This window comes from Epinephelus fuscoguttatus, linkage group LG1 (assembly GCF_011397635.1).
Source record: "Epinephelus fuscoguttatus linkage group LG1, E.fuscoguttatus.final_Chr_v1".
NCBI lineage: Eukaryota > Metazoa > Chordata > Actinopteri > Perciformes > Serranidae > Epinephelus > Epinephelus fuscoguttatus.
Genome location: NC_064752.1, coordinates 6,455,280 through 6,527,368, shown reverse-complemented (window position 1 = coordinate 6,527,368; position 72,089 = coordinate 6,455,280). Strand labels below are relative to the sequence as shown.

General features: G+C 41.5%; 1 protein-coding gene and 1 long non-coding RNA gene across 4 annotated transcripts; one reads left to right on the top strand and one right to left on the bottom strand.

Moving 5' to 3' along the window:
- Positions 1 to 43,124: 43,124 nt before the first annotated feature.
- lsm3 (LSM3 homolog, U6 small nuclear RNA and mRNA degradation associated) lies at positions 43,125 to 48,857 on the bottom strand. The gene is made up of 4 exons (XM_049600112.1): positions 48,744 to 48,857; positions 46,447 to 46,557; positions 46,166 to 46,261; positions 43,125 to 44,074 (listed from the first exon to the last, which is right to left on the bottom strand). The coding sequence occupies exons 1-4, from the start codon at positions 48,762 to 48,764 to the stop codon at positions 43,994 to 43,996; spliced, it is 309 nt and encodes a 102-aa protein (XP_049456069.1). The 5' UTR covers positions 48,765 to 48,857; the 3' UTR covers positions 43,125 to 43,993.
- On the top strand, positions 48,343 to 53,922 carry LOC125903585 (uncharacterized). 3 transcript variants are annotated; one of them, XR_007451317.1, is made up of 4 exons: positions 48,343 to 48,403; positions 50,466 to 50,650; positions 51,317 to 51,372; positions 52,796 to 53,913. It is a non-coding gene; the product is annotated as an uncharacterized LOC125903585 (long non-coding RNA). The 3 variants fall into 3 exon arrangements; XR_007451323.1 differs by having other exon boundaries at positions 51,317 to 53,922; XR_007451326.1 differs by lacking the exon at positions 50,466 to 50,650 and having other exon boundaries at positions 48,360 to 48,403; positions 52,796 to 53,908.
- Positions 53,923 to 72,089: the final 18,167 nt, after the last annotated feature.

The following is a 72,089-nucleotide window of genomic DNA, read 5'->3' as shown; positions in this document are numbered from 1 at the left end:
TCATCCATGCTTGCAGCTTTGAAATATCCCGTGAGCTTGGGGATTTTTGTTAACAGCTGTGATTCACGCTGTAATTTCTCTCTTTGATTTTTTAGTTTCTGAGCTCCGCTTTTCGGTTTCTTTCCCGACATTTTGTTTTTCTTATTTCTTTTTCTTTTCTCACATTATTCCACTTCGGCAGAGTTCAAAGACCACACAAGGCCACAGAAGCCCACTCATTCATTGGACAGGTACATGACAACCATAATCATTAACCAATCACAGTGGTTTAGATTTATTCGATGAGGGAGGGGCCCATCTCTCACTCACATACACAGACAGAGCAAAATGTGCAACTTGTTTTTCACCCGGTGTTTTTTTTGTTTTTGTTTTTTTTGTTTTTTTTTTCCCAAGCCTTGCAGTGGGCCCCCTACATCACTGGGCCCCGGGGCTTGAGCCCCGGTAAGCCCGTGCATTAACAGGGGCTTGATTACCATATGGGATACTACAAAAAAAAAAAAACCTGTAAAATCTTTCTGCCCAGTTTTGAAACCTCATAAATGTGGATTCTTGCATCCGTGCCAAAAAACAAATCACTTGTTGCTTCATTGCCGACCACAAACTTTCAGAGAAATCTGTTGAGGAATTCTTGAAATACTCAAACATCACGTCTGTATACTGGTAATTTGAAATAGCAAACAGTTTTGAACAACACATTCTCACTCCGACCTCTTCACGTAGACATTGGGTAAGGATCTTCCACATCCAGATCCAACATGAAAGGTACCCTGTGTGTTGGTTGTTGACGCTCTGGGACGTCATGTCAGGTTGTGCCTGTTACATGCATTGTCTTCTCTCAAAATACACTTCAGTTTTCATAGGAAATATACCATTTGCATACATTCCTTCATTTTCCGTAACTGCTTATCCTGTTGGGGGGTGCTGGAGCCTATCCCAGCTGACCAATCAGTCTTTTTTCAGCATTGGCAGTATAAATACAAAATTGGGAGGGCGGAAAATTGCCACCTACCTAATTTTGCGTAGACAGAATGCACCTTTTTCGGGGCAATGGGGGGCATGAGCAAGTAACAAAACATGTAGCTCAGTGTGTGACGTAAACAGTGACGTGGGAGGGAAGCCGCGGCTGGTCAGTCCTTCGGGGATTCTCTCGTAAATCGGCCCGTCCTTCACCGTCCCCGTCATCTGACGGTTAATGGCCTCTTCGTTTGCGAGGGCAAGGAGGGTGCGCAATTCCTTGTCTCCCCAGTTGCTCATCTTTACAGTGTCTGTCAGGTTTGTGTTTCCCTCTTGCTACTAGCTGCTCATTCCTGATATCAGCTGTTTCCTGTTTATCCACCGCCAGTGGATCGCACATGCAGCGTCATCAACAGCCCCTCCTGTGGTGTAAGGCTGTCTCGGTCTGTTTAAACTCAAATACTAGCATATTAGGCTACCTTGTTATGAAAAGAGGGTACCGTTGACTTTGGGACACAAAGTGCGGTCTCCTGGATGAAAGTCCTGTGTTGTTTGACCCATCCACTACTCCTTCTGTCCATCGAGGAGCTTTTTCAACATCTGTGCAACATTATGTGGACTTTGTTGTTTTTATGCTACGTCACATCACTTCCTGTTCTGCTCCTGCAATAATTACAACAGCCACTAGAGGGTGCCACCTTAAAATACATGCAAGTATGGGTTGTAATTAGCTCCTTGCAAAGTTTTTCGGTGATAGCAGACAGTGTACTCGGTCATCCCTTCCCATAAGGATTATTATTTGAGTGCCTCAGATTAGCCAATATATTTTTGGGTTATCTCTTAAACATGTCACTATTAAATAGTGAAAAGAATTTTTTTTTCTATAAGTTATGAGGCTGAAATGTTGTTGCATAACAGGAATGATTTGTGCATATTTAAATTGAAATACATGAAGTAAATATGTTCGAAACTTGGATGGGGCTTTGAAGAGTGACTGGGACTTTAAACCCGAGCCAGCCATCAGACTGTGTTATTTGTATGTAGCTGGATCACGTCTGTATGAACAAATGGCTCCTGCCAGGATTTCAAGTAAACAAATGCCTGAGGCGACACAAGAGCTCATTATGGCCGCTGTTACATAATAGAAAATTCCGCAGCTCATTAGCTTTCCTGGCATTTCTTTAAATATTTTGTTACACATTTGTTGTTTGCTTCTCACGGTCATGTAAATGAGTTTGTGATTTCCAGTGTAAATTTCATAGTGTTGTTTAAAGAGGATACTGAAGGCAGGGTGGAAACTAAACCTGTAAAAGTCACATCAGCTTTATTCATGAAACGCAGGCAGTGCTGGTCAGGCGGGAGTCAAGGTGATTTGTGCAACACAGCACTGAAACAAGATTACATTTTCATGCATTCATTCTGTCCTGCATATCACAGCACCGCTCTCTGCAGCATACAGCTTGTTCTCTGCTGTGTCAGGGTGTTCAGGGCAAGGTGAGTCCATTTGAATAGCACCTTTTAACAACAATGCAATGCAAAGTGCTTTAGAAAACACATAAAATGCACTCAGGGTTTGAAAAGGATTCAAAAGTGTAAAGTAAAATGGAGGATATAAATAAGATGGAATATAATAAAATGGATAAAACAGGAGAATAGAACTGTGCTGTTACACTGACAATATCTAGATAGTCCCAAGATAGTCTTCTAACAAGGCCAAAAGCTGAGGAAGACTTCATTATAAGAACAAAACATTACAATTAACTTTCATAAACTGAGAACACACTGAAATAGCAACAGCTACGACAACACCTACAGTCTGTGAATCTGGCCATGATTATGTTACCTAACCAATGTTGTTGAGTGTTAGCCAACTGTCACTCAAAGCAGCCACACCCTTAATTATTTATAACTTTTAGCCTTATTTAAATGTTTGTTATATAAAAATCCCCTCCACCGTTATACTAAAGTCATGACCGGAAAAATTAGCCAAGGGAAATGGCTGACGCAGGGCATTTGAGGAGGGCACCTTCATCTGGGAAAGATAGGATCAGTCAATAGTTCATCGTTAGAAATGTAAAAGTACGCTATGTGTAAAAGACAAATGTCCATGTAAAAGACGCTCTCGACAGAGGCAGAGAAGCAAAATATTATAAAACTGTAGTTAGTTAATAATATCAATCCTTACAGACGTTGACAGCTTGCCAGCCATTAACGTTAAAGTCCCTGATATCTATCTGGTGTTTGGCCTTAGCGTCTACATCTGTCAGCAATTCAGAAACTTTATATCCTTTGAGGCCAGTGTCCTACTTACAAACAGCCCCTTCAAATCTGACATCACAAGCCAAATGTCAACTACACAATCATCCAAGCAAAGCTAATGTTATGCTAACAAAACGTTAGCTATCATGCAAAATGCCATCATTTGGCAAAATGAAACGTATAACGTTAGCTTATTTTTGTCTGACTGTAGCTTATGTATCACATTTGGTGTTTTGAATCGTATTCACTGAGTAGTGCTTTCTGTTAGCAATTCTTTGTGACACTGACAGTAAAGGCCGATTTATGCTCCCTTCACGTACGAAAATGTATACGTCCGTTTCACACGATGTTACCGTCACTGCCCACATACTTCCTTTATGTTGGCATGGATGTTAACCAATATATCCACCAGGAGGCAGCCCAGCGTCAAAAGTTTATGACAACAACAAACTCAAAAACAAACATGGCGACTGTGGAGGAGATATTTGTACCTCTTGCATAAAAGACAAAAACAGAGGCAGCGTTGTAGGAGGCGGTGGTCGGTGAGGCCGTTAAATACATCGCGACTGGAGGACGGAGAATTCTTTTCTTTAGTACTGCTGATGAGAGAAAATGAATTCGTCTTCATGTCTCACTAGAGCTACGTATCGGGTAGTGACAGCAACACTGCCCCCACGGTTCCCGGTGGTACTGCTCCGTTTGGCCCGTATCTGTAAGCTTTATGAACGCGGAGTGCGGACAGAAGGCTCCGTCCATATCCGGATCCGTATTTAATGTTGAGCATAAATGGGCCTTAAGCAGTTAGCAGATGGCACACTTATCCCAGTGCTTCCAAAATGGTTGACTTGCTGCAAACATGTTTATTTGGGCTGTAAAGTTTGGCATTTAAATGTGGGGGTCTAAAGAGTGGTGCAGGAATGAGTCCTAAAACCCAGAATTGAGTTAGCATTTAAGCGCTCCCGGTTCCCTCGTCTTGAGGTTAATTGTTTTTCTGAACAGGTTTTTGGTTAAATGCTTGAAATAAAGTCTGCGATTAACACAAGTTTAAGAGACTTTCATGTTTTGTTAAGACATAAAATATGTTAGTAAGTACCCAAATTTTGAAGCTTTTAGATGTCTTTAAAAAAAAAAAAGTGGTTGCTAACAAGTAGCTAAATGAGACTACAAAGCGTGTTCAGCTTCACAGCCTTGTTGTGGCGGCGACATTGAAGTCATGTAGCTGTGGTGTAGTGTCGTTCGTTTATAGCCTAATGTTAGCTTTTTACCTCTGGCAAAGGCATTAACACTTCAAAAATCATATAAGTGGTGTTCATTCGTGAAAATTATTTCGCTGAAAAAAATTATAAGTATCGTAAATGTTTGTTTGCTACAGAGTTTCTTTTCTGTGATTATCCAAATTCCAACGGAAAAATTCTATTTTCCTATTTACAAAGGGAACAAGGGTAACACTAACTTCTGCATCGCTGTACAAAAAAAATGTCATCCCTGCAGCATTCTATGGAGATTGAATTGCTCTTAGAGTCAGCCTCAAGTGGACATTTGAGGAACTGCGCTTCGTTGGCACTTTCACATGAGATTCATTTTTCAGCCCCAGAGATTGGTGCTTGGTTTTGTGGCAGCTGCAGTTTGTGACTGAGTGTCCTGTGCTGTCTGATAGTTTCACTGCAATGATTTGCAAGCTTGAAGACTTCCTTACATTCTGTGTGAAAGGTGTTTTTCTTTCTCTCTTGGCTGCTAATCCCAGAACAAATTTCTTGCAAAGCCACTACCGGTCATTTGTTTTATGTTAAAAGTGCTATGCAAATGAGATTAACGCTGATATGAAGCTCAGGGCTGAGCTGGTCACCTCAGCCAAATCAGGTAGTTGCAAATTATGTCTAATATATGCCCAGGATGGTCAGGTAATTTTGCTTAGAGGGAAATAGCTGCACGGGTTCAGGATGTCACTCTGCAAAATTGGTCACCCAGCAGTGTCCATCTGTCTGTCTGTCACATATGTTTCCGTCTACCTCACTGGGTCCCAGACGTCTCTGCTGGGCAGATATGTTTTTTTTCTTCCTGCAGTCATGCATCTTTAATTTTTCCCCCTCATCTTTCTCACTACTTATTCCTTCGTCCTTCACTTAATCACTTTCATTCCCTCCTTCGTTGTGTCTCAGTGCCTCTTGTTGTGCGCCTGCCTTCCCCCTCTCCCTTCCTATCTTCCCTCATTATGATCTCTCATCATTGATGCTGTCTAAGCCTGAATATAAGCAAAAATAAATTAAGTGTTGTTATAAGTACTGTCAGCGATAACAGAGAGGCACCAGGATGAATTTAGAGGTCACTGAAGACATTTTTAGAGCTTATTTTGCATCCAGTCACTCTTTCCTTTCATTCTTCCCTCCCCGACGCTCTTCTCTCTTCTCTCTCCTCCCCTGCACACTCTCCGTCTCTCCTCCTCCTCCTCCTGGTCTGTGTGGTGAACCACATGGTTAACTGCGGTCCAAGCCCTAGCGGCTGTTTCTTGTAGACCTTGTGGCGGCACAATGACACCCTGGGCGGCCAGTTGCCACAAAGCTCCACAGTCAAAACAGCTCCATCAACCAGCAGCTGAATACTTCACGAAATTCTGTGGCCACTTTCGTTCAGGGTTAATCAGACAATTTAAGAGGAAAATATACCCATGGTTATAGAGCCGAGTGGTTGAGTCCCAGAGGAACAACACATTACTCTGTTTAAGATTAAAGTCCATCAAAACATTCCTCTTTTTTCCATGTGTGTCACAAAAAAATAGAATAAAAAACAAATCATATAACCGTGGAAAAAACCCCACAACCATTATATCAAGAATCAGTTTAACTATAGATACAGTCAGTATTCATGAGAACACCCACAAAACTCACATCCTTTTACGCTGAGGGGGAAAACACAGAAGTCTCCAAATACTCCCACCTTGTCAGTGATGTCGGCGTCAGACATCGACTGCAAAAGCCACCTTTTGTGGCGGTATGATACGCCACCAGAAGGCGTCAGTTTGTGACATGGTCGGACCAAACCTTTTGTGGTGTTATGATACACCACTGGCTGGCCCAACAGCACCTGTCGCGGCGGTATAAAACACCGCTGGCTGGCGTCAGTTTGAAGCGCAGCCGGTAAGTTTTTTTTTTTTCTTTTCATGAAAATTTTGGACCTTTAAACATGTGTCCTGGATTTTTGTCAACTCTGTCAGATACTCAATACTCGTCAGTACTTTGATTCCATTATAAAGAATGGGTGAATGACTTGGGCTGCTTTCAGACCTATGCTGTGTCTCAAATCACGTACTTCTGTACTTACACTTAATATTCTGAGTGCATAAGTGTGTTCACACTGAGAAGTATTGAAAAATGCAGTGCACTATGAGTACCCGGATGGTGCACTCAAAACGGTCAAGAAGTTGAGTGTGGAACTATGGACACATCTCGCCCTCAGTGGTCACCATCTTGGCTACGCAGCAGAAGGGGAGGGACCACTTTTCAAACTGGAAATAGCGGCGGAGGACTGTGTGACCACGAACATCACTGCATTGTACAAATACATGTGTTTTTTGCACTAAGCATCACTATACTGTTGTCGGGTATAAGCCAGCAGTATGTTTATTGGGTTAATTTAGCAGTCTGTAATGATTTATACCGTGAACGATAACACGAATGCTAATGCTAGTTTGCTAGCTAATTTGCGGCCGTCATTTCCAGTGAGTGCACAAAGGCCGTGTTTGGTTTGATACAACACTACCCTGTCAAAATTTGCGCACTACGCCAATAAGTACATAGTTCACACAGTATACTACATGGAAGTGTACTAATGGAAGTATGTGATTTGAGACACAGCACTAGAGTCATCTCCTGTGGTCTGAATCAGGGACTAATTTGTCACAAAATTGTATAATTGCCTAGAGTTGGTTTGTGTTCTCACGGCAGCATTTACAAGCAGAAATGCCTTGTGTGAGAAAGCTGCTCTTGATTGGTCAGAATTTCCATGTGGGAAAAATCCAGGAAGTAAAGCAAACGTTGAAGAAGAGTACACTTGCAAGATAAATGTGACACTTTGTAATGTCACAATGGAGGGACAACTACGCAGGTTGATTTTAGCGCTGCTCATCGTGGACTATATTGCTGTCATTGTTCATTTTAGTCAAAGCATACAGTTTGAAAACGAGGCGCGGCTCCAACTAGAAAACAATGTTTTGATGCATTGGATGTGCTGAATGTGCATATTAAGGCAGTACAGGAGGAGGTGCACATTAATAATCCTCCAGGACTGTAACATGCTCATGTTTAACCCAAACAATGTGTCATGTGACTGCAGTTGCTTCACATCCAGGTCGGAACACGTTCTCACCACAAACCAACTGCACCAGAGTTTGTTTGTAACCAGACCGAGACCACCTCTTCAAGAAGGTCTCAGTCTGGTTGTTTTGGTGCGCACCTGAGTGTGATTGCTGTGTTCACACCTGCCCAAACAAACCACACTTAGAGGGCAATTGAATTTGAGTTCAACTGAACCGAACCAAACAGGGCAGGTGTGACAGCACCGTTAGTGTCTCAAAATAAGGAGAAACTTTTTTAAAATAATGACTATCGTTTCTTAATATTTTGAGTTTTAGGTCATGATTTTGAGATAGTAAGTAATGATTTTAAGTTCTTTTCTCATTTTAATGACTTACAGGATCATTTTTATTTCATCATACTGGCAAAAATAGGCTTCTATAGAGAAGAAGAAGAAGAAGAAGAAGAAGAAGAAGAGAGAAGCCACAGACTCAGCCTCAAAAATGAAGAAAATACCATGACAGAGAGTTGCTTAACTACTCTGCTGATGTTTCTAGCTACAATTCACATTTTCAGACTATTTTTAAGCATGCCGCCAGGACCAACCTGAACTATAAATCTCCTGACACATCTATGTTTTCGCCTGCCATGCTTTGTCTTAATTGACCAAAATCGAGCCAATTATGGCCAATTTAGAAAAAGAGCCAGGCTCACGAAATTGTCTCTCTGTGGTGATGACTGGTAGACCAAAAATGGTAAATGAGTTGTTCTCTTTTGATCAAATATGTGAACTGCTTCAAACCACCAGCTTTAGATGTAAACACATATATTAATGTTGGCAATGTATGAACGGTTACCAACTTACAAATAAAGATTAAAGGCATTTTGCCTCAAATCCTTTCTGCTAAAACCCCAACCAGCACATGTGTGAAGTGCTGTAAACTGCCCAGCAGGCAGCGTTCAGACACTTCATAAACTGCTGGATTTATAAAGTAAACTGAAATAAAAATTTCAGCTGTTTGTCTGCGAGAGGAATCCTTATTTTCCTTATTTGGGAAATGTTTTGCTTCACTTTATTTAGTGGGTTATCTTGGTTAGTCTTTGTGGTCTCCTGCTGCCGGGAACTATCACACACACACATGCACACACATCTGGATTTTTTATGTTTTGAATTTCATTTTAACAACATTGGAAAATCAGATCTTTACCTCAAAACCCAGAAGGCATGCAGACGACAAAATGTGGAGAAAGTGAGGGAATACTATCCTCCATGAGATCAACAAATTATTTCTATGATCACGTGTCCATTTATTCTCCAAGCTCACAGCCAGCTGCTTCTTTTCCCTTCTGTTTTTAGAGGGCAGCTCTCCTTAAACTGACTTAATGATAATTACTTGTTGGGAACTTACTACAGATTTATTTAATGCAGTGATATAATTCGTGCACACTTACAGTTACTTCAGTTTGCAGTAGTTCTGACTGTAGATAAGCTTCACCTCAGGTACAGTTTTAATGTCTTCTTTGGTTGAGAATGTTTTGGGCAACTGTCCAGCAGTTTGGGTTTAAAAAAACACCTCTTAAGCATGTAAATGTTTCTCACTCAACAAGCCCTCTGCACTTAAAGAACGTCATATTAATTACTGCTTTGCCTCTGAATCCACACGCGTTTAATTTTAAGCTGTTTGATCTATGCTGGTTTTACCCCTTGGAGAGGATGGTCTCTTCTCATTAGATAAAACTACCACTGACAAGGCCCACTGTAGTAACACCATCTTTGCTCATGAGGAACTTAGTCAAGAGTTTGTTGAGGAACATTCTCTCTGACTGCCATCAGGAAATCAAATCCTGGTTCTCCTGTAACTTCCTCAAATTAAATAGTGATAAAACTGAGTTACTTCTCATTGGCACCAAATCCACCTTAGCAAACACATTCTCACTTCCACCTCGTCACATATCAACGTTTGGTCATGGACTTTCCACGTCCAGATATGATATGAAAGCTACCCTGGGTACACTGGTTGTTGACGTTCTGGGATGCCCTGTCAAGTTCTGCCTGTTACATGTGCACCGATCAGCCAAAACAACTTTGATTATCTTGTTCCAATGCATTGTTCTGTTGGGAAACCTTTGGTTCTGGCATTCATGTGGATACCACCTGACATGTTCCACCCACTCAAACACTGTTGCAGACCAAGTACCCTGAATGAGCATCTGTCAATCATGCTGTAAATGGCACGTGCCATTAACCCACCTCACAACCCACTGGACTAAATGGATCTGTTGCCAACGCACTGGTGCCAGACACCGCAGGACACTCCCAGAGATCCTGTGTCCATGCCTCCACAGGTCAGAGCCAAGTCCGATCCAAGGAGGCCCCACCTTGGATTAGGGGTACATCTGGGGTACCGGCACATCACAAGAATCCTTGAGCAGATTGGGACCTGGGAAATTTAGAAGCCAGGTCGACACCTTGAGCTTTTTGTCACACTCCACAGGCCATTTCTAAACAGTTTTTGCAGTGGGGCATGGTGCATTATCCTGCTGTGAACACAGCACAGCAGCAGCATGAGCTTGCTTCTAGGTTATTGTTACAGTCATTAATACAGTCAGTTGACACTGCTGAGCAAATTTTGTCATCAGTATCAATGCAGAACTCACACAGATGCTGTTGTATAGTGACCCAACAACCCCGCAGCCAGGTAATGCAGGCGTGTGCCTCTGTAGTGGAACATATATGTAAAGTTTGTAAAGTTTTGTGACTGTTCCTTTGTTATGTGGGAGCATAACAGCAAAGCAATAATGCAAAGGGCACCTAAAATGACCCACAGCAGCCTTTCACATACAAGTTAGCACAGGACAAGACATCTGTCATCAGGAACCACAGACAAACTTAAATTTAAAAACTTAAACTCAATATGTAATGCCTCAGACAAGAAGTAAAGTGTGTGTTTCATCCTGCTGTCCTCAGCTCATTAAAACCTGTCAGTCGTCTCTCCTGAGGGAGCTGCCGTCCCGCATGTCCTCACAGGTGTTAAAGAAGCAGATGGTGATCATGCAGCTGATCTGATACTAATGTTTACCATATTTCTAAAGATTTATCTTCACGGTTTTTTTCATCTCGCTGCCTTTCACCAGAGAAAGCTCCACGGGCAAAGAGAGATGGAAGCAACAAACAATTCAAGTCAATATTTTTGTGACTGGCTGTTTTACGCTGAAAACACACCAAGCAGCAGTGACGTGTGGCCTGTGGGGAGTTGCCATGCATTGGCTATGGAAAGCTGCGGCTGTTGATTCTGTGGCAAAGTATGGCCAAACTAAAACTTGGAGATAGTTAAGGCTGCCCCCTAACAGTCAACCAAATGTTAGTCGATCAGAAAGGTCAATAGTCGGCAAGATTTCATTGGTCGCTTAGTCACAGAAAACAACCAACCAAACAAACGTGAAACTCGTGAGCTGCACCTATATGACTGGACCATGTGGGAATTTAATTTGAAAGGACAGACACAGGAAGTGTCCACGCTCAGCAGTCAGACAGGAGTCAGGTTAATTTCCAGGGCTGGTACCTGCGGTTATTCCACAGGCTAGTTAATAACATGTCGGGCAGGAAATCCAAAGTGTGGGATCATTTTGAGAAGGTGAAGGACGAACCCAAGGTGATATGTAAACTCATCTTCATTGGTCGACTACAAACATGACGTATCATCTGAAACATGGAAGTAGCTACATGCCCATTAGCCCACAGCGTCATTAACAGGCGGCTCGCTCAGTGTGTGACGTGCACTTGGAGATAAAATATAGGCCTATATTAATGAAGGTTCATTAGTACGGTTTGTATTTCTCTGTAATGTAGCACAGTGTTAACAATGTTACTGATACTATTCTTTCTCACACCTTCAACTCAAACCATTGTTGCCCCGCCAAAAATATATCATTTAATCATTACATTAATATCATAAACATGTGGGCGAGTAGTCGACAAATGGGGCTAAATGTCGGGGGCAGCTGTAGAGATAGTTTAACTGGGTCTGCACCATTACGATACCGGCGTATGCCTGTGGAGCACCAAGTAGCCGGAGTCTCCAAACTACTTGACAGTTATTTCAGCTGGCAGATACAAAGGATCCCGGATACGGCTGCTACCATCTTGCTCTGGTGATGTAATTCGGAGCTAGAGTCTGTGTGGTAGAGATTTCAGCTGTATTAAGTTTCCCGCCCATGCACCCGTCCAACCAATTGCGAGTAGCGCCACTGAATGCAAGCCCACCAGTTGGCTCACACAACTGTCAATCATGCTGTAAAATCCCAGTTACATAGCATTGAATTACTGATTAACACCAAACTTATCAGAAAAACGAATACTTAAACACACAGCAGCGTGATTATAAACTACCGTAAATGACAAAAACATCTTTGGGAAAAATTTATTTGATGTGTACTTTGAGTTTTTAGTTTGGCTCATGTTCCATTCCCTAACATGGAGGGGGCAGGCTTTTTGACCTACAGCCAGCCACCAGGGGGCGATCAAGATGTTTCGACTTCACTTTTAGGGAGCTGTCATGTCGTTCATCTTTATCGACCCTTTTATTGTTAGTAAACTGTATGACATTGTTTGGTGGGTGGGGCTTAGCTCCACAGCTAGCACTAGCTGGCAAGTTCTGTTGGCTTGTTTTAGACGATGGAGGAGGATGATGTGAGTGGTGAATTCAGAAATATTCACTCCAAGTGCCAAACTGGACCATTTGTAAATTCGCAACGCTGTCTGAATGTACTGTTCAGTTATCCAAAGCACCGCAGTCTTGGATTGGCAGAGTGCACTTTCAGCACTGGGGAGGCGTCTGGGGTCTGTGTACTTCACGGCCATTCGTTTTGAAATAACAAAGTGAAACACGGAAAACCAACCATTATCCATTTTTTGTTTTGAAATGACCAAACAAAAAAGGAAAAAAATGATCTGTCTCCTGTTTTTTATTTGATAATAAAGAAAAGAAAAACGGAAAACAAATCGTTAGCCATTATCCATTATCCGATTTAATTTGGGAATTTATAAAAACCCTGTGGGAAACTCCTTTCTCTATTTTTTGTTCGTTTCTTCTTCTAAGTTGCATTCATGTGGTGTCGGAATAATCGGAAAAATGACTTTCCGACTGGGAAAATACACATGAACGCCTGCTCATGTCGGAAAAACAACTCAGAGATAATTTTGGAACAGGAGTTGCTGACTTGACTGAAATTGACGTCACTTTCGCAGAAAACTGGCGGACGAATAGGAACGTTTGGTTCATGGTAATAAAACTTTTTATTAGGCTAAGTCACGTATTGCATATCATTTTTTGCGGACATGTAATGTGTAATGTGGTATGCTGTTAGTTGCTGTGCATGTAGAGTGACCTAGATTAGTTAGAAAAGTTATTTATTAGCATAACATGTCAGATAAAGCGATATTCTAGTAGTTATAGGAAATGTACATGCTCTGTATGTACATTTCATAGCTCTTATGTGCTCAACGAACGACCCGTCAAGAGATGTGTGTCATCAGGGAGCGTCAGGCGGCACTGGGCCCCGGCAGCAATGTCTTTGGATGAATATGCAGGTTTTATTGCAGAAAATAGCAGAAATGGAATGTTCTGTGTTGATATTGCTGCTGCGTTATGTACCCCAGTTTCTGAAAGAAATGTGCGGAGGTAGTGGGCCGAGCAGGGGCTTGTCAGGACGAAAAAAATGGTGGCTCGCTCGTGGTGAAAAATAGAGAAAAGGAGTTTCCCACAGGGTTTTTTAAATTCCCAAATAAAATTGGATAACGGATGATTCATTTTCCGTTTTTCTTTTCTTTATTATCAAATAAAAAATGGGAGACGGATCGTTTTTTTCCTTTTTCGTTTGGTCATTTCAAAACAAAAAACGGATAATGGTTGGTTTTCCGTGTTTCAATTTGTTATTTCAAAACGAAAAACGAATGGCCGCGAAGTACAGCAGAGCTCCGAGCAGGGTGAATGTCTGATTAAGTCAGACTGAATTTACGAATGCACCATGTCAGGTCACTCACTCTTCAGGACTGCCAGTGTTACTTGAATAAGTAAACGCTGACCAACGGGACCAGACTGGCCGACCCGTATGCTCTCACTCAGTGGATGGATGATATCACAGGAAGCTAATCTTACAAAGGAGGACGACACTGGAACGCTTTTCTCCAGTTTGTTTTGCTATCAAAGCTAATGTTAGCTAATGTGCAAAAAAGTTAGTGTTACAGAGAAATCCAACATTCCTCTTAATCCCTCCCCAGTTTCTGATGAGGTGGACATGATAACCCTTAACACACATAACATTTTAAGCCATGACTCCTTCTATTCTGGCTCCCAATAACAGAAGACAACATTTTAAGACTCTTCTGTAGCCTACAGCCCTGTGAGTCGTGTTTTGCCTCCAGCTAATAAACTGACATCAGCCCTTAAAGGGTCGATATGGTCTGAGTCCCAACAGTAAACACAGGAGCCACCACATGAGGTACTAGGTGGATGTTTGAGATGCTGCACAAAGCATTGGAAAACACGGGATGAGGCTTCATATCCTGTCTCATGCCTCACCATCGTGTTTGCTTTTTCAGTGCTTAACAAAAACCACAATGTTTCCTTAAAACAAGTGATGACTGTCACAATAATAACTGATATTATAATGATAAGGCATACAGATAATGTTTAATATCCCACTTCTGTTATTTTAATTAAAAAAATGCTGTACATTGCTGCTCACATACACACAAGATGTGTGTGTGTGTGTGTGTGTGTGTTATTTTGAAAACGTCCACCTCATGTGGGCGGTGTCAGCAAGCACCAACCACAAGTGACCAGTTCCCAAAAACATGTTTTTTATTTTTCCACGCCGGAATAACTCCTGTCCACTGGTCCCTGATAATTACAGCATACGTGACATTATCCCAATGCATTGTGCTGCAACAGACTCTAACAATAAACCTTTAGGAGTCAGACAAAGGAAGTGGCGGGAAGCCAGCGGCGTGAAACTAACTCTTCTAGACGCGTACAGTATTGTTGCCGTGGTCATAACAAGCCAGGAGCTGTATATATGTTAACAAGCTCAGACATGCTAACCACGCCACGAGCTGCTGCTTCAGTGTTCGCTGATGTGACTGTGTGTGATGTAACTGAACCTGTGATCATCTTGAGGTTTCTTAATTCAGAAAAGCATCAGATGGATAAAGTCCAGATGAAGCAGCATTTCAAGAGTATCTAGCTTCAATGTTGTAACATATTTCTGAGTGAAACAGGTTAGGCAGTCAGGATATAACATTGAGGAATTTGTGTGCTCCATTTTATGTTAGTTGCAGAAACAGTCACAGATGCAACTTTCCTTTAAAGTGGATACATTTAAGACTACAGGCCTGTAACCACTGTATTTTGGGGAAAGGAAGACACACTGAGATACCAGCCCGTTGTAATCCCCAGGTCGTCAAATACAGATGCTTTGTCACGCCCCTTAGCATGTGATAGCTACGCCAAAGGTACACTTTAGCCTCTTTATAAGACAGACCTGGCTTTCAACTAACTAATGTAAACCCGTCTGCAGTAATGCTTGACACTGAGTGCAAGTGATGTGCGATAAGGAGTGAGAAAGTCTGCGAAGGGCGGACAGATTGGTGCACGATGCAAACACAAGACTTTCACTCAGGTGATCGCTGTTCATGTCCTGTGTGAAACCAAAAGTCTGCATTATTTTAACATAGCGTTACATAACGCTCATCGCATCCAGATGTTAACCATGTGAGGTTTTTACATCACAAACGTCCTTATTTTAACTCCAAACATGATCTTTTTTCTAAATCTAACGGCAACCATTTCACCCCAGCTAGCCACAATGGCCTGGCCCAGAATCGGCCTCAACGCGGCATGCCAGACGACGTTAGCCAGGCCACGTCCGTTTGCCAGGTTCAGCTAAGACTCGGCATGAATGATGCCCCAGAATCGGGCTAGATCAGCTGGCCCGATTGAGGCTGCCAACACTGCCATCACTGGCCATTATCAAAAATAGCCTGGCCCAGAATCAGCCCAAACTTGGCATGTCAGATGGAATTAGCCGGGCAGCATCTGGTTGCCTGACTCAACTGATACTTGGCATGAATGATTCCCCAGAATTGAGTCAAATCAGCTGCCCAGATTCTGGTTGTTGACACTGCCATCACTGGCCGTTATCAAAAATGTATCAGCCCAAAGTCGGCATGCTGGAAAAAACAAGTTAGGCCACATCTGGTCGTTCCAGATGGGCCAGAGCCTGTTTTGGTGCTGGCCACCGCTTCATCCGGCAGCCGCGTCTCTGCCGGGATAGGCCCATGTTTACAATGCTTAATCAGGCCTAGATTTGGCAATCTACAGCCGGGACCTGTTTTGGTGCTGGTCACTGATTCATTTGCCTGCCATCTGTCAGAATAGGCTTGTATGTGTAATACCTACATCTGGGCCAGATTTGGTAAAAATTAAACGGGCCAGAGCTGGCTCACATCTGGCACCATGGAGCCAGAACACAGCCAAGTCAGCCGGCACTCAGCCAGAATTGGGCCAAGTCCTTTGGCTACCTGGGACAACATTAGCCATGTGTTACAATGTGTTTCAGCTGTGCACCAAATACAGATGCTAAAGGGTGCCGTGTGCATCGCTATGAGATGCCAAGGGATGTGACAAAGCGTTCGTCTTCGATGACTTTGATGACCTGGAAATGACAACAGATTGGAAGTAGCAAGCTGTGGCTAGCTAGCTAATTTATAGTTAGCTCTGTGCACCTAAAAGTTGCATATTTATTGAAGGGTGGATGTCATGATATTATTGGTTTGAATCAGTCACTGTATATGAAGATGGATGACATGACAGCTCCCCAGAAGTGAAGCCAAAAAAATCTTGATCGCCCCCTGGTGGCCAGCTAAATTATAGATCATAAACCCCGTCTCCTCCCTGTCTGCACATGGGACATAGGCCGAAGTAAAAACTCAAAGTACACGTCAAATTAATTCTGTCCAAAGATGGTTTCTGTCATTTAAGGTAGTTCCTATCAGCTGTCCATTCAAGTGTTCATTTTTGTAAAGAGTTTGGTTTCAAAGGTTCTGTACGTGACATTCAGAGCATATCATGATTGACAGCTGTGTGCGTCAATCTGTGTGTTTTAGGGCCATTTCACAGTTGACGCAAAGGCACGTAGATGCGAACGTATTGGGACGCATCGAGACGCATTGGCCGCCATGGTGCGTGCTTGCGTCTCAAAATGTGTTGTCCATTTTTTTTGATACGCGACACAGTGACACGTGTAATACCATGCGTTGCAAACAGGGGTGAAGATGCAAGCGACGCACTTGATATTAACCACTTTTTGTTATTCACAGAAGAAGCAGGTATGAAATATGGCGGGCAAGGAGGAAAAACTTTGCGAACTCGCACGGGCACACCCACATTTATGTGACAGTTCTAGTGCCCTACACTCTAATAAATTTGCAGTACTAGCTAGCTATGTAGTACTAGCTAGCTGGATTGTACCAGTGACTCTGCTACCCCCTACTGCGCGAACAATGTATTGCATTTCAAGTGTCATCCGTGTCGCTTGCGTTCAATGTGTTGACTATGAAAGGAAGTGCGTTGCTCATGCCGCTTGCTCACGTTGCGTGCGCCGACTATGAAACGGCCCTAAGACCGAAGCTTCCCAATCGCTGCTGCGCAGACTCTGGCCCCAAATTATTTCACCAGTGCAAGATCCAGGATATTTTAGCTTCATGTTTGTACAGTAGGAGGAAGTGGAGGCGGGATGTTCATCTTTATTTACAGTCAATGGTTTAAACTGGTTGATCGTGCGGGGCAGGAAGTCGTGCACAGAAACAAAATAAAACATCCGGTTAATTTTCAAAATAAAGTACATAGTGTTCACGGCGGATCATATTTCCCTGCACTACACCTTGAAAACGTCATAATGGGCAGAGGCAGGCCTGAAGTCAACAGGTCAGAGGTTTTCAGACATCATTTCACCCCGTGAACACCATGGACGAGGAGATATTAGCCGGTGGGTGTTGACGGACGGCGGAGCACGCAGCGGATAACCAGAGCTGCCGTTCCGCAACAGACACGCATCCAGTGGAAATCCGGCGTAAGACTGGGATGTGATCTAACAGGGTTAAAAGGGCAATTTTCATTTCAACATAAACACTGTGAACAAGGCTGTAACTTCAGATACTTTTGGCGGCACAAAGTTTTTCATCTGACAGTAGTGACAGGGAGCAGGAAATGAATCAGGACTACGGCTGTGTTTACAGATGAGGGTGTGTACCGTGATGGTCTGACAACCAGTGAGCAATTAAACATTGTGTCTTCACTCTCTCTGCAACGTTTTCTCTTTTTAATTTCATTTTTTTAAATGCACAGATATGTTTAAAACCCTGGCTAGTCAGGATTAGTAATTCTGGGTCAGTCTTTTTCTTTTTCTTTTTTTTTGCTCTTAAGAGATTTTGGTGATACTCTCCAATGTTAAAAGGTCAGAATTAATTCTCCAATTGACGCTTTTTCAGATTTTAATTGCAGACAGCATTACTGCCACCTGCAACGTTTTTAACAGACAAAAGAACCTCACATTCACAAATTCACCGTAGAGCTGTGTTTGCCACCTGTTATTTACTTTATATATTAACAGGATTTCATTTGAATGTCTGAATTCCAGGGGCATAATTACCACTGTGGGTGGGCATGTCCTTTTAATAAAATCTTCTTTATGGTAACTGGTAATTACGGTAACTACTATAGACCCTTTAAGGGCCGACATCACAATGATGTAATTTCATTGGCTGGAGGCAAAACACGACTCTCCACCACAGGGCTGTAGGCTACACAGGAGTCTTGTTGTGTTATTGGGAGCCAGAATAGAAGGAGTCATGGCTCAAAACCAGCCTCCACTGCCCATCAACAGAAACAAAGACAGCTATGGTAAAATGTGATAAGACCAAAGGACTGGACGGAGGCCATCATCAAAAATGCTCACATGTACAGCGCACACTTCATATCAGGTTAGGGAGAAAGTATTTCCTGTTGTAGGGATGAATAAGGTTATGTGCATTAAGGGTTATCGTGTTCACCTCATCAGAAACTGGGGAGGGATTAAGAGGAATACTGGATTTCTCTTTAACGCTAACTTTTTGGCGTATTAGCTAACGTTAGCTTCCATAGCAAAACAAACTGAAGGAAACCGTTTGAGTGTCATCCTCCTTTGTAAGACTGGCTTCCTGTGACATCATCCATCCACTGAGTGAGAGCATACGGGTCGGCCAGTCTGGTCCCGCTAGTCAGTAGTGGTCCCATAGAGTGAATGACTGTCTGATGTGTTACACTAAAATGAGAGCCCTGTTGGTTGAAGGAACGGAGCGTTTCATTTCTACATGAATTAACAAACGGTTCAGTTAATCACACATTCACTCCGCCTGGTGCTCTGTCACTCAGAAAGTGCGGTGCTATGGATAACACAACGGTACATTCAGACCGTGCTCTGAATTTACGAATAGTCCAGTTTATACCAGAGTGCACTCCGGCACTCGGAATAAGTATTCCTGAACGCACCACTCGCATCATCTTCCTCCATTGCCTAAAACAAGCCAACAAAACTCACTGGCTAGCGATAGCTAATGTCTGTGGAGAATTGTTTTGCCTCCAGCTAAGCCCCGCCCACCAAACAACCATTTTACTGTTCACTAACATTAAAATGGTCTATTATATGGTCATTTGCCACGACCACAGCTGGACCCGTCAAAGAAAGACAGCTAACACACTCACTGAATGTGCAGAAGCTGCTCATGACTCAGCAGAAATATCTGAGCTAAAATTAGCAAGCTAGGCTAGTTTTAATTTTCTGAGTGAAATACACATCGACTGTGTAATGGATGTAGTCACTGTAATGTCACTTATGATGACCTTTCACCTGTGTCAGGGGGAAAGGTCATCTGTGACCTGCCCTCCTGTGCGCCAAAGTTTGCAGCTGCAACCTGGGACGATGCAGAGAGACAATCTGCAGCAACGTTCAGATGATCAGTTTCATTTGTGTGATTGATTATCACATCATAATAGTGTAGAGTTACACAGCGTAACCTTTAAATCAGGCATCAGTTGTGCATCATTGTGGTCCTGACTGCTTTTACTGTACAGTGTTTGAGATTTAAAAGGGAAAGTTACCTCAAATTACATGACTTTCCTCATATTAGAAATCCCATTGAAACCAATCCTTTATAGGGTATTTGGAATTTTAAAAGGATTCCTGTTCAGGATGACTCTTGTTATGTCCATATTAAATTTCATGTGACTTTACTGGAGAGATTTTGAAAAATCTAAAAGGGAGAATTAGCTCAAATGACATTCTAACACATTCATAATTTACTCTTTTATTTATCACTGTCCCCTCTTCAGTCTCATCAGGAATGAGACAGTTATACTGCAAATTGGTGTCTGGTGTTTTTAACAGTTGTTCCATGTGCCCCTTTTTTACTTAGAGCACCTGCCCCTCTAAAGGTCTCTGCACAGCTCTGAGCATTTCCCAAAATGCCAAATTATACCTTTAAACTGCAGGTGATTGTAACTGTGTTTGCACACACATATGATGTAACCTCAAGAGATTTGAATGACATGCAATATAAATGAAGTCATCAACGAGTGACAAGATCAGTCAGCTGTTCAGTGATTTTATCTGTTCATAGCACAGTGTCTTCAGCTCGCTCTCATCCTCTAGCCTGTTCTAACATGTTTGGTGCACATCTTATTCTCTGATGATCCTCCCTGATAGCACCGGGCGAGGTTGCTAAGAAATTAGTGATGTTAACGGCAGAGCATCTCCAGCCCGGCAGAGTCCGTCTGTGCTTTTACATTCATGTTTCATCACGTGTGCTCGCCTTTCCTTTCATGTGACCTTCTGTTATTATGATTTCTCCGAGGCCCACATGCTCTGCCTGCATCTACTGTTCCCTCACCATACCTCCTGTCCTAGAGCACAGGTGACTGAGCCACACACACACGAACAGAGGACCCAGGTGTGTGTGATGTAACTAAAGAGAGGACATTCGATATATAAACCAGCTCTACCATCATTACAGTGCACTTAAAAATACATGTTCGACTTGCAGCTCCTATAAACTGCACCTCTGCTGTATGAAGCTGCAAATCTGTTACTGCAGCAAGAAAGTAAGAAGTGATGTCATTTACTATCAGGATTAAACAGATGTTAACAAAACATGCATTTTTTTTTGGTGTGTTTTAAATAAAATGCATTAGAGTCTGATTCAGGCTGAACTTCCTGTCATGGCCCCTTGGGAGCCATTTTTGCACCTGTTTGTTGACACTACAGACTGATTTATACTTGTGCATCAGCTCTATGCACACCCTACGCACGTGGCCTACGCTGTTGTGAGCATTTATACTTGTGCAGCGGTGTGTCTGTGTCACTCTGCAGTTACACCTCCAAAAACTAGGCGGCAGTGGGGTTTCTGTGAAGTGCTGTAAAGTTTAGTTGATTCAAAACACACATTAAACACACATTAAACATGGCTTAATAGAGACAATTTCAAACTCAAGTACACAAATCAGCTTCACTATAACTCGCAGCATTCACAGACAAACACTTGTCTTTATCTGAACACATTTTCCCCAAAAATACAACATGCTAACATTTTTAGCGCAAGTCTATGGCATTTTACATTGTATAAATTAGCCTAGCAGCTAGCAGAGATTTCCTCTACTCACATGAAGCCAGGGACAACAGCAACATTTAACAAAAGTAACGTTACATAATTCAGCTCCATTACAACTCACAAGGTTCACTGACAAAACAACTGTCTTATACTAAACATGTTTTCCCGACAAATACAACATGCTAACATTTTTAGCACAAGCCTGTGGCATTTTATATTGTATAAATAAGCCTAGCGACTAGCAGAGATTTCCTCTGCTCATATGAAGCCAGGATAAATCACACACAAGACTTAAAATGCTAATTTTGTGGAGGCTTTATTGTCTTCATAATTTATTGTTTCTCATCTGTGAAATTAAAGGAAATAAAAGCTTCGTTTCCACTGAGGGAAATGGTTTCAGCTTACAGAAATAGACAGGAGGTCTGCCTCGCTGTGACGTGTAGTTACATTTCTGGGGAGGTGCACATCAGGCTATGGCTGCAGCTCTTCGTGGACGCAGAACCCACACTGTAGGTACAGTGTCAATTTGACGCAGAAGTATAAATCACAGGGAGACACTGCAGCAATCAGAAATTCCTCTAATTCCTTGACATGACCTGTGTGTCCTCACCTGACTGCTCACATTGTACATTATGACTTGGCTCCTGTCGCCTCAGGCTTCTGCAATAAAAAACTTTGAAGTAACAATATTTAATACATAGACAAACTGATTATCACATCACTTACTCAGGAATGATTTCCTCCCCTCAGGCTCTCATCTCAGAGCTTGGCTCGTGCAGCCGGAGTCGCTCCAGTACTGTGAAGCTTCCGGCACAGAAAGATGAAGGCTCTTCTTCACACAGAGGAGCAGCCAAGAACTCCAAACTCACAATCCTGGCCAACTAGGCCATAACCACTCTGAGGAACTTCACTCTACAACTACAACTACAGTAAACTATCTTTACTGGCAGTAAAACCACCAACGTACACCAGGCCCTGCTCCCCAGGAACAGAGACCAGATGCTCTGCAGCTCTCTTTACTTTTAACAGAGTCACTGACAGACTCCTGATTAGACACAGGTGTAATCATTGCCTCTAATGAGTCTGTGCTCAGACGCTGTTGAGTTAAGCCTTTAAATCAACCCATCAAACTGAGTTAATGAGCTGCAACTCTTGTGAAAGTTTAACAGCTCTGTAAAGGATCATTCTCCTGTTTTTATTTTTATGTCCTTAACTACAAGTTTTATTATATATTAAACTTTTTTTATAATTTTCTCAAAGCATTTTGCCTTTGTTTATTGGACAGATATAGCGTGAGGGGGGCAGAGAGAGCAGGGATGACATTCAGCGGGGGGTCGTAGGCTTTGTTCATGGGGCGCCTGCTCTACCCGGTGAGCTAGTGGGTGCCCCGAAACTATTTTTTAAAACCATTAATTTCTCAGTGGTTTAACCCTAAAAATTCCATTTATAAAATATCAACTTGTTTTGCCAGTAATGTTTACAGGGAATGTAACTGCTGCCTGGATCTTGTTAACTGGGAAAGTTGTTTCCAGTAAAGAAGTGCTACGTTATTGTACTGCCAGTCCTAGGGAGGCAGACATGGTGGATTCTGAGTCCTGCATGTGGAGGTTTTCGCAACAAAAGTTCAGCCCAGTTTCCACCGAGCAGTCCGTTATGGTTCAGTTCAGTACACTTTTTTTCCATTTCCACTGTGAAAAGTTGTGGATGGTACCAATGGAACCGTTCTGTTCGCCGCCATTTTTGGTCCCCCCTCTGTTGGGGTACCTAGCACACAGATCTGGTAATGCACCATGCCACACTGCAAACATGGCTCAGGAATGGCCCAAGGAATGTGACAAAGACCTCAAAGTGTCAACCTGGCCTCCAAATTCCCCAGATCCCAATCTGAATGAACATCTGTGGCACGTGCCATTAACCCACCTCACAACCCACTGGACTAAATGGATCTGCTGCCAACGCACTGGAGCCAGACACCGCACGACACTCCCAGAGATCCTGTGTCCATGCCTCCACAGGTCAGAGCCAAGTCCGACCCAAGGAGGCCCCACCTTGGATTAGGGGTACATCTGGGGTACCGGCACATCACAAGAATCCTTGAGCAGATTGGGACCTGGGAAATTTAGAAGCCAGGTCGACACCTTGAGCTTTTTGTCACGCTCCACAGGCCATTTCTCAACAGTTTGTGTAGTCTGCTTTTTTCTGCTGGGGGGCCACTGCCACTGGGGAGTACTGTTGCCATGAGGGGGGGTACTTGGTCTGCGACGGTGTTTGAGTGGGTGGAACATGTCATGTGGTATCCACATGAATGCCAGAACCAAAGGTTTCCCAGCAGAACAATGCATTGGAACAAGTTATTCACTTCAGCTGTCAGTGGCATCTCAAGATGTGATTTTGCAATTAAAATGGAGTTTTTTTAGTGACCAAGGAACATAAGGAAACAGAAAATTTCAACATACCTGCTACATATAAACCTGTAAAAAAAAAATAAATAAATAAAATAAGTAAATAAATAACAACACTACAGAGAGATGAGTAAAAAAAAATCCAACAGAGAGGAAACTAAAATTAGTGCTGTATTAAACTGTTCTCATGGCTTCACACTGGTGAGAACAGGGTCTCTCCAATAGAACACACATGCATCATAACATCAGTGGCACACACACACACACACACACACACACACACACACACACACACATCTTGTGTGTATGTGAACAGCAATGTGCAGCATTATTTTAATTAAAATAACAGAGTGGGATATTAAACATTATCTGTATGCCTTATCATTATAATATCAGCGTTCACTCAGTGTTTTTCTTCTGTCTTTGCTACACTATCAGCTTCTCTGATGTCCACTCTGGTGTTATTATTGTGACAGTCATCACTTGTTTTAAGGAAACATTGTGGTTTTTGTTAAGCACTGAAAAAGCAAACACGATGGTGAGGCATGAGACAGGATATGAAGCCTCATCCCGTGTTTTCCAATGCTTTGTGCAGCATCTCAAACATCCACCTAGTACCTCATGTGGTGGCTCCTGTGTTTACTGTTGGGACTCAGACCATATCGACCCTTTAAGGGCTGATGTCAGTTTATTAGCTGGAGGCAAAACACGACTCACAGGGCTGTAGGCTACAGAAGAGTCTTAAAATGTTGTCTTCTGTTATTGGGAGCCAGAATAGAAGGAGTCATGGCTTAAAATGTTATGTGTGTTAAGGGTTATCATGTCCACCTCATCAGAAACTGGGGAGGGATTAAGAGGAATGTTGGATTTCTCTGTAACACTAACTTTTTAGCACATTAGCTAATGTTAGCTTTGATAGCAAAACAAACTGGAGGAAAGTGTTCCAGTGTCGTCCTCCTTTGTGAGATTGGCAGAGTAATCAACCAGGAGGAAGCTAAAATTAGTGCTGTATTAAACTGCTCTCATGGCTTCACACTGGTGAGAACAGGGTCTCTCAGATAGAACACACATGCATCATAACATCACCGCCACACACACACACACACACACACACACACACACAAAGTTCAGGGCATTTTTAGAACATTTCGTCTCCCATGAGTCACTGCTGCCCCTCAGCTGAATGAGTGGACATCTCACTGATTACATCAAAATAAACACACTCACATGACCACAAAGTCACGTTATACAGGCACATGTAGAAACTCATGTTCTCAGTCACACTGAAAATCTGCAATCTGATTAAAAAATATTGTTTTGCTGATATTGTGATGCTCAAAAACATGTCAAGACATTTGCAGCAACTCTATTTTCAAGAGTTTCGACGTACTGGGAAGATGTAAAGGAAGGTGTGTGATGTACTGGGCTACTTCCTGTACACATGAGTGGAACATGTGTACACGTGAAGTGGGGGAAAAAAAACAACTCTAAGATAAATGACTGGAGGGTTAAATCATAATTAGAAGATGGGGCACAGAAAATCGACCCCATCAGACGATGAACAATGCACAACGTTTTTCATATTTTCTTCAGTGTCCCACAGATGAAACAGATTCATGTATAAAAATATTTTACTGCAAAAGATATTGTGACACGTGCCAAAAATAAAGAAGTGCAAAAAGAATGGGAGATGATCTCATGTAATTTTATAATATGAGCTCTGACTGAGCCTACATTTGGTGTGACAGTGTGCAGGAGGTTCCTCAACATGTGTGAGACAACAGTTTGTGAAAAGCTCAATGCATCGAGGAGATCCAGTGCTACAAACACATAAGTGCACTTGTGGAAAATGGGACATTCTGCAGAATGAGTACTTCTGCTTTTGAAACTTGAAGTATATTTTGATGCTCATATTTTTGCACTTGAACTGTGGAAGTGCTCATATTAAAGAATCTATCTCTAACAACATAAACAAATGCAAACAAGAAAAACCTTCAGGGGTGAACATGCAGTATGCTGCAGACAGAGCAGAGTGGGCGGAGGCTGAGGGAGCAGGTTCTTCAGGTGTCTCACTGAAATGATGAAGTGCTCATGTTAAAGGATAACTTCGGTATTTTTCAATCTGGGCCCTATTTCCCCATGTGTATGTGTGCGTATGATTCGTAGGTACAACTTGTTTTAAAATTGGTTCAGTATTGAGGGAGACGGCAGCCACGAGGTAGATACGGGGGCAAATGCGTCCTGTATAAGTTTGCGCATTAAAAGTGCTTATTTTCGCCACTGACCGGTTCAGATCACCAGTGCTATCTCTGTAAATAGCATACTAAGCGTTTCCCTTACCCTTCACTTCCTGTGGGCTGTGTGTGACATCATCTCCTGAGAGCTTTGCTTGTTGCCGGAAGAAAACAGAGGAGCCATGCTGAGCGCTGCTCAGAGTGGCGCTGGTTGTCCCGGAGTACAGTTGAGAGTTTTACTGCATCGGTATCATGGCTGCATATTTACCCGATTTCAAGAATGAAGATGAGCCCTTTTATTACGATGTCCCCCCCGTACTTATTTGAGCCCGAGTATACGGACGCGGAGCTCCTACAAATTGAAGAGCAGACGAGGATAGACTGATAGGACTGGTGGTGCTCCTGTGGTTGCTGTGATTCCATGCCCACAGAGGAAGAATGTCTGTGTTGCAACGAGTGGGACCTGCTGCCCAATATTCATGGTCTCGATGTGTCCTGGGATGTTACAGAAACTACCAAACGCTGTGTAACTACGTTAGAGGATTTCCCCCCTCTGATCAACAGCAGTGCTGGATACCTTTTTTCATGTGCCCAAAATAAATTGGAGGAGGCGGCCAAAACCACAGGGACAAAATGGTCAACTATCCATCCAGTAAGTATAACTAATATGTCTTCATGCATGTAATACTGATACCTAGAATTGTCTCCGAGACGCACATTTACTGTTGCATACTTTGCCCTCGTATATATATCGTACCGTTTTTTTCGGCAACAAGCAAAGCTCTTGCAAGATGACATCACAGCCGGGAGGAGGTGAAGGGTAAGGGAAACGCTTAGTATGCTATTTACAGAGATAGCACTGGACGGTCAATGGCGAAAAAAAGCACTTTTAATGCGCAAACTTATACAGGACGCATTTGCCCCGTTACCGTTTTAGCTCGTTTCGCGGCTGCCGGCTGCATCCGTCTCCCTCAATACTGAACCAATTTTAGAACGAGTTGTACCCATGAATCATACGCACACATACACATGGGGAAATAGGGCCCAGGTTGAAAAATACCGAAGTTATCCTTTAAAGAGTCTGTTTTTATCCACGCTACAGCACGGCTCTGTTGAGTACTCATTCTGCAGAATATCCTATTTTCGCTTATTGTACCTGTGTGTTTGTAGTACTGGATTTTCCCGATGCATCAACAAGCAAACTTATTAATACTTACCTTATTGTACTGCCAGTCCTAGGGAGGTAGACATGGTGGATGGTACAAAGTCCAGAGGCAGGGGTTATTCTGAGTCCTGCATGTGGAGGTTTTTGCGACAAAAGCACTTTAGTTAAGCCCCGTTTCCACCGAGCAGTGCAGTTCAGTTCAGTACGCTTTTATTCCGTTTCCACTGCAAAAAGTTGTGGATGGTGCCAAAACAGCAACCCAGTCTCATTCCGAAGTCGTCAAATACCGGTGCATTCCGGCATCAGACACCAACAAAAAAAGCCGTCCTTTCAAGTCAGCATGATATGGGCTGGTCGCATTGATTGTTTAACGGCGTCTGTCGGCATTAGGGGGAAACATGGCAGGACAACAGCAAAAGTCAAGGGGGTGGAAGTCCAAGTAGTGTGTGCGAGAGAGGTGGCAGATGGTTCCAACAACCTGGTGGCTGGTGTTCGCTTCACTTAATATTGTAAAGCCAAGCCCTGTTCTTTTTTCTTAAACCCAATCATGTGCTTTTGTTGTTGAAGGAAAAACGTCAATTTGCAGTGTTGTACCGACGTAGTGCATTTACTATGAAAGAGACTGTATGTAAACTGCACATTTCCTGTGAAAACCATAGTATATTTTTAAAACGGACAATGCATGTTACAGGCTGAAGTTGTCACAGCGTCCCAGAACATCAACAACCAACGCACCCAGGGTACCTTGCACGTCATATCTCGACGTGGAAAGTCCATGACCAAACGTCGATAGGTGACGAGGTCTGACTGAGAATGTGTTGGAAACAATGAACACTGAAGGAATCCTGAGAGTTCACGCTTGGCACACTTAGCACTGGTTGCAGTCTACAATAGTGTTACGTCGTTCGTGTTCGAGCCTCAGTTAGTGTTGTGTTGTTCGCAAACGAATCGTACAAAAGAACGAATCTGTTGAGTGAACGTACTGAACTGAATCACTTCTGGAACTGATTCGTTCACTTCTCAGTTCAGTTGAGCTCAGCAGCGAGCATGCAGGCCAGGAGTGGAACTGCCGATTGGGTCCGTGCAAATGATGAATCACTCAAGAGTCGGGAGGCAGCCAGGGTGCAGGGAGGGACTGCCTACCACGTGACAAATCACTCAGTGAACGAAGCACTTGGTGAACGACGTAACCCCGATCCGTGAGTGATTCAAATCACTTCTTCTCAGCGAAACACCTTCATAGGGACCGTTTTCTCCGAGCTAAAGGCTAATGTACCCAGGAGTCAAGCCACATGAACACAATCAGACACCTCCCCAATGTTTTAACAGACTTCATTTCCAGATATACAAACTTAAAACGTTAGGCTGGCCAGTAATTAGGCTCACCAACGCAGGGCAGATGCAGCAGCAGCTGAGCCATGTATCAGTTCAGTGAGTCGGTAGATGTCACTAAAGTCTACACACAGCTTCTTTAATTTGTGTGTCCACCATAATAAAAGATCCTCATTGACTTTGCATTGGCGTTGTTTTCAAGTTGCCAGCATGTAGTGTTGATGAATTTTGTGCCCACAACCAGGTAATGCGTTAAGCGTTCGTAAACAATTTCACATATGTTTATAAGACCAGGTCATATTCAGTGTTTTACAGTGTGGTGAGTGATAGCAGAACGCTCAACAAATCTCCATCTGACTGATGAAACTCTGAGTAAACAATACACAAGATGAGGCTGCCGAGTCTTCTACGTCCTGCTGACCGTGCCAGTGGTCAATTTTGGAGGAATTCAGACTCATTAGCAAATGAAGCCTTCATTATTGTACAACACCAGAGAGGAGAGACAGTGGTGGCAGTAGCCCGAGAGGTAAAAGACGCTGGCGTCTGACCAGAGGGTTGTTGGTTTAGAGCTTGAGATCCGCAGGGAAAATCTTTTTTCCCATCAACAGCTCCAGTTGAAGTGAAGACATGTAACTGCTGCAGTAGACTGCGGTCGCACTGGGCAGCTCTTATTAAGGTATGAATGTCTGGAGTCGCCGCAAAAGCCTTATTAAAATGTTGCAAAATGGGGAAGAGCTCAGATAACATGCTGACGATCAGGATTTTATTCCTCATATATTTTTATGCAACACTTTATGTAATATTTTTCAGTCCTCTGTCATGGATGTGACGAAACCACAGAATTGTACACCCCACGCCAACTGTGCACGTGTTTGTTACATGAAACCGTTAGCTAACAGTTTGGTGTTTGCAATAAGCAAGTCATTATAGCATTTGTAGCATGCAACCAGAAACACTTTAAAAACACAAATGGATGCAAGAAGTATCGCACTAGGGAATCTAGATTACATAATGACCACTCACAACAAACGCCACTATTTTCATCTGAAGTTGAGGACATAATAGCACCTCAGATTCTTATACATAAACACACACACATAGCTGCGCCTGCTCTTCAGCTCAGCAGGCAGATCTGCGTTGGCATCATAAAGCGGTTGTGGCATCTTGGTATTTTCTGGCCATCTGTTCAGCTCTCTTGTATAACACATCCCTCTGGGCTGTAATTTTTAACCTCTACAATGGGTCACTTGTTGGAGAATAAGGACACAAGGCATTCATGTTTTTTGCATAGTAATTTCAATTCTTGGCTTTGCATCTCAGTCAAATCCAGACAAATAAGTTGGCAGTGTGGGTGCTCCTGCCTGTGTCTACTCTCTCTCGTCAGCTGGATGGTTACTGAACAGTTTCAGCTCCCAGCAGGCTGTCACCACATAAACACTGGTACTGCAGGATCACAATGTCCGACACATAAAGCATCTGAGGGAACACCCAGAGGGACCGTGTGTTTTTCTTCTGATTCTTAGTTTGCTCTCAGACCTAGAGTCGTCTCCTTTGGTCCGAATCAGGGACTAATGTTGTTCCAAAGTTGTATAATTGCCTAGAGTTGGTTCGTGTTCTCACGGCAGCATTTACAAGAGGACCAGATCAAATGCCTTGTGTGAGAAAGCTGCTCTTGATTGGTCAGAATTTCCATGTGGGAAAAATCCAGGAAGTAAAGCAAACGTTGAAGAAGAGTACACTTGCAAGATAAATGTGACACTTTCTAATGTCACAATGGAGGGACAACTACGCAGGTTGATTTTAGCGCTGCTCATCGTGGACTATATTGCTGTCACTGTTCATTTTAGTCAAAGCATACAGTTTGAAAACGAGGCGCAGCTCCAACTAGAAAACAATGTTTTGATGCATTGGATGTGCTGAATGTGCATATTAAGGCAGTACAGGAAGAGGTGCACATTAATAATCCTCCAGGACTGTAACATGCTCATGTTTAACCCAAACAATGTGTCATGTGACTGCAGTTGCTTCACATCCAGGTTGGAACACCTTCTCACCACAAACCAACCTCACCAGAGTTCGTTTGTAACCAGACTGAGACCACCTCTTCAAGAAGGTCTTGGTCTGGTTGTTTTGGTGCACACCTGAGTGTGATTGCTGTGTTCACACCTGTTCAAATGAACCGCGCTGAGGGGGTAAACTAACTTGAGTTCGATTGAACCGAACCAAACAGCGTAGGTGTGAAAGCGCCTTCAACCTTTCTGAGTAAATAAAAGAAAAACACAACATTGAGTGACAGATCCAGGTTACAGGCATCAACAGGCGGGAAGGGGGAGTCGAACTGAGACGATTTCAGGCTTACCTCTAATTATCATCAGCCAAATCGTAAATGTGCTTCATCTGTTTGTTTCAGTAAAGTCAGTAATGAGCTGTTGATGACAAACAGCATGCAGACCGGTGGTTCCTGCGGTTTTCTGAGCTGCTGTTGTCTGATTTACAGCTGGAGTGTTTATAAGACTTCAGAGACAGAGACAGTAAAGTTGGTTCAGTCCAACCCCGCCGGCTGATAAAAGGTACAAAAAACCATGATGATTAAATAAAGTAACCAGAACCAAGAGTTGAAATCACATCACTCCAGTTTCAGCCTCTTTACACTGGCTCCCAGCATGCTTCAGAATAGATTTTAAGATTTCACTGACTACTTTTAAGGCTCTTCATGGTCTCTCTCTTCAAGCTAAATCTCCGACCTCATAGTGCCGTACACACCAGGATGTACTTTGAGGTCCTCAGCCAGAGGTCTTTTGTCTGTTCCAGAGGCCCGGCTGAAAACGTGAGGTGACAGAGTGTTTGCTGTCAGTGCCCCGAGGCTCTGGAACATCATCTGGGAAATCAGATCGGCCGGGTCAGTGATCTCAAACCCAGGAGGGAGCCCCTCTGTGTGCAGTCTGCATGTTCTCCCTGTGTCAGCGTGGGTTTCCTCCAGGTGCTCCAGCTTCCTCCCACAGTCCAAAGACATGCAGGTTAATTGGTGACTCTAAATTGTCCGTAGGTGTGAATGTGAATGGTTGTCTGTTATGTGGTTGTCTGTTATGTTAACCCTGAAATGAGGGAAACTCTGGGTTTTCAGTTCCAGAAAGAGAGGTAAATCAAACTCTGAGTCAATCACCATGGCAACTGAGTCTGTGAACCTAACCTGCTCGCTGACAGGTTTTCTTCAATAAACCCTGAGTTTTTCTCTGTCTCCTCCCTCTTACACACTGTTTCATTTCCTCATTCATTCAGTCCGTGTCAAAGCTTGTATCGAAGCGCGTTAATTAGCGGAGATTTACCGTCACAGTCTAAATCCTGCTGGATATTAGTTTGTTACTCAGGACTGTCTTAAATTAATGAATTTATGCACATCAATCATTTCTTTGGACATCGGTTTTTGTCTTTACATTCAAATATTACACAGCGAGAATTCACCCTCAGCTCAGAATCAAACCTCTGTCCTTTTTATATTTATTATTTTTCATAACACTGTGCACAAGGATCAGACTGTCAGTCTGTCAGAGCAGCTCCCAAATGTTCATTGCACATAATGTGTAGGTCTAATTATTTAAATTTTTAAAAAAGGTATGAAGCTTTAGACACGTAGTATCAATGACTAATGATCTCTATCACTGATGTCACTGGTTGCATTGATGGAATATAATTCCTATAGCCTAATATTGGGGATTATGTGTTCATATTTCTGAGTGAGCAATGATGCAGCATTTCAGTGTCTTTAAATTTACTACATTTGTAGCTGAAATAAAGTCACTGAATGCTGTTGAGTCAAGATACAAATAGATGTGCAACATTTTAAAATCTACTGTATTTTAACCCCAACGTCTTTTCAAGTGCAAATCACCAAACATATTATTACTGGGTCAGACTGTGAGTTTACAGTCATGTCTTTTTGTCTTTGATCTATAGCCTAGCCTATATGTTTTAAATCTTCCTATTTTTCAGTTGCTGCCTCCTGTGTTTTTCCCCATCAGATTAAATCTAAACAAATATAATATTATATATTATTAATATAATGTAATGTATCTACAGCCTGATACACAGTCAGATTCCACCACTTTATCTTCATTAAGGAAATGTAAGTCTGATAAATGATGAATAAACGGACAACACTGAATAAAACTTTTTATTAACTTTATGGTGCACTTTCCTCGCTCTGACTCAGGCTCTTCTTTTAAAGATAAACGTGCACCGTCTGCTACACATGCACTAATATCTCTACATCCACTGGATTAAAATGGAGGTGCTGTCTTTTATTTACCTGTTGCCATGGTGAATCGTGGAGTCGGAGCTCCATTGATGATGGCTTTTTATTGTCGGTTTAACTCAGAGTGAACATACTCAGGGTTGACTGAACTAACTCAAATCAGCTGTTCTATAACCGGATACTCAGAGTTTCCCATCTCAGGGTAAGTCAACTCAGAGTTCAGGGATAGACTCAGAGTTTGTTGAACCTCCTACCTGGAATACCCCTCAGAGGGCTGCAGAGACTGTTGATGTTTTTAAAAGCAAACTCAAGACCTACCTAATTGAACTTTAGGTCTTTCTTTTATTCTCTGTGTATTATTATTGTGCATCTGTTTATTTATTCATGTCTATTAATCTGTTTTTTAACAGGCAAATTCTTCTATTTTCTTATTTATTCACTGACTGATTTAAAATTGTTCTCTATTTTGAGTTTTTATCCTGACTCTGGTATTTCCCCACTGACGATAGCATTTCCTCAGTTCCTGTTTTTATTTTCAGTTTTGTTATGAGTGCTGTTTTATTGTTTTTATTGTGTGAAGCACTTTGTGTTGCATTTTGTTTGTATGAAAAGTGCTATATATAATCAAGTTTTATTGACTGATGGTGGATGGGGTGACCAGTAGTTGCTTTTCCACCAGGTTTTGTGCAGCAGAACGTGGGTATTTTAAACCAAAACATGGTCTTCTGTAACCATAACAAAGTGATTTTGTGCCTAAACCTTACCACAGGTTAACCACAGCGTTGTTAGAAACGAAAACGGATGCGATGGAATGGACAAGCAGCTCAAAACAAAGACAAAAGCTGAACAAGACTGACATTACCATTTGACGAATATGTACAGAAAAATACATGCAGGAGTAAATATAGAATGTTTAACTGCCTCCATAGTGTAAACAACATGCTTAGATCATGTTTGACAGATTTTTACCAGTTCTATTAAATACATTTATGTAAATGCCGTGTTAGACACAGAGCCCTGGTTGATACAGAGCTGTTTAGTTGATGTGATGTGACTGAAAGTATGATGAAGTTTAAGAGGACCTTTGTCTTTTTCACAATGTTTTTATCCCAGGAAGCTTCACTGACCTGCAGCTTCTGACACTGTGAAGTGAACAGCTGAAACCTTTACCCTTACTTTGTCGCCCCCTGTGGTGGGGAAACGTAATTGAATTTGTGTATGATCTAAATTATATCTCAAAAAGCAGTTGCTGAATAGCAGTGCACCAGTGTTGATGTCTGACTACACTCAGACATGCAGAAATAAAGTTCCGAAATACAAACCCGTCCCTCACTGTGCAGGTTTTTCATTCATTGTTCCAGCCTCCGTTTATACAGGGTGATGTATTTGACTCTTTTCTTGCAAAAGCAACGATCAGACATTTCGATAAACAACCTACAAATCAAAAGAGAGATGAAACATCAGCTGCTGTCGGCATCAAACTTGCATCCACCCACGAGACCAACGTGTGCATGTCACTGAAAGGAAGTACAAATCAGACAGAAACTCTGTGTTCACATGGCAGCACTTTTGTTGTTCCTGTTTGTGCGTGCACACATAAGGAACACACACACACACACACACAAAGTAAGGTACATGTGCAATGTACAGTATATGGTCAGACAAAGAGGATAGCGGGGATTTAGCAATGATGTCACGTGCGTGTTCTGCCAGGCAGCCGTGACATGTTATGTAACACACGACACACACACACACACACACACACACACTCTGTTAAACTGTCCAACATGTCGACAGACTCGGGGGAATGAGTGGGAAATACAATCTGATGAGGACCCCGCTCCTCACCACGGAGCAGACCCAACTCTATGTTTTTATTTCCTGTAGTCTGCAGAAAAGCTCGTCTTAACAACAGTCTCACTTTTCACAGGTTTAAAATGTATCACATGAAACCTCGAAAGTGCAAACACACACACATACATACATACACACACACATATATATACTCCATACCAGCAGCAGCTATGGAAACATTTGCCTGTTAAAGTGTCAGAACTGCCGGTGCTTTATTATCTTATTAAACCTGCCCAGTTGCTCAGGTCCCGTTACTGTCAGTTAAAGAAGTTGGAGATGCAGCTGCATTCAAGGACACCTGCGGGACACTTCACGTCACTTGGTAAAAGCAGCACACAGGGATTCAGGTCAGTGCGGGTTTCCAAGGAGAGTTTTTGTCTCACATACAGCACATATGGATGTATAAAGAGAAGTGGATACAGCGCTGGAGGCGGGCCGCCATTCCTTCTGATCAAAGTGGCACGTGGCATCATGACCCTGATGAAGGCCACAAGCCGAAACGCGTCGGTCAATAAAGTTTCTTTCCATACCACAAGTGTTGCTGGAGCTCTTTTGACATTCTTCAGTGTTTCCTCACTCTCCATGCACCTTGTGAATCGGTGAAGTTGTGCCAGAAACCACTTTCTACCTCATGAAAGTGGCACATAAAGCCAAAAATACAAAATTTCCACGGTATCAAATTCACCTGGATCTTCCACACTGTGCGGCCCATAGAGCAAGGACAGCCGAAATACATGGGACATCATGGACGCGACGTGACACATGTGCCACAGCACGCCTGCAGTGGAGCACGTCCATAAGCTGCACACGACATTCGTCCGTTCTGAAAGTCACGTGTCACATTACGCGATTGTGGAGTCATAAAATCGTGCTGTGACTTGGCCAACAAACATGAAACACTACACGATGGTCCACACCAATCATCCCCAGTTGTCTTTCTCAACGTGTGTGATGTCATCGGGTTATTCTTGTCCTATTTTTATTATTTTTACTATTATTTCAGTCACTGTGTCTGTTCATGTGCCAGCTGAAATGATGTTGTAGTAACGTAGAAAGTGCCAGCAGATGGCAGGAGCTACATTTAAAGCACCGTATGCAAACATACAAGTCACTGAATCCTCCTCAACATGTTCCTGCAAATGTTTCACAATAAAAGCCTATTTAGAAAAAGAAGGGATCGTCTCAACCGAAGTTATAAGGGGCTTTTAATTTGAAACAGATACAGTAAGTGTTGAGTTTGAAATGACGGCGCGTTACATTAACTTTATCAAGGCAACAGGAGCGGATATAAAGCAAAAATATAAGGATACAGTGGGATTAATAAATAACGGCCTGTTTATAATGTAGTCTGTTTCAAATGAAGCTGGTAGCCTCTGCAGTTGTGGTGAGTAAAAGCCACTGTTTTAAATTTTCTTACTTTATATCTGTTCTCCATTATGAAGAAGTAACATTGTTTGCTAGCTTGATGCTAATGGCAATATGATGTTGACAAAGTGCCTCTGCTGTTTCACACCATCATTTTTCCCTTTCTGCTCCTTGTGGTAACGTCCCTAGAGGAAATATCAAAAACCCAGGGGTGTTGTTGTCGTACAGTTTCCACGGCAGCAGATCACTCTGTGTTTCTACTGGTCAAAGTGACGGCTGTGACGGGAGAAGCTGTGAACGGCAAAAAGATAATCAAACATGCTAGACTTTTTGTTGGAACGTCTTGAGGCATCCCAGACGTGGCGTCAGTTGTCGCCTGCTATGACAGACTACACGAGATGAAACGATGGATTAGTGTGTACGACACTCATTGTTGTCCATGATCCGAGCCGACACCATACATCGCTGCGTCGGGCTAGAATCGGCTGATATTGTGTGGTGTGAACGAGGCATTACGCAACCGGTCAATTTTCTTTTCCCTGCGTCTGACTCTGTGACCTTTAAACAGGTCAAAACTACATAAAACTGTGAAATAAATCGTACAGTCTGTTTAAAAATGAAAAAAAGTCAATGGGAAAAAGTCTTTTTGGACTCAGTGGCATCACATGACCAACCTGGAAATAGTAATTCAACTTTTGGCCACCATGGGAGGAGATGGGGCTTTGGAACAAGCTGCTTGGACGGAGACGGACGGCATTTTGTGGCAGTGTGTCGTTGCATCACACTGGGAAAGGAGCCAAAATTAGCACGCCACCTGAATGTCATATTACTATAACTGCCAATCGCAGCTGATCAGAGCTGGAGCCAACAGATATCCGTGACTCCTGCAAAAGCATTTGAATGAATTCTGATTGTAATCATTCCCATTAAAGAAGTCAGATGTTGGTGGGTTTTTTGTCCACTGGGAAAGGAGCTTCACGCTGATGTTACATAACAGATGAGTGTTGAGTTAAACACACAAACACTAGTTTTGTTACACTGCTGAGTGTTAAATACAGAAACAGGCGGCAGAAAGTTGGAGGCTAGTGATATTTCTGACAGCTCCACGAGAGACGCAGAGTGTGAGTTGATTTTATTAATTCAAGGACGCGGTTTGTGCATATGTTTGTCGCATGTCTGTCCCAGCGGCAGATTTAGTGTGTGTGCGTGCCTATGTGCGCTACGTGTCCTGGTGTCTGCAGTTATTCCTGTCCACAAAGTGTCACCACGGGACAGACCTACATGAGAGTCTTTTTTCAATTCTTCTTATCAACTCTGCGACTACAGTTACAGTCGGGCGACACTGCCAGGGTTACAGGAAACAAGTTTAACCTTGATGTGAAAGTTTAACACCTTGTCTGAAAGCAGCACATCAGCTGCAGCACGAACAAGTTATTTTCTATATTAACAATGAAAGTGGTTGCTCTGCAGCTCCACTCAACATTTCATCCTTATTTAGGGGCTGTTCTTTACTTATCGGGAGGGGGGGGGGGGGGGCTTCCTGAGTGACTGACAGAAAATGCTTGACCCTCCCTCCACGATAAATTAGTCATTAGATTTTTTAAACTTATCCTCTGATGTTTGAAAGTTAAAAGTTAAAGTTGGAGACAAAATCGTGGAGTTGAAAAAACCCTTGGTTTTCACTCCTGTCATGCTGCTGCTTAGCTCACACAAACGACCAAACTTTAAACGAGACAGAATAAAGTGATTCTGATGAAATCTCACCACCAATTGGCTCAGATTAGGTTTTGTTTTCTTCCCGACTGAAGTCTTCGTCACACATGATGTGTCCAAAGACTGTCAGAAATTTGAAAATCCAACAATTTTTTTGTTTGTTACAGTTTCTGAATTTGGAGTTTGGACGGCATGTTTTCGTAAAGAAATTCCACAGCAAAATTAATATAAAATACAACCTTTTTAAATGTGTGTGCCCCTGTCCTTAGCCAAATTAAAAATATATATATAAGTCCCTCTTTGGTGCTTAAAAAATACTTGACACCTCTCACCCTTTTTTGCACCCCCCTCCCCCCATAAATAACTAACAGTCCCTTAAATTATTATTTTTGTAGATATCTGACGGAGTTGACAATAAATCTGGTACACATCTGTAAGGGGCCAGCTTTTTCACAAAAAATATATTTTACATTTTTACACCGATGTTATCAGTAGGTAGTGTTAGTTTTAGATTTTGAAGGCTTTCAACAAATGTTTTAATTATTTAAAGTTGTGAATTCTTGTTTGGATCAAAGGTGTTTTTTTAAAACGTTTAAAAAAAAAAAAAAAAAGAAATTTCATACACATAAATCCCTTAAAAATAACGTTTCTCCCCAGAAACTAAATAAGTGTGTTAGGTTAGAATTTTAAATGTTGTTTTGGTTGGATGTGACTCGTCCCAGTTCTCAGAAACGGGTGCTCTACTGTACCCTGGAAATCCAGAGTTCTCACGAGAGCACAATTTGAATTTGCTCAGCGAGTCACTCTGGCAATCAGTAATGATGCTCATTACCCATGCCATTGGAGCCGAGCTGCACCAATCTCATCGGTGTATCTGATATAGGCGGGCCAGAGGCGAGCTAAACAGATGACGACAGCGCTGTGACGACGAAGTCCGGAAACAGTCAGTAAAAATTGCAAGATGGCTACAGATGAACACCATTTGTTTGAAACAGCTTTGGCCGCTACAATGAGCGAGTTAGACTTGGCTTTTTCTCTAAAAGAGGAACAGAAGACGGCGCTCGAGTCTTTCCTTTGCAAGAAGAACGTTTTTGCTGTTTTGGCGACCGGATACGGCAAGAGTCTAATCTACCAGTTAGCTCCGCTGGTAGCGCTCTGGATACGTCACCCCGTGTATTGTTCTGATTGGTCGTAGTGTTATCCAATTGCGAGCAGGGATATTTACAAATGCATGCTTGGTGCCGCCCCTCGAGTTGGGCCGTTTGCATTACTCATGGCTTTTCTCATGGATTTCCAGGCCAGCTCTACTGATGAAAATGGGTGAACATATGAGAGGGTAGGTGTCATTCTCCCAGTCACACGCTCACCTCTCTAACAAGCAGGCGCTGGGGGAAAACTGTCAGGAGCAGATTTAAATAACTTCGGCTTCATCAGAGACACCGTCACCCTGAGTGAGAATGCCGAGCGATGTGGCCTCCTCACACCAGAGGTCCAGTGATTAGGACGCAAAAAATATCTCTGACACCAGCGTGAAGACATGTCAGGCATGAAGTCATTTGTTGACTGACTCGAGGAACTGGGTGACATAATGTTTGAGGACTGTCGTGTCCATCAGGACCTCAGAGTGCCGCTGGAATGTGCCGAACATGACAAACTGGTGAAGAAGGAATAAAGTTCTTTTACATGGAGCTGACAGTCTAGTCACTTACATCATTTGTGTTTACATCCAACAAAATATCCATCAGGACAGACCAGAGGACAGGAAGGCTCAAATCTCTCACACAGTAATTGTCTCTAAGTTCCTACTGCCATGTACAGGCCAACTGTTGGGGGGGTCAAAGGGTACAGATGACCCCGGGCCAAGGCTGCAAAGGTCTATGGTCGACCTTTAAATTAGATCAAGTACAACAATTTCCTGACTGACTTCAATCACTGACAACACAATTTATATAAGGCACGCCTCTCAAATCACATGATTGGACAATGGTAGAAGCTGGTAAGTGGAATAGTTTTAAATTAATTTGTTTTTAACCGTCATCACTCAGTTTGACTAACGTCTCCAACAGGCCTCATTTACAAACATTTAGCAGCAGGACGATGCTGAGCTCCTCATTAACGTGCATTAAGGTCTTGTCCTTTTGATGTTACATCACAGTAATTGTCCCTCGGAGCTCGCTCTGTACGGTGATAATGGGCTGTGATGGTGATGTGGCAAGACAGGCGGTGCAGCGGAGTACCGCTGGCATCAACAAAATGCTTCATATTCCCAGTAAAAGAACCTCCTCCAGGTTTGAGCTTGTTTTATTCAAACGCTGCGGCTGCAGACGCAAAAATTATAAACAAGAAGAACTTAGAGTCAGCATCTGTCTGCCAGATGTGGAGGAGGAAAAATGACCTAACAATCAATACATAAATAAAGGAATAAATAAATGAATTAAAAAATACTTAAATAAATAAAGGAATAATAAAAGCTGAAATAAACATATTTATAAAAAATTAAATAAATAAAAGCAGGTCAGGACCTCCTGCCTCAGTAAGATATAGACAAAAATACAGAAATTAGTAAATGTAGCTGTGCTAAAATATCAAAACAAAAAACAAAACTATGTATTGGTTTATGTTCTGTTTAATTATCAACTTTATTTATGCATTTATCTATTTATTTCCATATTTATTTAAACATTTATTTTTTAAATTTTCATTTATTTTTATATTCATTTCAGCTGTTATTTTTTCTTTTATTTATTTTCCTAATTATTCATACATGCATGTATTTATTTCCATATTTATTTTTTATTCCTGTATTTTTTCCATTTATTTATTTACACATTTATATTTATTTTATTTTTATATTTATTTCAGCTGTTATTTTTCATTTTATTTATTTTCATAATTATTCATACAGGCACGTATTTATTTCCATATTTATTTTTTTATTCCTGTATTTTCTTTCATTTGATTATTTGCATATTTCTTTATTTACACATTTATATATTTATTTTATTTTTATATTTATTTCAGCTGTTACTTTCTCTTTTATTTATTTCCATAATTATTCAGACATACATGTATTTATTTCCTTATTTTTTTATTTCTGTATTTTTTTACAAATTTATATTTTTATTCATTTTTTCATTTATTTCAGCTGTTATTTTTTCTTTTATTTATTATTTATTTCCATAATTATTCATACATATTTATTTACATATTTATTTTTTATTCCTGTATTTTTTTCCATTCATTTATTTGCATATTTATCTATTTAGTTTTGGTTGAGGTCATTTTTCATTCTCCACAGGTGCTGCTTTCAGGTCAATTAAAACTTCTTTTGCCATGATGGTAATGAGCAGACAGGTTTATTTTCCTGTTAAGGAAGATGTGAAACTACAACAGTTAAATATCTGCTGCAAATATGTTGATGATTCGGCTCAGAAAAGGTTTAAATAAACAGAAATAGTCCCTGTCGATCTGACACAATCTGTGGACGATCCAGAGCAACATGTTGCTTTATATTTTTAAAGCAACACAAATAAAATTTCCATTGTATTTGAGTGGAGGCCGAAACTATGTGTCAGGTATGATGAGTTATTGTTCAGAGATGATGTAATTAAATGGGTTTTATTTCAGTGGTGCTGCCGCCTGTCAAAAGTTGACAGTGTTGTTAAACTGGACATCTTGAGAATGAAAATATTTTACAATCAAGTGTTCATGACCAGACACAGAAGGATTATGGGAGTCATTGTTGTGGCTTGTGGTGGCTGAACCTGTGGTTGTTTTTCTTTGGAACCTCCACACAGTATTTAATGTATGAAACAATATCCTCCTGAGACCCGAACGTTTGTTTGGTATGCATTTTTAATTTCTTCTAGCTATGTGGGATCAGCAGGACCTGATAAGTATAAAAACTAAACACTGTCAATAACGTCCCAGTATCCTTCACTGAGCTGGTGATAAATTCCCAATATCTTTAAATGAGAACTTCCTAATTTACAGTGTCTAGTCTACAAACATTATTAATCAAAACTAAATAAGTTTCAACCATAAAATGTGATCAGGTTTGTTCCTTGTCCACTTTTCCGTCGGCTGCAGACTGACTTAGCAGAGATGGCTGCCATCTTGTTTTTGCATGGATTGGTGTATTGTGCTCTTACTGCCACTAGATGGCACAAAAGTGTCCACAAACGAGGACAACAGGTCTGAGTTAAACAGAATGAAGTATAAGGTCCAGTAAACCTGAACTGTGATGTCGTCATGAGGGCACAGGGTCTCAGGAGGATATTTGCAATTGACATGTTTGTGTTTACATGATTTATATGTGGTTGCCAGAAGTTTGTGGTCTGCTCAGACTCCCCAAAATGTATTTATATTAATTCACTGTATTACAGCATCATCTATCCTGATACATACTAGATTATTGATTTTTTTTTAATATCTATTAGTGCATCCCTTTTGTCCTGAACATGTTTTTAAACCTTACACCAATTAATGTGATAATAACTGTTAGAAACTGAAGTCTTTGTAGAACATTGACTGTATACTTGACGGTCAAAGTTCAGTTTTGTCTTAAGAGAAGAATTGTGGGTAAAGTGAAGCCAGCAGCCTGTTCACACGTAATACTGACTCCCATCATCATCATCATCATCATCATCATCATCATCTGTTCAACAGCGCCACACTGTACATGGTTTATTGGGTATACACCGCCATCTAGTGGTCAAAATGCAGCGATACAAGAACTCTGAACATTAGCGCAGATACTCCACTCAGTGTAGTTTTAAAGCTACATTTTGACACAGCCCTTCAACAAGGGACAGGCCACATAGATTTGGTAATAAAGCAGGAACCATAATGTATATATATTTTTTTTTTACTCAAGTTGTTTTTTATTAATGTACAACCAACCGAAAGACCAACTGAACTTGGGCCTTTTAGGGTCTTGTAACTGCCTTCTTTCCACTTTCCAGGTTGGTGATCGAGCCTTGCAAGACTAAACACATGAATGTGATTAAAGTTAGCTCCATTTTGACTAGTTAGAACATTAAAATGCTACTTATACATTAATAAGCATCTCTGATAAGCAAACTCTAAAGGTAGAATTTTGAGTGAGTTTCATTCACAAATGAAGCCTTTTGGAGTGTTTTGAGTTTAAAATACAACAAAAATCATTCAGTTTTAATTAAAAAATAGTTTTATGCATAATAATATAGTGTATTACATTGTTAGATGAGAGCTGGTGAAGGTGGAGCTAGTTTTAATTTAATTGGTATAGTTAAAAGCTAAAGTGAACAGATATGTTTTAGCTTTCTTTTAAAAATATTAACTGAGCTAGCTCCCCTGATCTCTGCAGGTAGTGTGTTCAATAGCTTTATGACGTAATCCTTTTGTCTCTTAAAATGTCACATTATGAAAAATAATCATTAAACTTTCAAACAGTCCACACTGACATTCAGATGTATTTTTGTTTGACCAAAAACCCAAAACGTAAAGATATTTTGTTTTATTTCACAGAAAAAAATTGCAAATTATTTTACTGTCGATCGACTAACTGTTGAAGCTCTATTGTTCATTCGTGACTGTTAATTTTCACACAACACTTGAAAGACTTTATTTTTCAAATTAGCTTTTTTATTCAAGTTACCAAAACCAAATGAGAACAAATGTTGACACATCTGAGCACGATGAGCACGACTCCCACGTCCCACAAACACTACAAAAATATATATAAAAAAAACAAAAACTAAAACCGTCCCGAAGAAACTTCCCAAATATTCACAGATCATGGGTTTGGAGTAAAAACAAGATTTCTGCTTCGAACCAACATAAAAGTTTCACTTCATCCAAAAATCACATGATTCCCTGTGCTCAGTCTGTTGTCTGGTAATACTTGTGATTTACACTCGACCAATCGGACAAAACAAGTTTACATACACACATCTGGAGCAGTTCAGCTACTTAAACACCATGATGAGACATTTGTAACTTGGTCTGGTGATGGTAGAGGCAGGGGATACTAAGAGGTCATTTGAGGTGATTGAAAATAACAAAGGTTTCTGGCTTGAAACAGTGGGGGTCGTTAACGGTCAAATCAAATATCCTGGAAACAGAGCTCGAGTGTTGGCCTGAAATCACCCAGAATCCCAAAATCAATTTGATAATTTGCCCAAATAAAAACAAAATAAATAGGCCCTCATTCCCCAAAACAAAAGTCCTCTTTCTTTCCTCGAGTCAAAACATGTTTTATAACGTTGCAGCTGCACTGGAGGAAGTTGAGAATCGGTGAAGTATCTGACCTTCAGGTCATGAATGTTACGTAAAAAGGGGACGGTGTTGACAAAGAGTCTGACCTGAGGGTGCTGAAGATGTTTGAACCCAACCCGTTTTCAGCCTGTCATGACAGCACCACCCTCTCCCATCGGGGTTAGAAACCTCCCAGCTGCCACAAACGCTCCTTCACACCAGGAAGAGGCCAGGCTTAGCCCACCCTGAGGGGCGGAGCTACGAGGACAACGCCGTCTCCTCTGACAAACAGCATGGGGATGTTCCTCTTGGTCGACTAAAAAGACACCAGAAATGCACGCTTTAACTTCAGGATGTGTCACAGTACTTTGTTAAAATGTGTTTAACAGAGACACAAAGAATATTTTTATTATTCAGGGATGTTGATAGGTTTTCAGTGTAGTGAGCTACAGGTGCCTACAGGTGGTCATTTCAGTGGGTAAAATTTTTGTGTTTTTTGACAAACTGTAGATTGAAAATCTACCTGCACATTAAAGAAATAAAATCTGAAGACTTTATTTACAAAACCACAGTCAAGTCATAAACAAGTCTTCATAACAGTCTGTATTTCGGACGTCCCGATCTGATCTCAAAGGTCGGCATCAGGGCCTGTTGGAAATCAGCATCAGCCACATGCTGGTAAAAAATGCAAGTGGCTGCTAAATTTTCTTCACTCAGCAGCCAAAAAAATCCCTGGTAACCTACTAAGCGGAGGGTAGATTTTGGAATCCACTAGCCATGGTGGCAAGTGGGCAAAAAAGTTAATTTCCAACGACACACAGCGGTCTATCACTCTCACCATGCGGCTGCAAGTGCAACAAAAACCCCGCAAACAAAGAGCCAATCAGAGTAGGCTAAGACAGTGGTTCCCAACTGGTGGGTCGTGGTCCAAAAGCAGGTCACAGCTCCATTCTGAATGGACGGCAAGTGATTAGCAAACATTGTCAAGTTTGTAAAAAACACACTTTGTTTTTAAGTACTGAGAATTTTTGGCACAGAGAACAGAAATAATGACTAATGAGAGATCTGGACCAGTTGGGAACCACTGAGCTAGTATATTAGATTATAATTATAATTAGATTATATGTAATCTGTGCAAAAGAGGTTCAGACGACATTAATAAACACTGAACAGAATACAGGTCATTCAGGGAACAGAGGCTGCACAGAATCACTGGAGAATACACTGTTAAAGTGACAAAGAAATTCCCTCGAGACGGCGACAAAGCTAAAAAGATTTCAGAGAGGGTCTGTCGTTTAATACTTTGTTTTGTAACAATAAAATAGAAAGTAAAAAAAACATTAAGGAACAGCTTCAATGCAGGGTTGTAATGCCCTGCACTGCAGATATTCAGTCACATACATACACACTGAACACAGGTGCACTGTGCATGTGTGTTATCTAGGAAAACAGAAATATGGGATCACTAATCAGTATCAGCAGATACTCAATATTAAATGTCTCAGATCAGGATCAGGGGCATAAACAATCTGATCGGGACTTCCCTGTCAGATATATGTACAGAACACACATATGTCACATCTTACGTTGAGTATAGAGAGAACCAATATCATCTATCCAGTATCAAGTAAATCAGATGTAGTGTTTGATTGTGATATTATATGATAATCCATAATAATAATAATAAGCTGTGGTTTAATGTTAATATTTCAACATCTTGAGAAGCTGCGATGAAAGATACCAGGAATCTCTGTATCAATATCCTTCATATTCACGAATTCAGGGCATTTTATGAACATAAAAATATCAGGTTATTGCCCGTTTACAGTCCCCTCTGAGCCGTGCCAGTGATGACACCGTCGCCTTTGAAGCAAGGCAACGGTGGTGCACAGTCACAGCCTCAGAGAGCTAGATGTTGGATGTGTGCAGAGCACCGGAAAAGAAACACCGACACATCAACAACAGTTTGATAATAACATCCAAAACACAGGTTTTACTGTCAGTGGTTTCTGTGACAGGAGAAATACTTTTAAAATAAATAAAGTCACACAACGCCGCTGTTTTTTTGTTGTCAAGAATGTAACATTTTTAGAGAAAATAAGAGTTTGTCTCCTGGACAAACAGACAGATTTTAATGTGTCAGTGATGCAGGACTTTATTTTTTATTTGCCCGATTGGACAACTGCATGAGGCACTCCACTTGCCCTGACACAGAGTTTACCTGCCTTACCTGTGTCTGAATATGCATTTATTCCATTTTGGAAGAGAAATGAATGCAAGAATGTTGCTAATAGTAAATAAGTATTATTTCATTGTTTCAGGAAGGTCCCATACGTCCAGACTAGTTTGGAACCCGAACAGTGAAGAATTTGTTCAGTGAAAGGAAACGAGGCTGTCCATGTTGTACCTTATAGAGTTCTTCATAAGTCTCCTCATCGATCTCCACCGTCGTCACTGTCTCCTCCACGTCACCCAGGATCATGTTCAGGTGCTGATCGTAGGCCTGGGACAAACAAACAGCCACTAACATGAACTGGGAGCAGTGCACACAAAAGCTTGCAAAACAGGAACACAAACACTTCTGGCATGCTGCTTTGAAGCGTAAAAAACCCAGCACACAACCACACACACTTCCAGATGTTTATTGTTTTTTAGATAGTGTAGGTAGATCCTGGGCGTGTAGCTTACATGCAGTCTACCACGGAGCTCCCGGTCATTCCTCATCTTGACGTAGATCCTCTCATCTAGACTGAGTCTGATCAGATCCAGTGGCTCCTCAACCGTGTTGGTCGTCGGTTGCTGTAGCACACATACAGGACGCTGGTTAGGTCTGAGACAGATACAGATCTCAACAACTTTGAACACATAAAGGAATGTCTTCAAAGTCAAACCCAGCATGCATTCACTGAAGAGCTGAGGGCCAATGCACACAGCATCTAGCTGCACCACCGCTTGTCACCTTTATTCTCTACCCGATGACAGTAAAGGCGGCTCAGGGGGTCGAGTGGGTTGTACACTAATCAGAAGATCAGCATTCGATCCCTGGCTCCTTGAGTCCGCATGTCAAAGTTTCCTTGAGCAAGATACTGAACCCCAATTTGCTCCTGATGGCTGTTCCATCAGTGTGTGAGCGTGTTAAAAACAGGGATGTGCACGATTACACGTCTAAACGATTAAACGTCCACCACCTCGCTAGTCGGCACCACAAATATTAGTTGGTTAAACCAATTAGTGTTTTATTCATGTACAAGGCCGCTTAACTGTCATGCAGCCGCCATGGTAGTTGAAGATTGTGATTTAAGGCTACAAAGGGCTCTTAAAGGAAATGGCCACTTTAGAATGAAAATACAGACAGTACTGACTGACGCTCATGCCCACAAGAAGCCCAGTGTAGTTTTTTAATCCACAAAACTCATTCGGGTAACGGAGGATAACAGCTAGCCGGATTTTCCCATACACTTGAAGTACATGGAACCCACGTCCAAAATCATTTTGAAAATGTAATAAATCTCCGCTAATGCATTTCAGAAACATCAGAACACCTCATCCGTCGTAATCCAAGCGCCCTGAAGTCACAGCATGCAAAACTGACTTGAAAAGACGCAATTTACTCCACTTTTATAGCATCATTTCTCACCGTGGTCAGTTAGCCTGCAGGCGTGCTGTATTTACATGGCAACTCGCGCGAGACTTGAGAACGTTCAGAGACGTTCTTGTTCTCAAGTCTCACAAGTTGCAGGCTAACTGACCGACTTCTTGTCGGCATGAGGGTGAGTAAGTACTGTCTGTATTTTCATTCTAAAGTGGCCATTTCCTTTAATGCACACAATATTTTTTGGGAGAATGTTTCAAATATTTAACAATAGGTTGTGCTAAATTTTGACATTTTCTAAGTGTTTTTTTTTCCTTTTTTAGACTGGTCGACGAGTCTTGATGAAAATTTTCATTTAGTCCACAGAGAAATTAGTCGGCAGGAACATCCCTGGTTAAAAACTGAGTAGCAGGTGGCACCTTGTACAGTAGCCTCAGCCTCCAGTGTATGAATGTGTGTGAATGGGTGAGTGTGACTCATAGTGTAGAAGCGCTTTGAGTGGTTGGAAGACTAGAAAGGCGCTATACAAGTCCAGGTCCATTTACTATTCACAATATTAACTCCTTTTCTATTTTCAAATCTTATCTGAAAATTTATAATTATGATTTTTTTTTTGTGGTAATTTCATTAACTTTTATTGTGTATTACTGAATTGTTTGACTTTGTGATCTGTAGATACGTTGCTGCTTGTTTCTAAATATCTTGTAAGGTGTCTCTGAGTGCTCTGAAAGGCGTCTACGAATAAAATGTATTGTTATTATTAATATTACAACTAATTCTGCGACCATACAGCTGGAAGTTAGGTACAGTAAATGACAACACTTGGAGGACAGACTGAAAATAGATGGACAGCTGACATAAAGCTGTGGAGAAATGTTAATAACTTTATATTATATTCATCACTGTAGACACCACTGCCTTTTCTACATTTCACCTTTAAATATTTAGATGCATTTATAGTCAGGTTTTAAGTCCAACCCTAACGAGTCAGACTCGTTTAACCAGTAACCTTATTCAGTTATTGTCGCTCACAGTAAACACGGGAGCCAACTGGTAAGCACTGCTAACTTTCTTCTGTCTTATATTTAACTGTTTAATTCTATATTCCGCTCAGTTTATCGTGAACCAGAGCTCTGACAGCTCAACACAACACACACCGCTCATCAAACACGTTTTGTCATTCTGACTGTAGCATTAGATGCTAACCGGGCTAATGCAGCTAGCTTGTTTGACAGGCCGCTCGGAGCCGTTAACCCCCCAAAAACAAATTACCAGACACGGTAACCCTCCTAAAACACACACACGGGTGAAACTATCTGCTGACCCTCTTTAGGTGTCGTTACACACCCGCTGTGTTGGAGAATAACAGTACAATTAACGCTTCTGCACCGACCTGCTCAACTTCGTCCGCCATTAGTTTGAGTCTGCGTCCTGTCGTCTGACCGGTGCGGGGGTTGCCAGGTCCGTAAAAAGTACGCGTTTTAGAAAGAGGTGCAGAGCGTGGGCTGGCAGTTTGGTTTGCAAGTAATTTGTCAGTGTGGTCTGATGAAAAGTGTGTGTCAGTGTTACTTTTGAAATGTAATGGATTACAGATTACAAGTATTGCAGCCATTTTGATTACTTACATCTTACATTACATATGATTTTTTAAAATTACATTTCTGAACAAAAATGTTTTAAACTGGGCGATAAAGCTGTTTTATTCTACATTTAAACTATTTACTGTAAAGTATAAATGCAAATACCACCTTTTGTTATCATCAGAGGCCCCCACCGATACCATATTATCAGGATACTTGGGTCACAATGCAATATTATTGCCAAATGCTTATCATTGTGATAGCATATATTGTGATACACTGTGATGTATTACCGTTTTTAAACTGAAAATTAAACACAAACTTCATCTTAGTGCATAAAAAACATTTTTTTTTATAATATGATAATGTTTTCAGTCTGTTCATCTCATGTCAGTCATTTTTATTGCAGCATCGTGTATCTAGTGAACTGAAAAACAAACTGATTACATTATTCTAGTTTTTATTCTAGGCTACCAAAAGTTTAAATTGTATTTGCAACAATAATTTATATTATTAATAATTTATATAATAAAACTGGCATCGGTGTAGCCATGGGTGCAGATCTGATGACAAGTTTGGGGGGGACACAATCAGTTGTGATTTTTTTTAATTGCACACGTGCAAATCATGCCCACAGAGCACTTGAGATTGCCAGCATATTTCACGATTTCATAGAGGCTCATCACCATCACCAAGTCATTCAAAAAGCACTACAAAGAGAATCATATGCTTACCTTTACTGTTTATTTCTCTTAAACAGCCAGTAGTACATGGAACCAGCCATCACCCTCCTTTTCACTGCTTCGCTGTTAGTTAATGCTACTTCTAGTTTCAGGGTCTCAGGCATGTTATGTCCACTCACGTTCTCATCTCTCACCTCTCACAGATTCCCATTTCTCCTCATCATCTTCCCTTTCTCCCAGTATATAGGACTACTGTATACAGTTGTTCAATTTCAGTCATTTTAGCTATTTAGAATTGGGGGGGACAATTTATGTTTTTCAGATTTTGGGGGAGGACATGTCCCCCCCGTCCCCCCCGGGATCTGCACCCATGGGTGTAGCGATATACTATTGGCACACAAAGCATTACTGTGGGGGAGGTAATCACTTCACTGGGGTCATCAGGTGGGCACCCTCCTTCACTGGTGTTTCACTGATAAACCCACGACACCCCCAGAGGGCTCAACGGCGACACCAGGTGCCCCCTTTGCTTTTACCCCTCATGTTGGACATCTTCCAGACCAGCTGGGGTCCTTCCTCTTCACCCAGAGCCAATTGCTGCTTCGCTCGGCAGCCTCTGATGGTGACTTGAAGGCTTGTCGGAAGGCCAGTCCTCATATCCCCACACTCTTCAGAAGCCTGGTTGATGATGTGGCTACAAACCCTCTACAGGGAGCACCTGGGTACGCCAGCCAACCAACTGCTTATTCGGTCCACTAGATACATTTTGCTGCAACACAAAAAAATGGCTGAGGTGAGATGAACAGAATGAAATAATAAACGGATGTTGACAAAAGCCGTGTCTTAATTCAGCGTCTGCAGCCTTTGAAGGACGCGTCCTTTGAAGACTGCATCAGCAAAACTGAACGGTCTCTGAAATGGAGCGGTCTGGTCTGTGGAGGATTTCCTGGGTGCATCACCAGTTGTTCTCACCCCGACCCGTTGGCGTTACTGTTACCTAGCAACCAGCTGCTCTTAAGAAAAGAAAGAGTAAACTAGTAAGTTTGTTCGCATTTAATCATGGACCCAGAGATTGTTATTATATATTTTTGTCACTACTTGAGGAGATAATTCACCAACAGAGACATTTCAGGCTCTAGGACTGTTTTCAGGTAAACTTATTAAATTAAGAGAGTTTAAGCCGTGTGCTTTTAGCTCATAGTAATATCAACAACAGTTAGCTAGTTAACAACTGCTAGTCAACTTAATATATAGTCGTCACTGGTGCGCAATGCATCTTGGGATAGGCTGTGCCATGAAAGATTCATCTGTTGCATCCATCACATTCTGGGAGAGAAGGCCGCATTTTAAGGAGCCTTCAAAATTGGACAGCTTTGTACGCAACAAAGTGACGCCAAAGGCTGCGGCTCCTGAACTGAGACACAGCTATAGTTTTCCTTTGGGGAGATAATTTAGAATTGAAAAAAGGCAGTAAATCACAAAATATTTTATCACAATACTCAGCATATCGCAACATATTTAAAATCGCAATACTGTATCGTTATATTGTGATAATATCGTACAGTGATTTCCACCCCTAGTATCTGTACTTCTACATGAGTAAAGATTCTGAATACGTCTTCCAGTGTGCAGGGGGATAAACAGCAAACCTGGCAACCCGCCGGGTAAAGCTAAGTACCACTCTCCTCTCTTTCTCTTTCCAGACCTTTCCATCCTCCATGTCGGCACAAAGCGACACTAACACTCCAGCTGCTCTGAGGTAGGTGATAAATACCACCTGAACATGTATGTTTTGTTGCCAGTTTAGACTCATTGTCATTACGTCATAAAACATAGACCACAGTCACACAGTGTGTGTTGTGTTACTGGAGCGACTGTGGAGCAACAACTGAAGTTTGCAGCGTCACATTTAAACAGCAGGACGATCACGTTACACGGTCAGAGGTGAGTTCAGGTTCAAACGACTGTTAGCGACTAAAATACACGACATTAATATCCAGAGGGTGAATAACAGTTATATTACGTCAGCTATGACACTGACACCTTATTACCGCTGGCTCGTGAGAAGAAAACTGCAACATGAGCGGCGTAAATAAAAACGCTGACATAGTTTATGTGGATTTCTACAGTGTCACATTCATGTCTGCGATTTAATCCGAAAATAAGTAGGTTAATGTCGAGGCATTGTGAGTGCGCTCCCACTGTGTTTCTGCCACGTATGCACGTGTCCTGCAGCAGAGTGGAAAGTTGAAGAAGACGCCAGAGACAATATAACAATAACCCCATAAGAATATTTGACACTGTCCCTTCTGCTGTGTGGAGTTTTAGTTTGGGCTGAATGTTATTAAAACTGTTTGAGGTGACTTATTATTTTGTTTTATTCTAACATGCACATCTCTGCTACACATGAGCAGATATTGATTTTTCTAGAAGTTACCTTTCTTCTACACTTGCACTGAGAAGTGGTGGAAGTGACATATGATAATGTACCTCATTTTTTGTCCAACCAGCAGTCTAAAAGCCAACAATACTCAATTTAGTGTCGTGTTACACAAGAACAAAAGGTTATCTACACATCCAAGAGGCTGGAGCCGTCACATATATAATATCTTTGTTCTGAAATTGAATTCAACTACTAATTAATCAAAAGAACTGCTGTAAAACTCAGCTGATCGACTAATCTATTGTTATAACTCTGATTTTAGAAACTTTTTTGTGTTTTTGTGTAATTAATTTGAAACAAAGCTCATTTACTTTTTTTTACACGTCTCATTTTTCTTTGTGTGTCGTCTTTGCAGTTGATTTGTGAAGGATTTGTGTGTTGCTGTGTGTGTGTGTGTGTGTGTGTGTGTGTGTGTGTGTGTGTGTGAGCCTCTTCTCCCAGTTCAGCCCAGTGCTTCATACTGGGTGTTTGTACAAGCTGAGGAGGCAGAGCAGAGCAGTGGCAATACCCATTCCACCCTCAGCTGTAGAGTGGCTCTGTGGTGGAAGAAATCCCTGCTACAAACTAAACATAGCGGCTAACATGTTGCTCAGAACCAGAGTTTGACTGATGGAAGTAAAAACAGCCATTACGCACACTGTCACAGTTTTACACCAGCTGATATGTTTGAATTTGACTTCTTGAATGCTTGTTCTGCTGCTCCCGTCACTCCTCTCTGCTCTGTCATCACATCCTGCAGGATCCACACCGGCCACAAGATGGCGCCCAACGCCAGGAAGAGAGGAGGTGACGTCAATGTCTGCTGAAGGTCATCAGTCCAACTGAGTGATCCAGTTTGTTTTGAAAGCTGTAAAGTATTTGTCATTGCAGAGAGGTCACTGTGTCCATGTGTAAACAATAACTTATGTAGGTAGTAGTGCAGGATTTTATTTTATTTTTATTTATTGCATTTAAAGAAATAAGATAACAGTAATCCTGGAGGAACAGATCATAAAAAGAGAACAAGAAAATGACATAATTGAGGATGTTAAGTTTGTTTTAGTAAAGAAAAGGAGAACATTTAAAGTAGTTCTCCCCAAAGGTCAAGTAACATTACAAATTGACAGTGTCACTAATAATAATAATAATAATACATTTTATTTATAATGCCCTTTTCATCAAAAGATCTCAAAGTGCTACAAGTTAAAAACAAAGAAAGATAAAAAAAAAAGGAATGGAAGAGAATAAAAACAAGATGAGCAGTTATTTAAAAGGATTTAAACAAAAACATCGAAGGGGGACCAAAAGCCTTGCTAAAAAGAAATGTCTTGAGACCTTTTTTAAAACAGTCAGTGGATTGTGGTGCCCTCAAGGTGTCGGGGAGGGCATTCCACAGACGTGGGGCAGCAGCACAGAAGGCCCTGTCTCCCATGGTCCTGAGTCTGGTTCTGGGTATTTGGAGGAGGTTTGAGTGAACTACAGGACAACAAACAATTTTACAGTTACTTTAAGACATTTGCTGCACTGTATTTGTTTTCTTTCTTTTGTTTTCTCAGAAGCACACTAACAAGAAGAGAGAACTTACAAAGAAGATGTAAGAGCTATAAATGATCCAGATTGTATGATGTGTTTGAACTGTGTATAATTAAATGTTGCTGTGACAGATACTTTGCAGGATATAACCATTACATTAAAAGCTTTTTTTAAATTTTATTTTATTTTTTAATTTTTTAATGAAATTGTGTCAAAGTTTACAGAAGTTGAATGTTGCTCTGTTTGTGTCACTGGAATTAAAATATGTCTGAATTTAAGGCAGACTGAAGACATTAATAAAGTCACATTTTATCTCATCATAATGTCTGTTGAATCGTTCAGTGATGGTGAGTGATGTAACTTGTTTAGGAGCAAGAATGCAAAAAAAAAAACAAAAAAAAACAGTAGAGACAGGGTCAGTATTTCCTCTAAGGAAACAAAACAGGAAATATGGCTACTGACAGTTGCTAAAGATAAATGTCAAATACAGTGTGCCAAAAATACCAGGATGTGCTACCACATCTGGTCCGATTTTGCAGTTTGCAAGTCAGCATGGCTCCATAGCTATTCTGACCCACAATCCTCTGCACAGCGGCTGACTGGCCTACATCACATCGACTGAGCCACAAACAGATGACAGCTTGACAGCTCACTGACAGCTGTCAGAGGTCATGATGATGGATGACAGCGAATTCAAGTAACTGATGACCAGTTGAATAGTCCTAATAGCAATACTAAACGATTAGGTAAACAAAATAATCCGAAATAACACAAACAATAGGACATAACTGTAAAAATAATTAACATAAATGCAAATGTAGCTTCACTTTTGCACATAGAAAATGTTAGATTCTACAATCTGTGCAGTTATAGCCGAACTTTATTGCAGAGTAACAACAGCAGGTTGATCTTTGTCTCTGGCGAATTGGCTGAGTGGCATTTGTTTTATGTCAGAGGTCATATAAAAGTAAGAGGGTCAAAGTTCAGAGCGTAATGTTGTGAGACAGTAGTGTGTGCTGATTGTGTGCATACTGCACACAACAAAAGTACAAAGAAAAAGTATGCTATTGGGAACGCACCCCAGACTAACAGAACTACTGTTGTAGGAGCTACTGTTGCCACGGAAACGCGCAGTGACACCCGCTGATTGGTTTTCATGGTAACAGTCAGTGACAGCTGCTGACCAGTGTTTCCATGGCAACACAACATGACAGGTAGGAAACATGAGTCTCAGCTCTGAGTTAGCCCGGATGGTAATGTGGCTCATGTTTCAGGCTTCTAATGAGTCTGTATGTTTGTGAATAACTTGTGAAGCTGCGTCTAACTTGCATTAGAAAAATCTAAGAGTAAAATCAGGAGGGGGTGGTGCCATAAAGGGGGAGGCTTGTCAGTTTGTTAAGCACTGGGGAGGGACTGAGGGAGGGGCATATAAAATTTAAATGGTTGTATTTTGTATTTAATTTAACGTTTTAAAGAAAACGTGCTTTCCAAACCTGCGGGCACGTGTTCACCACTTATCAGAGCCAGAAACTGTAAAAACAGAAGTCACTGTTGGATTTCCGACGGTCCTGGGACACATCATGTGGAACGAACGCTTCCATCAGGACTTTGTAAAAAAGGGCACACCTTGATAATATAACGCTTAGCAAACTAATTTGAGGATAGTGCGCTGTACCGAGTCCTACATAATTTTACAATTGTTATTATGCTTATTACTTTATTAACTATTACTTCTTTTTATATGTTATGCCATATGTTCTGTCTTGTGGGGGTTGTATATGTTTGTACAACTTGTTAAATGTTTAAAATCAATAAACATGTTTATAACAAAAAGACATATCCAAAGCTGAGTTTAAAAAATAGTAATACTTAATAAAAAATCATTTTATTCTACGTCTCATTCAAAAATTGGCCAAAAATAAACTGCTTGCACAAGAGTGAAAACTCTGGCTTTTTTTCTCCAGGATGTCATCTTTAACTTTTGGCTTTTCACTTTCAAACATTAAACGGTAAGTTAAAATAATCAGATGACTTATTTATGGCGGAGGGAGGGTCACATTTTCTGCCAGTCACTCAGGAAGGCTCCAGGAAAAATATTGGTAGCTTCTGAGAGGGTGAAAAAAAAGACGACCAGGCGCATGCAATCACATCAACGTCCACAGCAGGTCAGTGTTGGACCACACAAAGCAGAGCTCCTCTTCCTGAACAGTCAGAGCTGCAGCTGACAATAGATTTAACTATGATGAAAAGTTTACATGGAGAAAAAAAAAATGTTGCAACCTGGATTTTAGCTGTTGCTAACAATAACCCCTAAATACCTAAAATGAGCAATTCCACTGAAGGAAATCTTACAATCAAATGAACTATACATGAGTTCTTTTTAAATACTGAATTACTGTCAAATTAATGTAACAGATCAAAGTATGGAGAGGCAGGTGAAATAAGGAGACGGAGACAGCGTCTGACAAAGGTCATACATCTATACATCCATGGAGTAATCTGTTAATGATTTACTTGATGACAAGATGTGAGATGCAGCATCTTTAAATGTTATTTAATGATCCACTACGACTGGCTCATCGTCGCACAGCCCTCGACTCATGTGGAAAGACTCTCCACAACATCTGGGAACCTGGCTGCAGGGATTTGCTCCCACTCAGGAGCATTAGTGAGTGTGTTCCAGTTCATCCCACAGGTGTTAAATGGGGTTGAGGTGGAGGCTGTGGGCAGGTCTGTCAAGTTGTTGCACAACAAACTCAGAAAACATTTCTTTATGGCCCTGGCTTTGTGCACGCAGGGCACTGTCATGTTGGAACAGTAAAGGTTGTTTCTTAAATTGTGTTAGAAGCACACTGTTGTCTCAACTATTTTTGTGTGCTGTAGCATTCAAGGGACAAGTCACCCCAGAATCAAATATATATATTTTTTACCTTTACCTGCAGTCCTGTTAATCAGTCTTGATTTGTTTTGGTATGAGTCGTCAAGTGTTGAATTTATCAGCCGTACAGATGTCTGCCTTCTCTCCTATAATGGAGCTTTGCATCGATACTGGATCGTTGATCATTAAATCGACATAGGTAGCGGTGTTTGCATACTTTTGACCATTCCGTCTGTTTTGTACTGACAGAGACTGTGTATGTAGAGAGAAGAGACAGGAAGGAGTCACCGTTATAGAAGTCTAACCCAGTTGCAGCTGTCCAGCCTCGTCATGCAGCAAACACACAAACACACACCATTTAACGCACTCACATACAGTAGATTCACACCTCGTCACCAGCTCTGTTCACCTACATTGTTTCCTGAAGATTACTCACACTGATGCATTTACATGAACAAGATCTTCTCCATCTGAAAGGAGACAGATGCAGCTAAAGAAATCTGCCATGTGTGTGTGTGTGTGTGTGTGCGTGTGGCTGTATTTACACAGACTGTAATGTTCTAACACTGACCCAGTTAAGACAACACTCAGCCATAAAAACAGCATCTTCTGATTACCTCGCCAAAGATGGAATATGGTCTCTGCTGCATATTGTAATGTTGCTGTTGAAGCCACTCAAAGCAAAGTGGCTTTTTGCATTGAATGATTGACAAATTCTACTTCAAGTCTTGTACTGTCAAATGCACCACGATCAGTGGGGCTGAAAAGGAAGATGACCACTTGAGGCTGACTCCAATGCGAGTTGATCCCCACAGAGTCCCCGTGTTAAAATGCTCACGTTTACAGCACAAATAAACATGTTTACAGCCTGGTACAAAACTGTTTTGGTCTCTGGCTAATTTCCTCCTTCATGTGAACTGTACAGAGGTTGAATTTTCATATAACTCACCTCTTTAAATGTTATTAAAGCTTAAAGCTAGTCGCTTTGAGTGACAGGTGGGTGCCATCCGTTGACACATCGATACCTTGGCAAGACCATTAGTAAGGTAACATAACCATCATGTAACCCCAGTTTTGCAGAGTATAGGTGTAGCTGTCGCTTTTTCAGTGTTTATCAGTTCATGACAGTTAACTAACATTTTGGACGCCTAAAAAAGTCGTAGCCGTACTAAAAGACCCTCTAAGGAGTTTGGTGTTCAGCTTTTCTGGATAGTTCATTTAGTTTTAATGGTTTTAAGCCTATTTTTTGCTAGTAAAATTTAGCATTAGCATTATCACAGGTAACCATAGCTGTACATGCACCATGCTACGCAATCTAGCAGTTAGCATTAAGGTTAGCGTCACCTTCTCAATCAAATACTGGGTCCGTTTCTTTTGCTTTTAGCAGGTACTGCAGCTGTCCTTAAAAAGTACGATCAGTAAGATCACTTCAAAATTGTCACATACCATTCTCGGAACCCATCGGCTGTATTCGGCGTCTGACTTCCGGCAGACGGTGATACAGCCTCTGGGGGCAGACCCCCGATTTTTTGGCATTCCGGTTTGATTTGGGCGGAGGAGGCGAATTTCCGTTTCTGACTTCCTTTTATATGTAAGTAAATATGCTGAACCATTGCGATGGATTCAGAGTTTGCAGTGATGCCAGTTGTGTTCCGCCTCGTTAGTTCACCGCATGGACCGTTTAACCTGGCAACAACTGCAGCCGGCTCAAACGTGATTGGTCAATATCACACGGACTACAAACAGCCTACAACCGCAAAACCAGGGCTCTTCTGCTCTTCTTCCGGAGGCAAGATCTCCAGGGTTTGCAGACAGACTCTACATTCACTGAATGTAGAGTCTGTATATAGAGACTAGTCACATATTGACGTTTTGTCATGGACCTTCCATGTCCAGATACGACGTGAAAGGTACCCTGAGTGTGTTGGTTGTTGACGTTCTGGGGCTCTGTGTCAAGTTCTGCCTGTTACATGCCTTTCAAAACACACATGCAACAAAAACTTGTGGTTAGGTTTATGAAAAAAGAACAGGGTTTGGCTTTATAATCTTATGGGACACAAACACCGCTCTCCTGGCTGAAAGTCAGTATTTGTTGGACCTGCCCATCCTACTTGGACTTTCGCTGCCTTAACTTTCGTTCTTGACCCACTGTGTTTCCCCCGCCGCTGCCGAGTGCTGTTAAACTACAATGGTGACCGTCTGCGAATCATGCCAACGTTAAAGAACCGCTTTTTTCGTCAGTGTCTGACGCCACAAGTCACTGCCCAAGCACGATTTCTGAGTAATACTGTTGCAGACGCACACAATCGGGACATACTACTTCCTCATAACGTTACACCCTGAAATTTGACCCTTTTACTCATATATCCGTGACCCCAGAGGTAAAACAAAACATCATTCCCTGAGCTCGACAGAGACAGAAATCAGCTCTGATGTTGTTACTTTGCAGTAAGTGCATACATTGTTAATTCTAACATATTCACAATAGTAAAACAACAGAAACAATACATTTCTCTGTCATTGTTATTTAATACTTCAGCCCTTTTGTTGTTGGATAAATTTATGATTGTTTTATTCAATTAAATAATTTATATTCCTAATATTACTAACTGACTGGTCATCAGTCACCTGAATGCGCTGTCATCTGTCATGCGACTTCTGACAACCGATGTGACGTATAGTGTGCCGTGCAGGGGATTGTTGGTCAGAATAACCAGTAAAGCATGCTGGCTTATAAACTGCAAAAGCCGACTGGATGCAGTAGAACATCCTGGTAGTTTTGGCATACTGCATTCATTATATATTGGGACATTCTAAATCTTTTTCCCGTGTTCTATATAGTATGGTTGTATGGGCACTGGAACACACAGACTGGAGCCTTCAAAATGAGACTCCACAAACCAGTGGGTGATGTCACTGTGATTACGTACATTATTTCATAGTCTATGAACACCATACACAAAGTAAAAAAATGATGTACCCTGGGTTAGCAAACATATCTATAAATTCATAAATTTGACTGTGAAACACTAAACCTAAAGTAAGTGTGTCACATTTTACTGTGCTGCTTAGAGGTCGAACTCAAAGATTTTCTTTTGAAATGAGATACACACATTTTAAAAAAGGCACCTCGTCTGACAAAGTGATTGATGGAACACAATTAAACATTATGACTTTTTCAAAGGACATCAGGTTACCTGCAGCTACACTCACCAGCTTCTGATTCTGGCAACTCCAAGGTGGAAATGATTTAATGTGACGTCCGAAAAGTGCAGAGTGCACTCATGTTTGGAAATGCATTCAGTCCCGAAGGTTTTGTGCCAAGAAAAATTAGATTAAAAAGGAATAAACATTGTAAAGACAAAAGTTGTCCAGCTTGGACACTTATTACTGCTGTTTGTGAGACAGCTGAGATTCAGCACTTCTTGTGAGTGGAGATTTCCAGACAGCGACCACTGCCAATGTCTTAATGTAAGTTGATCAGACTGGCCAAATCAACAGTGCCTCAATTAGTGTCGATGGAACGGAATTACAGCTGGATTTTAAAGAGACAGTTCACCGCAAAATCAAAAATACATGTTTCCTTTGTTGTGTTTTATTATACTCTAGAATGTTTTGGTGTGAGTTGACAAATGTGTTGGAGATGCCGGCCGTAGAGATGTCTGCCTTCTCTCCAACATAATGGAAGTAGATGGCACTGAGCTTGTAGTGCCAAAAAATATTTCTGAAAACTCACCAGCAATGAGTTAACGAAAGTTTGAGTTTGGCATTTCTGCCATCGTCATCTTGGCTCTTTGGAGCCAGAAGTGTCCATATTTGGACCAAAGAATGGAGCTGTGGAGGCGCGAGAAGTGGATCTGACTCACAGACTGTAGCACTAGCCTGCCACCTTCCCTTAAATATGCCTAACTTTCAGCCTAATACAATGTAAACAGGTGAATTATATAATAATTAATATTTATAGTCGCCATGAATGTGGAAATTAGCTATAGGGAGGGACCAAAACTGTTTTTGTACCAGGCTGCAAACATGTTTATTTTCTGCTGTAAAGTTGGACATTTTAACGTCTACGGAGGTTGTCTCACTCCTGGAGCCAGCCTCAAGTGGCCATTAGAGGAACTGCAGCTTTTGGCATTTCTGCTTTGGCTTCACTTCCCTGCCCCTCAGATTGCAGCTTGATTCACACTCATTCAAGATGATGCATCAGAGCCTGATGGCAGAAAATATCAGTCTAGCCAAATGAGATAACAACATGTCCTTCAAAACATGGCAGCTCCAAACCACAACGTCCTGTCGGCAGGGTCGCCCAAATCTAAAAATGAAGCACTAGAAGTCACAGTGCCATGACACCAGCATTTGTCTATTGACTGATGTCATTTTTTTGGCTCAGTCTGAACACAGACTCGCAGCCAAGAGTCAGTCTGTTGTCCTGCGTCAAAAAAAACAAAACAGAAAAACATCCTATCATCAACAGTGGTGACTGTGTAATATGCCCCTTATGGTCATTTTCAAATGTCTAATCCAGATCAGCTGATACAACTGATATTAACATGTGATCTGTATATAGATATATTAACTGGATAATGGCATAATATCCACAGGCCCTTGCACTTACATCTGGTATTAGAAAGCTTTCTCATTATCTTGATTTGAATTCAATCAGATCTCAATAAGAAAATTAGTAAGGCGTGACTGGAGGACTTGTATACAAACACAGTGTGTCGCAGGTCAAGGGGAGCAATGGATTGAATGGATTTGAAATAATTTTTGACAGAGTTCTGGAGCCTATCCCAGCTGACACTGGGTGAGAGGCAGGGTACACCCTGGACAGGTCACCAGACTATCACAGGGCTGACACATAGAGACAGACAACCATTCACACTCACATTCACACCTACGGACAATTTAGAGTCACCAATTAACCTGCATGTCTTTGGACTGTGGGAGGAAGCTGGAGTACCTGGAGAAAACCCACGCTGACACAGGGAGAACATGCAGACTCCGCACAGAAGGGCTCCCACCAAGGCAGGCCCAATCTCATTCTCGTGAATGCTATGTCTCAGGCACACCTTGAGAACATTTCCTTTAACTTGACACAAACTTCCACTTTGACTCAGCAATGACCTGATTAGTGTTTGGTGGTCGACTTTAACATCATAATTTTCTGGCCATTATTCAACGTCATTTCTCAGGAACAGAAGGGGAGACATTTGGTCAGATGCTAAATTGGTGACGATAATCTTGGGTGCCCACCTTCAAACTGTGCTGAGTGTATAGACTCTCTGTGCTGTCGGGGGGAAGATGCATGTGAAGCTTCCATGTTCCACAGACATGGACATAAACTGTAAGCGTAACTTGACTGGTGCATAGAGGCATTCAACCACAAGGCGGTAATTCGGATCATTCAACACTAAACCTTTACATTTTTGGAGTTTTTCCTCCGATACCCTAACGTGACAAGAGAGCAGCTGAGGACGTGTTCACACCATGACAGACTGCTGTTTATCCGTGCTTTGACTTCACTTGTGCAACCACATCTCCTCCCCTCTAAAAAAGATGAGATTTATATTCCGTGCAACGATCTAAAAATATACTCTGACAAGAGGAGGATGGGCCAAGAGATGAAAGTAGAAAATGGAGGGATGGGTATAGAAGAAGAATAATTAATGGCTCAGTAAGAGTGATGAAAGCGGGTACCTGTTAGGTCGGTCTGACCCTAGAATAGCCCTGCGGTCGTTAAAATGTCATTCAGCTCTCCACATTACAGCAGTGACTGACAGACTGATTTAAATGGATTTAATTATGGATGAAGCCAAAGTCAATGGAGCAAGCTGCAATACAAATGTATTTACACGTGCACATACTAATATGTATGCGCTGGCAACAACACAAAGTCGTTCAGTGCAGTGTGTCCTCTCTGTAGCTATTTCTACGAGATCTATTTAAAACACGGGCTGAGGAGGAGCTGAGGACGACAGGGGAAAAGCACATGATCCATTAACATGTCCTTTTCATTAGTTATTCCAAAATGAGAAAAAAAATAATACGTAACGAAGCCCTTTGATGATGAGCATCCAATCAGCAACCAAAACACATGAAGGGAAGAAGTGTAAATGGGGTATCTGCCTTATTCAGATTATTTTTGATTAAAAATAAATAGTCAAAACTTTGTGACTTTCCAATAAGGGACAAATTAAATGTACAAATCCTTTCATTTGTTCTTCTCTAAAAACAGGTTAAACATTATTCAGCAAAGTAAATGAATACCTACAAGAGAAAGAAATTGAGGTGCCACTGAAGTTTCCTGCACCAGAATAAGTTCTGGTGCCTTTGAACTCACTGTGTCGGTTTGCTTTCTGTGACAGAAACCTATTACGGAGAAGGGAGTCACAGCAATTTAGGCTGCGACCTACTGCTGGCTATTTGGAGCAATGTGAATTAGAGCAGGCAGAAATGATAGCTATCTGTCATGAGGCTAGATGTCCCACACTACTGAGGAGCAAGAAGGGGAGAAGTGAAGGGAAATGAAAGAAGAGGGGGAAAGGAGATGAAGATGAAGATAACAAGACAGGAGAACAGAAAAGGAGAGCTGAGGAAAAGGCAGGATGAGAGGAGAAAATTTGAGCAGGGAAGATGAGAGCAGTTTTTATTGAAGGCCTGGAGCCAGGGGGATCTTACCTGCATTTGTGGGAAAAATGAAATCTATTTATCAAGTAAAAACTCTGCAAGAGATCCTCTGGGATCCCTGATGTAAGTATTTCTCTGTGTTTGTGTGATGACATTATTTGTGTGAAAGATGCAGACAAAAAGTGATAAAACTTCAAGGCTGTTCTGTAAGGTTGGGCTGATGTAAAGTCAAGCACCCTGCCCATTTCTTTCTGAAAGTAAAAATTTGTTTCTTTAAAGAAGCTGTATCTAACATTCAGAACATTAATATAGCAGCAAATCATTATGTGCTGTGTAAAGATCAAGAAGCATCCTCTGGGGCTGAAAAATGAAACCAACACCAAGTGTCAAAGCTGCAGTTCCTCTAATGGCCACTTGAGGCTGACTCCAAGAGCGAGTCTGTCCCCATAGACCCTCATGTTGAAATGCCCAAGTTTACAGCAGAAATTAACATGTTTACAGCCTGGTACAAAAAATGGTTTTGGTCTCTGTAGCTAATTTGCCCGCTCATGACAACTGTGCAGGGTTAGAATTTTTATAAAATGTGGTCACTTCTGGCTAAAAAAACAAACAAACAAAAAAAACACAAAGATGGCGACGGCCAAAATGCCAAACTAAATGCATCAAAATGGGAGACCACAAACCAGTGGGTGACATCACAGTGGCTATGTCTGTTGATGTTATACAGTCTATGATGAAGATATAATGGAGTAATGGCCTACTGGGCAGAAAATGAAGACACGCAACCTCTGTGTGTGTGTGTGTGTGTGTGTGTGTGTGTGTGTGTGTGTGTGTGTGTGTGTGTGTGTGTGTTGCCGCTCAGCGCTGCGCTCACAGTGATAGCAGGATGACGTTGTTGTGGAAGCACTGCCCCCACTCTCCGATTTCCACCTCCCAGAGGTTATCACCATTTGCTCTAACGTTGCTGTTATTAGCACTGTTTATTGAGTTAGCACTGTTAGCTGAGCAGCTCAGCTACCTTCACGTTGAGAACCGTGTGCAGATCTTGCCCCATACTCAGAATCACAGACAAACTCTGAATGCCGCATAGAGCTCCTAACCATGACCACACTCTCTGTCCGACTTTAAACTGATATAATCATTATGTTTATGACAACAAAGTAGCATTGCAGCACTTTATAGCGAGTTGCAGCTCATTTAACGGTCAGGCCCACAATGTTACTGTTTTGGTTTTTCCTCACCGCTCTCATAGCATTGCTTTCGGCCACAGCAGACAGCTGTTTGCACCAAACAGACTGCAAACACAGTTTGAAACTTGCTGGCGAAGGTAGTGGAGCATTTAGCTGGTAAAGAGCTAGATAGTGATGTTACAGCTGATGCTGCAGTCCCGAGGCCTGTGTTGAGCAAAGGGGGCGTGTCCAAATGAAGCTTCTGTCGAAGCCCCTATCATTTTTCAGGATTTCACGTGACCAAAGACAAACAAGGCACCGTTTCTCTGGAATCACGTGACTGCCTCGTTGTGTGATTTGAGTCAGGAAATACATAGGGTCTCATTCATGAAACGTGAGCAGAAGGAATTTGTGTGTAAACTGTTCGCAGACGGAAATTTACGTGCATGTCCGCATTCATCAATATTTTAGTAGCTCCAATATTTTCGTAGCTACTAACAAAATCTACTCCTGCTCCTGACCACTCGTAGTGCTTGTGTAAATTTAGTAAAGCACATAAATATTGCTTGTCACTATTGGAAATTACAATTTTAATTCGTATTGCGCTCTGTTATGCACACAATACACAGATGCCTTTGAAACACGTAATCTAAACATGACAAAATATTAAAAAAAATATAACATATTTAGTTAGTTGGCAGTTAGCAGGTTTAAGATCCAGATTAGGTTCATGATTGTGAATTATCTGTGTAAATCGGCTCAATAGATTACACATTCTTTCTACATGCTGAATGATGATGATAAAAATATCCGCAAGGACAGCTGGATCACAGCCTCGTCGGCCTCGGTGCCTGGGTTCAGCAGGGGCAACAGGAACAGCAGGTGATGGAGCCATGAAGGAGCACGAGCCAGCTGAAAGAATTATTTGAGACAACTCGTTTTTGTTTTTTTGTGTTTTTTTTTTTGTGGCTTTTTGATCATTTGAATGAATAAATCTGATTTGAAAAATGTTTAATTTACGTTGTATAAAAAAGAGCTTTAGGCTATTAAGATTCAAATAATTTGAAGACGATGCATACAAACTGCTGTAGGCTATATGTTATCCATATCATTTGTTAAAATAAATGTTAAATAGCTCTACATTCCGACAGCCATCACTGATTTAGAGTTTATCCATTACGCACAAAACATCTCTGGTTTCCCGTTCCCACAAATGAATCTTCTGTTTGTTTGGTGACCGCTGTATTTTTTGTATGTGTGTGCTTATGCGTTTCTTTGCCTCCAGTTTCATATCAAACTATTTACGCTTCACCTCTGACATGGTTCTTTGTACCATGGAGACAACATTAACAGCATCTGTTACCTCCCTCCAGGCCTTCGCTTTGCCTGTCCCTGTCACACCACTACTAACTTAAGAAAATAAAATGTTTTTTCTTCAGTCCACTTCACCCAAAATTATTTCAATCTCCGCTTCGGAAAAATTCTTTTTTCTTTCTCTCTCTTTCTTTGTTTGCGCCATGACTGACAGGTCGACTGGATGCACCTACACCTCCTTATATGGTGGTCATTGGCTATTCATGGGCAGGGATTTATGCTAATTGCTGATTACCGGGAGCGCGCTGTCACTTTACGATGGATTGGCATTCATGATCATACACACGTGTTTACGATCAAATCTGAGTTTCCCGCGGTGTTCCTGAATCCGGAGTAGGTTTTTAGTAGCGTAGGCTTTTATGTGCAAATCTACACACAGATTTACTCACTTTTATATATATGTATATGTATATATATATATATATATATATATATATGTGTGTGTGTGTGTGTGTGTGTGTGCACTTTACTGATATACCACGTTCAGGATAGATTCATTTCATCTTGCTTTACAATACCTCATAAGGGGATTCTGACGTAATCATCATCATTAAGCATCATTATGTGTATGTCAGATCCACTGGCATGTAGCCCACATGTAATACCACAGTAGGACTGCTGTACATCAAATGACCAGCAGATGTCAGTACTCCTAAATGAGCTGTTAAACAGGGCTCCTGTGATTGGCCTGAAAGATTCGAGAGATTCACGGTGCTTCATCACACCACCACTAGAGCTAGATATTTAATTTCAGGAACTCCTAAAAATGAAATATCTGGTAGACAGCAGAGACTGAGGTAGAGGAGAGAGAGAGTATGGGACTTGCATTCATCGTGTGACCGGAGACACGACTCCAAATGAATAATAATGTTGCTGGATGTGTAAATAAGCAGCTGTTTGCTAAAAAGTTCACCATGTCAAACTAAGATGATATTTCAATGTCATGTTCACAACTGGTTTCCACTGTCCCCAAGTGGCCAAAAAATAAAATTACTGCTGGTTTAACAATGCTGTCTTGTGCTTAAAGGTCCAGAGTCTAACAATGAAGCTGCAGATTGAACAAACTGAAAATCCCATGTGCTAAGCATGTAGGAGAACTTTGTTTGCTGATGGGAAGACATGAATGGCCCTGTCCAGAGCAAATGTTTGATTTGTATTCTGGGCTACTCGAATCAACATGGTGGACCTCATGGTCTCACTCTGTATATAGATATAAACGACTCAATCTAAAGCCAGATTGTACTTCAGCTCTATGTAGAGCCTACATCGTAGCTTACGCACGTGGCCTACGCCGTTTATATTTGTGCCGCGGTGTGTCTGTGTTACTGCAGTTACATCTCCAAAACACTAGTTTATCTGGACACATTTTCACCACAAATACAACATGCTAATGTTTTTAGCACAAGCCTATGGCATTTAACATTGTATAAATTAGCTTAGCAGCTAGCAGACTTTTCCTCTACTCATATGAAGCTGGGGACAACAGCAACATTTAACAAAGGTAACGTAACAAAAGTTGGCTCCATTACAGCTCCACCAAAAAAAAAACCCAACTGTCTTATACTAAACACATCTTCCAAACGAATACAACATGCTAACGTTATTAGCACAAGCCTATGACATTTAACATTGTAAAAATTAGCCTACAATCAGTTTGTTGCAATAGATTTCATTCAAATGTTTTAGAGGGACCTCCTGAGAGTATTTAAAGTAAAACATTTTCTACCTTTGGCAATAAAAATGAGAGGTAGTTTTAATTTCTAATCATACTGGTAAGTTACCCTTCTACATATGTTGAAACTGGGGCATACAACAGGAGCAGTACATCAGACACAGTGTCTGTTACAGGGCAGTGCAGCAGCAGATTAATAATATCTGAGTGTGTTTGTGAATCAAGGACTTGTTAGTGGGTCAGCGGCTCATTTCCGTGGCGCAGCAGCAGGGCGCACTGACATTAACGGGCTCTTTATGATGGTAATGTGCTCCAGCAATGTCAAACACAAACACTCAGAGGTGAGCACAGTAATAGACCAGTACACAGCAAATGACAACAGTCAGCAGGTCAATATATATTTTTATAGAACAAACACACACGTTTGTATCTCTGTACCTGTGAGGACCCTCACTGACATCATGCATCCCCTTACCTTAACTACAACCAAGACAAATGCAAACACTGTTGAACTGTACACACAGGTACAGTACAGTCACACACCTTACACACACACACAGACACACACACACCCATGCAGAGCTCTGGGCTGGACAAGACATGAGAGTCGTCTCCTGTTATAACCAACAGCTTGTTACCCAGACTAATTAATCTATCAGAGTGTCAGCTGGTGGAGCGACTCCTCACAGCAGAAACCCAAACGTATTTCTTACTGGATGACACAAGGCAAACTAATGGACACCAACAGTACATCTCCATGGAGCGATGGCTCTGCTAACACATTCATTAATCACAGAGCTTTCACCAGTAATAGAGAAAACATTATTTATAAATCACTCTCACCCTCTCACTCTTGAGACACAGATCTTTTTTATACCGAACATTGTTCGACCGTTTGGTAACGTAATATCACACTCTTAGTTTGTTTCTGTATTGAGTAAAAAAGCGGTAAATTTAGTTTACTGAACAATGATGATGCAGGTGAACGGATGATACTAGTATTACTTCCAGGGACACTGCATTACAAGGACCTTACATATCCAAAAACTGACTGTGCTTGACCGACATCTTCCTTAATATGCAGACCTCTATCATCAGTACATGAAGGGTGATAAACTCCAGTAAGTCCTAGGGCTGCATGATCATGGCCAAAACGATAATCACAAGTATTCATCACAATTATTTATTGTTTTCAGGAACAAAATATTTTTATTGCACTTTCACCTTTAAATAAACAGAGCCCTGCTTTCACTTCCATGCTGAGCTACATTTCTGCTAATGTTCAAATATTTGCATCAAATAAGCGTCTTCTTCACCTGAAATCAGTGCATCTCCTAGGGATGCACAATATTGGATTTCTGCCGTTATCCCATATGCTGATATATAACCAATACCGATATCGATCTATCCCCTTTTTCCCTCCATAATCTTAGTCATCATTAAATCCTTCTGTTGTGGAATTAACATCATATTATGCATGCTCCAGCGGGAGACTGACAGGGGGATTGGGGCGGCGTCAGCAGTGATGAGGGCGCTTAACCGGTCCATTGTGGTGAAAAGGGAGCTTAGCCAGAAAGCGAAGCTCTCGATTTACCGGTCGATCTACGTTCCAACCCTCACCTATGGTCACGAGCTCTGGGTAGTGACCGAAAGAACGAGATCGCGAGTATAAGCGGCCGAAATGAGTTTCCTCCGCAGGGTGGCTGGGCTCAGCCTTAGAGATAGGGTGAGGAGCTCGGACATCCAGGAGGGACTTGGAGTAGAGCCGCTGCTCCTCCACATCGAGAGGAGCCAGTTGAGGTGGTTCGGGCATCTGGTAAGGATGCCTCCCGGACGCCTCCCTTGGGAGGTGTTTCGGGCATGTCCAACTGGGAGGAGACCTCGGGGCCGCCCCAGGACACGCTGGAGGGATTACATCACCCGGCTGGCCTGGGAATGCCTCGGGGTTCCATCAGAAGAGCTCACGGAGGTGGCTGGGGAGAGGACTGTCTGGGCTTCTTTGCTGAGGCTGCTGCCTCCGCGACCCGGATCCGGATAAGCGGAGGACGACGAGTACGAGTTATGCATGCTGTTATCATGACGGCCCACCAGCAGATGGAGACATGACGTAGAAGGCTTTACAATGTATGTAATATTAATTCATAGCGCAAAACAAGAAAAAGCATGTAGCCGATTCTGATTCTGATCTGTTCATTTTAAAGCCAATATCGGCTGACACCAATAACGTGCCGATATTATCATGCATCCCTTGTATTTTCTAGATGCAAAATGAAAATAAAATTGTGCTTAAACTTGCGACCCAAAATTAAACAAACAGATTACTCATTTACCTTGTACCTCATTCCTGCCAATTTAAAAAATCTTTGCATCAAATTATGACTTAAAATGAGATTCTTCTTCATCTGAATTCAGTGCATCTCTCATGGACACATCTCTGCCGCTGTATTATTTTTTACTGCGGTCACAGTACCATAAGGCGCTGTACAGCGTTGCTAGGACAAGGACAGGGATTCTGGGTTTTTTTTTGGTGTACTTTAAAACAAGTTAGTTGTGTTGCTTTGCTGTGCAGACACAAGTCTAGCACACTCTGTATATGATTTGTTCTCACCTAGATCCAACACACTTCCAAACAACAGATGATGACAGATAATTTTTGTTTTGCTCGTCTTCAGTCGCAATATTCAGGAAAGTTTTTCACATGCTGCTGCTGCAGAGTGCACGTGTAGCCGACAGCTCCCCCAAAGTAGAGGCTGAATGTTTAGGATGTGCTTCATTTGATGTGAGTGTTCTATGAGTAATAATTGTGGAATTAATTGTGCAGCCCTAATCGGTCCCTCCAGATCTTGCGATTGCAATAATTAACACAAATTCAACTTAAGTCCGCAATATTTGCAGGGACTTGCAAATTTTCAACAGTCCAGCGATTTTTCCGTGTTTTTCCACATTTTCCAGCCGACTGGAAGTCATCACGCATGCGACATCATTTGAAACGTCATCAAATTGCGCTAATGGCATTGCAGTATGGAGAAACGCTCTGTATTGACATAAGAATTTGCACTGTTTAAATGCAGACAATATGTGTTGAATGTATTAAAATGTTATGTTTACAGAAGATGCAGCTTACATGTTGTTTTACAGTCACATTGTCTGGTTCGAGAGCTACAATATTCACTCAGGATGTTTTGCAACATTATTGGAGTCATGTTTTGAAACTAATTCAACAAAGCTAAAGAAGAGAACTATACAAAACATTTGCAGTTATTTTTGTAATATTCAGTATGATGATCACAGCAAGTGATTACATGACTTATTTTTTTTGGAGGTAGTAGTTTTAAAAAATCACATTTTTTTGTCATTTCCCGCAAAAAAATCACTTTTTATCTCAATTTTTGACAAAATTGGCCGCAAATTCAAGGGTTTTTTGCTGCGAGATCCTGGAGGGACTGCCTAATGAGTCCCACAATGGCTAACATTGTATTAAACAGGCGTCCCTATGAAAATATGTTTTAAGCAATGATTTAAAAACAGATAATGTGCTGGCAAGCCTCATCTCCTCCTAGGGACCCCCGATGGCAAAGCCCAGTCACCTTTGGTCACTAGTCTTGACCTAGGGACAACTAGCAAGGGACGGCTCGAGGATCTCAAGTTACAGTTTGGAGTTTTGAGAGTCAGAAGGTCAGTAAAACTGGGGGCAAACCATGTTCAGCCATTACAAATTTTCATTACAATTTATCCAGTAGTTGCTGAGATGTTTCAGTGGTTCGACCGACATAATTTGCTTTTAATCTGACAACAGCGACAAACAACACACAACAGCAGCAATATTTTTCATCTATGTAAAAGCTAATGCATCATTTATCTCAGCGCTTGTTAAATGAAGAAGCAAACAATGAGGATGAGCGCTGATCCAGAAGACGTAATTGTCCCTCTCTGACATGAACCCCTCATTAAAACTGAAAGATGGTGACCAATAAGCACCAGAGAAGAAGAGGCTGCACACGGCTGCGGTTGCTGCACATGATGAATATATTAAAACCATATTTGACAGCAGCAATATTTTTCTTTGCTGCGGAGCTTGTTGCAGAATGAAGGCATCATTTGTTACACAGCTTGTTAGAGCAGGAACACTTGTTACTATGCGGCCTGCACGTAATGTGCCCATATCTGGTGTTAGTGTTGAGTACTGTACACTGCAGACATCCTTCCTTGTACATATGTTCTGCATCTGACCTGCATTAACTCAACAGAGTCAGAGAGAATCGTGTGGGATGCATCTGTGTGAAGACGATGAGTTAGCAGTCTTTCTTGCTTCCTGCTGATTTCTGTCGGTTCCTCAAAGAATATGCAACGCTAAGATGTTTTAAATAGTTGTAATAACACTGAAATATTGTTGATGCTTTTTAGCCAATTAAAAACTGAGCGTCCAGGAAATGTATCAAATCTATATATTCCACATTGTGTAAAGAAAGTTGAGCTGAGGACGGCATTATCTGACTCCATCACAATATTAGCTCCATTATCTAATGGGCTTGGATATGACTGCAACGCTGCACTTACAGCAAGTCTGCTTAAACACCGTGTGTCATCAGAAATCTTCCACCATTACAGACTCACTTATTGAGTTGATTATTGCAAAGGAAGGAAGGAGCGAAGGAATGAGAGAGAAAACACAGGCGAAAGCTGAGAAGTGATAAATGTTGACAATACTGTTTCTAATATCACGTATTAATCTCCATTATAAGAATGCAGACTCATTTTCTTTATCACAACAGCGAGAGGGAGAAAAGGAGGTGGAGAGAGA

Bases quoted from the DNA above. Each gene is read 5' to 3' on its own strand.
- lsm3 (XM_049600112.1), bottom strand. From the start codon at position 48,764: ATGGCGGACGAAGTTGAGCAG. The intron at 46,262-46,446 runs GTAAGCTACACG...TGTTTGTCCCAG, and splicing joins AGCTCCGTGGTAGACTGCAT to GCCTACGATCAGCACCTGAA. The intron at 44,075-46,165 runs GTACAACATGGA...GTGTCTTTTTAG, and splicing joins CTTATGAAGAACTCTATAAG to TCGACCAAGAGGAACATCCC.